General features: G+C 40.0%; 2 protein-coding genes across 2 annotated transcripts; one reads left to right on the top strand and one right to left on the bottom strand.

Annotated features, from left to right (window-relative positions):
• Nucleotides 1–5,568: 5,568 nt before the first annotated feature.
• RRP1B (ribosomal RNA processing 1B) lies at nucleotides 5,569–27,987 on the bottom strand. The gene is given in 26 exon segments (XM_030452974.1): nucleotides 5,569–8,855; nucleotides 9,951–10,017; nucleotides 10,739–10,885; nucleotides 13,496–13,566; nucleotides 13,569–14,237; nucleotides 14,939–15,019; nucleotides 15,022–15,073; nucleotides 15,075–15,103; nucleotides 15,597–15,616; nucleotides 16,117–16,214; nucleotides 16,999–17,093; nucleotides 17,642–17,660; nucleotides 17,662–17,750; nucleotides 17,753–17,805; nucleotides 18,355–18,421; nucleotides 19,617–19,634; nucleotides 19,892–19,935; nucleotides 19,937–19,998; nucleotide 21,233; nucleotides 22,106–22,167; nucleotides 23,255–23,340; nucleotides 24,038–24,098; nucleotides 24,815–24,837; nucleotides 24,840–24,882; nucleotides 24,884–24,897; nucleotides 27,537–27,987. Coding segments are annotated over 26 exon segments (2,295 nt in total). The 5' UTR covers nucleotides 27,670–27,987; the 3' UTR covers nucleotides 5,569–8,664.
• Nucleotides 27,988–28,285: 298 nt separating this feature from the next.
• On the top strand, nucleotides 28,286–61,186 carry HSF2BP (heat shock transcription factor 2 binding protein). The gene is given in 10 exon segments (XM_030456252.1): nucleotides 28,286–28,312; nucleotides 31,352–31,382; nucleotides 31,385–31,465; nucleotides 31,468–31,500; nucleotides 34,900–35,003; nucleotides 39,000–39,149; nucleotides 43,036–43,174; nucleotides 45,301–45,418; nucleotides 51,534–51,637; nucleotides 60,269–61,186. Coding segments are annotated over 10 exon segments (996 nt in total). The 3' UTR covers nucleotides 60,478–61,186.
• Nucleotides 61,187–65,879: the final 4,693 nt, after the last annotated feature.

The following is a 65,879-nucleotide window of genomic DNA, read 5'->3' as shown; positions in this document are numbered from 1 at the left end:
TATCAGGCGTTCAGTCCCAATAATTCCATTTTGTCCTTGAGTAGCCATTCACGGGCATCAAACTGGTATCAGAGTATGTACCTTTTTGCCAACCAATGTATTCCTAGCAGCAGAACAAAACCCTGCTCTGGCAAACTGGCAGGTATGGGATGCAAGCAGTTATGTTGTAGTACAGTACAATGTGGCATGTGGTCATGATAATAGATTTAGAGAGATGTGTGCAAGTGTCCTTATTTTGCTTCATTTTCAAAGGCATTTGGGGGGTAAAGAGGGAAGAAACTGTTATTCTTTCATTGCTTTTAGTATTTTGATTTCACAGATGCTTCTGTACTTAGTTTTAAATATTTAACCTAAAAATCCCACACTTATGTCTATTTGTTTCATAAAACGTGGGAACAGCTGGAAAAGGCCTTTCTTGGCAGTGGGACTAAACCCCTCAGTCATGAAATGCATCTCCCAGCAGTTTGTCCTGCCTGTGCCTTGCCTCGCATGCTGTCGTCTTGCAGTCATGAGTCACTTGCTTCAGCTCCCACAGCTCTGGGGTATCAGCTTGGCAAAGCTACGTCGCTGCACAGCTTATTCCCTGGGGAAATGTGCACACAAAGCAGTGGGAAGTCAGGCCACTGCTGTGCTCAGAACAGAACAGATTTGCATTTGAGTTCAAGCTGCAGGGAGTACATGCTTAGTTGACTAATACCACGTCTATTTCTAGGCCTGTTACCTGGGTAATGTTAATTTGATTTTGCTGGGGATGTTTTTTCCCGCAGTGGTTACAAAAAAACTTTCTACTTTAAATTAACCTTTAAAAACCTGAATGAAATTCATTAAGTTCACAATGTGTGTAGAATCATAGAACTGGCTGGGTTGGAAGGGACCTCAGAGATCATCGAGTCCAACCCTTGAACCACCGCTGCAGTTACCAGACCATGGCACTGAGTGCCACATCCAGTCTCTTTTTAAATATCTCCAGGGATGGAGAATCCACTACTTCCCTGGGCAGCCCATTCCAATGCCTGAAATCTGTGTAATCTTGTTCCTGCTAGCATCGTTTCAGTAATTGGCAAAATAGGGGTAATAGAGGAGAGATTTCATGAGTCTGAGAGATGTTAGTGCTGTTCTGGGCTGGAAATTCCTTTCTAATTTGCTCTTGCTTTTGCCTGTGCTAGTAGAGGACAATTCTCCCCACTAATGTAGCTTTGATGACTGTGATTAGTAGAAAGAGCTTAGTTCTGGAGGTCTCCTGGTTTTTCCTTGTTAGTACAAAAACTACAATGGTAGGATGAAGTTATCAGACATTAATAGGACCAGGATTTCATAGAAAACGTTCATCAGGAGTTTCAGAGTGTTCCTGGGTTTGCTATGCTTAGCCTTTATTAGTGCATTATTGGTTTAGCACCTACAGGTATTCAAAACAAAAAAGGAAAAGAGAAGCCTACATCTGCCCCACCCCTCCCAGCCCCCCTGTGGCATTGCAATTCACACTAGTAGCCAAAGTTACAAAAATTTAGAGGAAATTAATTGTTAGCTTCTACTCTTGGAGCATGAATAACAAACAATTATTTTCTGGAACTGAAGATAAACTTGGTTTAAGAGCCTCTCAGCAAACAGCAGCAAATCTAAGGCAGCACCCCAAAACTCTTAGCAAAAGTAAAAGGGATAAAATGAGAATGTAAGGCTACAGACCATTAGCACAACAGAAGCAATGAAACTGTGTGCAAGCCACAGAATCTACATTTTGGCTTCTGGAAAGGAAGGGACAAAAATCAGAATGTTGTTTGGACTCACTTTAGTCTCTCACCTAAGAGAAAGCAAGATGCTTCAGACAAGATTATTTCTTACCTTTCTGTGACACGGTGATCACACCCAGATCACCCGGGCCAAAAGCACACAGACATCAATGTGATGGATGGCAAATGGCATTTTATTGGGGGTTACACAGGTTTAAATAGCTCAAGGTGTGCGATGTCACTTCTGTCTGCATTCCTCAGGCTATTGTCTTCTAGGTGGGGAGGGGGCTTGGCCTAGCTTTCCGTACACCGCGAGATCTTCCGTCCGCCAGACCCTATCTGACCACACCTTTCATCTTTCCTAATTTGGTATCTGGGTACGGAAGGAGAAAAAACTTTTTACATAAAAATGATCAACACCATATAGTGAAAAACATCCAGCAAGATACCAATAGATTTGATAGCAAAGGTTTTTTCTAGGCAGCTAACATCCTCTATATTTACATGGGCTAAACTCATACAGAAAAATATGAAAACTGCATTAGACAGATGGACAAAGACTAAAAGTTGACACCTAGTGCACACAGCTACAGCAGCAATGGCAGGCTTCTTGGCAAATAAACATTGACCATGGATGTTTAGAAATAATTGGTAAGATTGTCTGTATAATATGCAAACCTGAACCATGCCAGTGGTCATCTGCAAATTCCTGAGCCTGGGATTACAATGCAATACATTTCCTATTTTTGGCAAATAACCATGTTGGAGTCTGGACCCTCAACAGCCAATTTTGCAGCCTGTGAGTGTCAAGCAGGAGTTTCTTCCCCTCTTGGCATAAAGGGTTCCCGAGTGGATTTCTAAAGAAGAAACAGTGGGCACTCTCTCATCTCTGTCAGTCTAAATGAAGGCAGTGCAGATCTCACGAGTGATTCCTGCTCTTCCTTTCAAAGGGATTAATGACAGGGAAAGACTTGAGGGCTTTCAGAAATAAAATCGCTCTGTGGCAATACTCTGCAGAGACAAATATACATTATTGGATTATACTGTGTTTACAGTTTCAGTCATCATTCTATAGCAGATGTGATTCTCTCCATGTCTCCTTTGTAAAGATAAAAGTTTCCTTTACTGAGAGCTCTTTTATTATTGTATCTTCCTCTGAGCAGGATCACAGAGAAGGGTCCAAGCTGGAGTCTAGCCAAGCTGTCATTGAACTAAAGCTTTTAACAGCAGAAGGAAATTCTAAGAAATAATGCACCCAAAAATCTTACTGGGCTTTGGGGTGAATTCTGGCAGGCGGTTTTGTTATTAAGAACATCCTGAACTCCAGTTTCAAGCCTTCTTCCCTTTGGTTTTTAACTCTTTTGTCTTTCTGACCTTGCACACATATTTTTGTACTGACTATTACATTCATTACCGTGTTAAGGCACTCTTAAGCCTTCAGAGAAGGTGGAACATAGCAACAGTGACAGCAGCTTTTCAGCAACAAACATTGCAGGAACTCAAGTAGAAGACATTTCCCAAGACTGCAGAATTTGTACCCACAGTCAAAACCACAGAGTGAACAGAATTCAAACCTCCCAGGGCTTTACTTTGATTATGCAAGACAAACATCTCAAAGAGAAATGTAAATAAGGAACAGTTTAGCCTAGGAACTGTGCAATTGCACTGGGTTACCTGATCTGTCTGGAGTGTTGTGAAATGCTTGTGCTGAAGCCAGTGGAGATTTCTTTTTTTTAAAAACCAGCTATAAAATTGGCTAGTATCTGCTAGTGTTGATTCCAAAATGTTGTGATGTTTCAAAAGAATGGCATACAATTCCTAAAGGAATGATGTTACTACTAAGTGCATTTTGGTGGTTTAAACTCCTCCAAAAGAGTCAATATCCAATTGACTGTAGGAAGGATTTTAAGCCTATACCTTAAAGCTCTTCTCCAAGAAGAAATGTTCAAAAGACTTACTGCATGGGAAAGGATCTCACAAATGCCTTCTTTAACATATCTGTATTTCTTTTCTGGTGTGAAGCCAGTATAGAAGGACAGTATGGGGGTGCTAAAATCTGAAAGCCTACCTCTCAGAAACGAGGTAATACAGAATACAGTCAACACTATCTTTTTCAAAAGTCAACTTCTGTACAATAATTCGTCTTCCAAGATTAAATGAATATAAAAATGAATATAAACAGGGTTCTAAAAACAGGTTTGGGAGGTTTCTTAAACCCCCTTTAAAAAGGCTTCCTACAGCAGCAAGAACTTCTGTGTGTAATACAGATGTGCAAACGAAGAAAACTGGGCAAAGGTATTTTGACTGCCTCTTGAATTTTCTTTACAGTAATTAACTGTATTATTTGCAACATGCTGCAATGTTTTTACAGATGAAATATTTGGTTTTCCTTCTCGACTAGTTTGTGCTTTTACACATGCAAAATTCTTAATTTGGGTCCTTAAACAGAATACTCTCTTACTCTTGCCTCTCACATCCCTCTTTTAGGAGGAAAAACCAAAAATTATTTCAACTCCTTTTACCTGAGGCAGAATTTGTATCATCTGAGATGCAGCCATTACAGATGCCTGACTGCAGCAGACTTGTATGATACACTGAAGTTATTTTAGACATCAAAGAGATCACATCAATAATTCTATCAGTCTAAAATCTCGTATAACAGAAAAGGGAAGGATTGTTTGTATGGTTCAAATTCTAGCTCTACAACATTAATTAATCTTTAATAATTAATCTTGAAAAAGATGTTTCTCTTTGATTTGCATGGAATGTAAAATATACTCGTGTTACCTTCAGACTTTTGTGCACACATACATCTTCTGCCTTCTTGGAAACGCCTGCCAGTGGGGATCACTGAAATGCCAATCCAGGTCCAATCTGCTTGCATGGATCCTGTGAAGAATGACAAGGGGCACAGAATCTTACAATTATTCCTTGGAGTGTGTTCAGGACAAGAGCCAAAAGTTTTGCTGCATGGTACTCCACTGGAGTGGCTCAGACCCTGCATGGTGTGAAGGTGGCAGCAGGCACTGCCCTAAGTCACACCGTGGCCCCACAGCTACACTACAAATAGGGATTTCCACTTGACACCACAATAAAAGCACATGCAGCACTTAATCTATGGTTGCATGCTATCACTGTCTTATTCAACACTGTCAAAGCATACTACCAGCTACATGTTTAAAAACAGCACACATTGAGTAACAAGAATATCATTTTTACTTAGTTTCATTTTACCTGAGGTTTAATTTTACTAGTGCCACTGCTGTGGATAGGTCACGTTTCTTTGTCTGAATAAAGTTTTTTGCATTTCTGAAAATTCTATTAGTAGAATCATAGAATCAATCATTCCTGCCAAGAAAATATTTTTTAATTTATCCTACTCACTTGCTGGGCCTGTCATTACCTGAGATGTGCTCTGAGATGTACTTCCCAGTACTCCGTGAAGGATCTGTACATATTTTTGCATATATAAATACATTTATGTAGGTATGTATGTAAATATATGTGGTGTGCTACTACTAATGAACACAGAAACATTGTTCAGAGTGTGCATCTCTTACCTATTCTGGCACCTGCACAATTACATGCACTTGCTGCCACGTTTTAGTTCAATTGCCAATTGACTGTGTGCGAGAAGCTCAAGGTGTATGAGCAGGCATCTGCTGTCAGAACCCTACTCATTTCTGATGAACATGAGTCTTCATCAGTTTTGGTTATTTTATAAAACCAAAAAAATATTAGAGATCGCATGCATGCAAAGACAACATCCTTCATACTTTCAAGTGTCCCCTGGAAGCCACCCTCTGATCTCCCACCCCCCAAATTTACAGATTACCCAAAATACAATAGCCACAAAAAAGATGTTTTATTGGACTAGAATAAATGATATAATTCTTAAACACTGTGTTTGTAATAACAATGCTGTTGCAGAGGTACATAAAATGACACATGGATTTTTTTTCCTACCTGTAATGAAGTTTAAGCACAGGAAATAAAAGACAAAAAGGCCACTTTCTGCTTTGCAAGATTTGACAGACTCTAAAAAATCCCACACAGCCAGCAACTTAAATATAATTTCAGCTTTCTGCCTCGCCGAAATAATTTTGTGCTTTTGAGTTCTCTTGAAGCTGTAAGGAATTATCAATTATTAGAGCTTGGGAAACACAACTTTGATCAGATCTGTAAGAAAAACAGAGACAACCATTACAAAATACTGTGCTTTAAAAGGTACGCCACATAAACTTACTTTGACTCACAGAACAATTGGAAGCTGCCAAGTTGGAATAACACTATGAAAAAACCTATGAAGTGACAAACTGGTCAGATGAGTTTTTTCTTTTCTCTTTTCCTACCAATACATCTCTCCATATAGTACCATTGTGTCTGTGCAGTGGGTATCCTAGATGTACATTTATTTCTCCTTTTTTCTCCCCCCCCCCATTATTTATTGTAATTGTCATTATCCAAACATTGTGTAACATACTCAAATTTAACACAATGTTAACTGAACCTCAGCGACAGTGGGGTTTTTTTGTGAAGTTGTCCTAAATAAAAATCCAGACCACTGAAGACAACACACACCACATACATATATTTACAAAACATTCCACCAGTTTCATGGCACAGATGGGTTAGGCATGAATCCCAACAAGCAATCACATCACTGAAGTTTTTGATAAAAAAACTGACTGCCATTTCTGACCTTTCCAGTTAGCACTGTGGGCAACAAAATATTTGAATAAGCAACAGGTTTAATGGATCCACAAGCAAAAGAAAAAGATCCAGACAACCATTTAACTTCATTTCTAAAATAGGTTACATGTATTAAGAACAAAATCAAACCCAAATGTGTCCTGGATTTTTCTGTGCACATCTGATCTCCCTACTGACTGTTTGCATCTTTATTCCTTGGAGGAATATGGCATCTTCAAACTAATGCACCAACAACTAAGCACATACAACTGCTTTTAAGCTTATTCCACAAAAGACTTCTCATCCACAGTACGAAATAAACAGTACAATATATCAGACAGTCTTTGTTCAATCCTTCCTACCTACCACCATCTTGCAAAAAAAAAAAAAAAAAAAAGCATTATGGTAATATACAATGAATTGTTTTTTTAAACAACTGAACAGTAACTGCTCAAACAGCAAATATTAATTTTATCTGATGTATTCTCCAGAGTTCTTTACTCATCAGTTGAGCCAATACAAACTAAAACTAAATCAAATGAAATTCAGTGCTTCAAAAACCCATTACTTTCTAACACTTCCATTGCAGCACCACAAACCATGGATTGACACAAACTTAGTGGAAAAACTGGCACGGATTAGAATGGAGTAACAGACCAGCCAGCAATCTGCCAGTACACAAGTATATAAAAGAAATTCTAGATGAGCTATGAAAGAGCAGTTTCAATCCAGTCTCTTTTGAGGAGCAATCTGGCTGAGGACAGTCAGCATCAAAGACTCATAAAAAGTACTACTGAACTGTGCAAAGAAATTATGCCACAAAATTTAATTTTGCAGGCTGCAGTAGCTAAATGTTTACCAGTTATAATACATGGTAAGGAAGCAGGCTTGCCCTCTCTCTGACAGGATCACAGAAGTAACTGGTGAGAAACTTCATCAATAGCTTTGCTTTGGCACCAGGTTGTGTGCTTTGAAGCTGAGCTCTGATGATAAGAGTATATGTGCCTTGTTCACATAAGCATAACTTCCAAAGAGAGAAGTCAAATCTTTCAACCGTATCAAAGAAGTTTTTAATTTCCTCTCCCCTTGCTCACAGTTCCCCTTTTCACAAAAATACACCTCATTCTTCACCAATAAAGAAAAGAAAAAACAAAACATGCAAAATAATAATAAAATATCCAACTTAATGCGAGGAAATGCTGCAGAGGGAACTCTTCAGATTCTACATCAAAACCAAAACCGATTTGCCTGGGCCGTACAGTTTTACCCTGTTCTGAGAGGCACCAAAGCTTTTAGAGAGAGATGTGTGTTCTCATCAAAGATGTACTACACTCATCTAGCTCACTTTAGGACAACCAGAGGTTCATTCACTGAATGAGATCTGAGTTTAGTAAAATGTGGCAACACCAGCTGCTAAAGAAGATATCCTGGAGTCTTGTCAGACCTTCAGAAAGACAGCAGTGGGGTGCTGAAATGACCTGGAAACATCAAAGATTTCTCCCATGCAAGAGCATTATTTCAGTTACAATAAAGAGAAGAAGCCAGCTTACAACATGACAAGTTTAAGCCAGCTTTGGCACTTGTGTTACTGAAAACAATGTGGTGACTGTACTCAACTTAGCAGGCAACCAGCTGTGAAGGTTTATTTGCAACACTGACCACTTGGGCAGCCAGGCATTCCTTATCCCAGGGAAAGCTTGCTTGCTGTCTGTACAGCTACCCAAGTCCTGCTGTTATGCAGAGAGATGAGGTAATCACTATTTCCAGAAGAAGAATTAACAGGATGCCAAAGATGACACATGAAAAATTATGGGGTAAAATTTTAAAACACATGAACAACCACAGAAGGTTTAAAATCTATGTTGTCTTTTCCATTTTAAGCTCTGTCCAATGTAAGTCAGTTGAACAGCATGAAGTCCAACTTTTCTTAAACTGGCTCAAAAAAAATCATGGCAACAATCAAACCCTGAACATCCCCTAATTAAAGGAACAAGTCTCTCATGAGTGACATATTGTAGACCAAACCTGAGCAGAAATTGGATTTTGTTTCTTTTCTGTAAATACACAAACAAGTATTTTGAGATACAGCTGAAGGGGTGTCAAAATAGCAATGACCTAGGTCACAATCAGAATTTTGTATATACAATCTGTATTAACTTAAAAAAATAAAGAACTTCAAAAAGCCTCCAGAGAACATTCTAGGTTAGCAAAATGTCCTGTACAAAATTAGGCCACATCTGTTGGTTTAAAATAAGTCCGTAGCAATTGGTCTCTTCTTAGCTGATGTATTAAATGGTTTCTTCACTTGAGGCTCTCCTGCAGGAGTACCTGTGGGTGACTTCAGCACCCCATGATGGGGCTTCTGTTCAGGATTGAAAGCCACACGTGAGGGTCCTTCTGGGCTCACTAATATACTTTTGTCTGTCTTTTTAAACTCTGTTGAAAAAAAAAAATCACAAATTAAAAGAAACACAGCTCCTGGAATAAATAGGCCTGTCAACTGATTGCAGAACTGCTCAATGCTGTAAATCTGCCTTAGGTCCTTATGTCTATCAGTAAGGATTGGAAGCCTAAGACTTTGCAAAAAAATGGAGAGATGGTGGTGAAACACTTTAGCAGAATGCCTTTGGAAACAGGGTCTGCTGCAATCCATACAGAGGCTGTGAACCATTCCCCATAGCTTCACAGAGCACTGGAGACTCCAGGACTATTTATTAATCAGTAACAAGTATTATAGCTATCCTGAAGAAAACCACACTTCAGTTTAAAAGACGATGATGGGTAAGAAGTGGCTTTATTCTGACTGTTAAAACAGTACTGCTCTAGAGACTTTGTTACCCTTTCTGCTGGTAGGTATGCATTTTCTCCTCTTTGTGCAGCTGTGTTATATTAACATACAACACATTCATCTAAACCCACCATTCTCTTTTCAAACCTGGCCTCAGAGTTAAAAAAAATAGCTAAATGAATACATGGAATAAACTTTTATATTATGGAGCAAGACATTTATTTAACAGGGAAAAAAACCACTGTCTGCTTACATGTGGAATCCAGAAGGGAACTGACATTTATCTTCTCATTACCATTAATAAACTACCAGCAGCCAAGATAAAAGTGAAATTCCATGATTAAACAGCCCAAACTCAGGAGCATATCAGCACCTTTGTGCTGGAAAACAGAAGTGAGCAATGAAGCTTGTGAAGTGCAGGTGTTTCCCCAGGAGAACAGAACAGGCAGCTCAGGAAGGACAGGCTATCACTGCTGCACTGTTCTCTATCTATATCTATATTCTATCTTCCAGCCAGTAATGCAGTACCCTGGAATGCAAGTCTAGCTGCTGGGCCAAATGTCCTAAAACAGGACAGAAACTTCAGGATGATTCATAACCTATATGCAAATACTGAAACAAAAATTGATCAGAATCATTCTATTCCAGAGAAGTGGAGAGAGTAGATGTGTGTCAACACCTAGTTTCCTCCTTTCCTTGGCTACAAGAGAGACTGTGGAGACACACAGATGTAGTAGACTCACCAGCAGTCATGTTTTTATTCAAGCCAAATGTGACCTTTTTGGAGCTGGACGACTGCAGCTTGTTCAGCTATAAAGTAAAATAAAGACATGATATAAATTAAGATTTCTGAGGCAATGCTACAACTTCTTATACCTTTAACTCATCAAAATCAATGCAATGCAGCATACATCCTTCATTTGACTTAGAACTCCCCAATCCTCTAGCACTGACCCCTGCTAAGACAGCACTAGTTTCCTAGCCATTTGTAGAGAAATTACATACCCTCCTTAACATCATTATGTAATTTAACAACAAACAAGATATTTGTACATTAAATACACTGACCCCACTGCACACAACTCTCAAGGTGCAAAGAGGGCTATTATATGGTAGAAAGGTTTAGGAAAGAGCAGTCTTTTGAAGCTCTGTACTGTTGCCAGCCTCAAGTGGGAAGCAATGGAGGCTCAAACTCCCTTAGCAAGAATGAAAGTCAGTTTAGACTTTTATTTTTTCATGAAATCAGTAGGTTCAGAATGGTGACCTTAGAACAAGATTTTTTTTTTTAAAGCAGAGGGCAAAAGGGAGAAGAGATTTTAAGATGCCTACAATTCATTTTCTGAAACTCCGAAGTCATGTATAACTACCTATAAGGAATTGCAATGGCATTTCCAGTTTTATCTGCCTGTGTTAGAAGACTAAGGCAGAGTGGAAAAAAACAGCATGAGTGTGGTCATGTCCTCTGTTACAGCAGGTGGCTTGGGAAGAGACCTGTGCCCAGACTCAGCTGCCATCTCCAAGATCACATTACCTGCATGGATGGTCTGCTGGAAGAGATAGTGCTTCTGGCTTTCCTGAAGAATACTGGCTTTGGTAAAGTTGATTTTTCAAATTTTACAAAATCACTTCCTGGCTTTGCTTTCTTTTTCTTTAACCCTGATAGATCAGTGCTGCTTTCCTATAAGGGAAGAAAAGGAAAAAAAAAGGCTCTCAGTACAAAAGCACTGTAGTGAACTATACCTAGTACAGTGAGCAGTGGTCAGAGCTTACCACACAGGGTTTCTGTAAATACTGCCACAGCTCTAATACCTAGTTGGTACTCGTATAATCTAATCATCATGGTTAACGCTCAGGAGTTAGTTTTGCAGTGAAGCATGACTGAAAACTGAAGTAGAAGTAGGCTCTGTGCTGAAATAGGAAGGTTGTTGCAAAGCAAAGAAGGAAGAGCTTGTAATTTGTTTGCCTGACCTGTCAGAGTACAAAGTTACTTTAATCATGTGCTTGAGGCTGTTTTAAAATCCACCCAGCTCTCCTGCACACAAACGCTGACTTCTGTTTGACTCTCACACTTAAGCAAAATCTCTTCTGTTGTACCTCTGGGTGGATAAAATATTCAACCAACGAACAACCCAAGCTTCAGGCTAAGATGGAGACTTCAATGAAAATAAAGTGGAGTATGAAGTCTGACTGTACTCTCAGAAATCCAGCTATTGTGCATTGCTTCTAGTTTGCTGCCTCAAATTTGAACTGAGGATTGCCATTTCAAACAATCCTTCTCTCCAACACAAGGCAATTCTTAGGACCTGTACTGGCAATGCCACTAATGAAGTGCATTGCTCCAGAGCTTCCCAACCTGTTGCCTATGGACCTCAGGTATCTGTGGACTACTGTGAGGGGAAGTCCAGTTAAGCTGCACGTCAACCTACTGATGTGAAATTCCAAAAGCAGTTCACAGCTCTGCTGTGGAAAGTGCCCAAGGAATATGTCCTCTTCCAATCTGCAAATACGCTTCACATAAAGTGAAAGAGCTACAAGTCTTTCAGAGCTTTCTGAATTCTGGAGACAACTGTGAAATAATGCTGAACTTTTCTGTTTTTATTCCTTCTCCTCCATCCTGATATTTGGAACTAATTTTTTGAAGGTGTATGTTGTCTTTGAAATCAAGAACTAAAACACACCCCTAATGATTTCTGGGCACAAGACCAGTATTACATAACCAAAACCAGGAAATAAAACAACATGTTATTTTCCTCAAGCAATGAAAACAAAATTATCAAAGCCTCTTTTCCTCCACATTTGTGTATTTTAGCTTCACCCTGCTCTCTTCTTTCTTATACCAATACCCTCATTCTTCTCCTGACTCAACTCCCACACTTCTCTCTTTATCTCCATCTCCTCACTCCCACTCTACACACACACAGACACACAGCTGAAATAGAATGGGCAAGAAACAGCAAATGCTGTAGTTTCTCTGGTATTACATGTGGGGAGAGTGGCCAGCTAGCCTGTGCACTGACTGGTCAGCAAGGCAGCAGCATGGATGCTTCCTTTCCTCAGTGGCCATACTCATTTGTGCCAACAACTAATTTCCAAGAAGCTCATAGGAATTTCATCCTGAACCTATTGCAGGTCTCCAAACTGGCTGGTCAGCTGCTGCCAAGATTTGTGAATGGAGAATGGCATATTTCTATTTTCTTAGAAACTAAGCTTTCCTCCAGAAGGAACAATGAGGCACACAACATGGAATATTTAGGCAACAGTTCCTACTGCAGTGAGAAAAATGCTGTTTGCATGCAGTGGAGAGAGAAATGTTTTGGTTCTTCTCTCTCACTGCTTTATCATAAAAAAATAGAAAACGTCAAGCTATTTTAATACTATTCCAGCAATGTTTCAACATGTATTTTCATTCCCTTGAAGGGCTGAGGGATTATATCAAGTTCATCTATGAAGCTGCAGTATTTAACTAATCATACATTTTCAAACTTAAAGTCAAACAGAGGTGAGCTGGTAGGCTAGCTTGTAATACATACTTTTAACTCAAAGGAGGACAGAGTTGTTCTGTATTCTGGAATTTATGTAAGCTTTATGAATTTTCTTTGCAAAGTGAGACTGTCAACCCAACTTCTAATAAAATAACTGAACCTCTAGAAGTGTTAGGGTGACATACACGCAGGAAGTAAGTAGAAATCAACATTAGTGTCATATTCTCAGTTCACTTTTTCTTCTAATACTTTCCCCATACTACATTAAGTTTGCTTAAGATGGAGAAGTAAGCTAGCAAAACAAGCCACTATTGGAATGCTGTAGGCAATTTCACAAGGAGCTTACATTAATCTGTGTACGTCTGCTGTTGAAAAAGGGATGTTCCATCTTCCCATTCTCATTCTTTTGCCAAAATATGCCTTCTGTGAAGAAGCTGTAAGCTCAACCAGAGACCCAATGCAAACAGTACTTAACCCAGGGACCAAAAAGAAAAGGAGAGGAAAAGGAAAGGAAAAAAAAAAAAAAAAGAGAACTGGACAATCCCATATTCTAACAAATCGAGTTTCAGATAATTATGAGTTCTTAACAGCTGCATGGCTGGTACAGGCTTTAAAGGCATTGCACAGGAGGGTGTAAGATCATTGGCAGTGGGTGTAAATTTCTGGAGAACTGACTTTTTGGTGACAATACATTATGATAATAGTATGCAGCCTGCCCATGAAAGCCCCAAACTCAGCAAACTAAAGGCAAATGTGAAAATGAGCCCAGCAGTTCATGAAGGTAGAAAAACAAATGATGTACGTACCCCGTTCCTGCTCTTCTTGCACACAGTCTCCAGGGCTCCATTGGCTTCAAGAGAATTCAGCACCTCTTTTACTTTCTCTTCTTCTTCAAGGTTGCTGCTTTCTGGCTGGAGATTTTCATCTCTTCCAAACCAACTGTCTTTGTCTTTGTCTTCAATTTGACTTTTCTGGAGGACAGAGATTTAGAGTCTGTACCTCCTGACAGGGTCCCCAGCAAGCCCTCCTTGCTGGGTTTGATGTCTGTCTGCTGCGAAAGGGTATCCCCATTCACTAAGGCAACCTCTGCTTTCTGTCTCTTTTTCACAACCTTTGGTGTTAATGGTGTCACAGATGTGCTAACATTTTCTGCTGCACAGTCAGGAGCTGGTCCATTCTGAGATGTGGGTTTTACAGGAACATTTTTCACTTTTGGATTAATTCTCTTCAATTGGCTCTTTGTACTCTGTTCTGCATCAGTCAGACTGTTCTGCGCAGAGATAATGTGATTTTCTCTGGTGTCAGTTGCTAAGTTTGTGGTCTCATTTGCCTCATTTAATAGCAGTTTCCTTTTTTTCCTTTCCTTACTACTTTCTGGCACTTTCCCATGGCTAAAAAGATTCGATCCAGATGTTTCAGCTACTCCCTCCTCACCATTTCCACCAACTGTTCCAGAATCAGCACTTCGGCCATCCCTCTTCTTCCCCTTTTTCCTCTTCTTCTGGGGAACTGATGCCTCCTTTGCACTTGACAGCTCTTGTTCATCTTCTAAATCCACCCCAAAGAGAATGGCATATAACACACGTGAAACACAAAGGTATTTAAAACAACTGAGTTCAATTTTTTTTTTCTTTTAAAACAGGCATACCATTTGCCTGTTATCAGCATAATAATTTGATTGTTACAGTTGGTCAGAACATTGTATTCCTCTGGTGCAGGGCCTAATTAACATTTTGCTGATCACATCTTGTCATTTAAGCCATTCCTTGTGGTAGTAAAAGTTGTTACTGCCCATCTATTAAGCCTATTAGAATGGCAACTTGGGGTTTGGTAGTTTGTGAGGTATTTTGGATATTACTGGGTTTCTGCCACTTCCATATAAGCTGATACTAGACATTCATATGTGGTTCTCAGCAAGTCTCTTCACCTTCCCAGAAACAATCCCAAATTCCTATATTCTAAAAGTCATCTTACTAAAAATTCAGACTGGAACGTTTATTGGTACAGTAAACGGAACTGCTTAATGGAGCAATGAAAAGAACTGCTTCCAAATTCTGCTTTGACTGAAAATTTTTAAAGTGGTTTACCCCAAAATTAGTAAGGCAATTCCTCCCACTTTAAAAGAGACCTTAATTTCACATTAAGCCATCATCACAACATGATACAAATCCTGAGCATACCCTGAACAACAATTTTTGCCTTATTCAGAACACCTTGTGTCTGAAACTTTGCCCAATTACACAGGTGACTGCAGATTGTCTCTCTTCCAAAGATTCATCCTGCCTTACCTTTTTCTCTTTCCAACTTGTTTTTCTCCCAAGGCTTGACAGCTTTTTCTTTCGTCTTCCCCTACTGAATTCATCATCCTCTTCATCTGTAGAAACTTTCTTCAGGAAAATCTTGGGGGAAGATTCCTGTTGAGGAAGAAGCATAAGGTATCTGAAAATTAACAGTTCTATTTCTGTGAACAGTCATGTTCATATACCACTGTTCACATACATTATGCTGTTCACACACAGCATAACTTACTGTTCCCCACTCAACCCTGAAGAAAATTATATGAGTGATTCCTGTTTCTTTAAGTAAAAATAAATATATTTTATATAAGGACAAACTACAGGGTGCTTAAATTGTGAAGGGATTTGTCCATCTCATCAAAATGTGTAATGTGTCTTAATGAGTTTTTAAAAAACCCCATAAAACCCCCAACTCTTGAAATACAGATTAAAAAATACCCAAACCAACAAACCCCAAACCAACAAAAAAACAAAAACAAACAAAAAACCCCAGAAAAAAACAAACCAAAACAAAACAAAATAAAAAGATTTGCAATACACATTGTATGGAAAAATGATGTATCCTTTAATGGAAAGAAACTACTGTCACTGCACGCTGCTTGGTCCTTACCTTCTGCTAAGTCATGGAACCTGGAGGCAGGGAGGAAGGGAGAAGGAAAAACAAAACAGTATTACTGGTTTAGTACCAAAACCAACAATAGCAGCATGGTGTCACTCTACTTATTCTGGGTTTGTCAAAATAGGAATGTTTTTGACACAGGAAGTTACAAAGAGCTCATTCCTTAAGAAATCTGCCTCAGAAATCCAAAATCTCTAACCAACTCACTGGAAAGTATCAAGAAGGAGCAATTTAACACTTGTCACATAAATCTAATTTGCATCACACACAATCTAATGTCACATCCTGCAGCACAAATCCACCCAATGTCACCTCAGTCAGCTGCCAGTTGCCTAAGTACCAATGAGGAACAGCAGCTCAGGCTACAGGCACTTTATGCACGTTAACCAGGCTGTGAGGACAAGCCTGCCCTTGTGACACTGTCAATAGGACAAGTGATGATGGGAAGAAAGCAAAACAAAAGTTGTTTAGGACAAGTTGCCACATGCAAGGTGTATTTCAAAGAACTCACTTTTTGACCAGCTTGTACAGACGCTTTCTGTTAAGGGAAGGTGTATTTTTCTTGCTTGCCAGTTCAAAGAGTTTGTCAGCAACAGCCTTATAATCAAACTGTTGGAAGAGAGCATGATACAGCTTTTCTTACTTAGCTTATTCATACAAGATAAACCAGTATGACTCACATTATCAAACCTTCAAGTAGCATACACATCTTTTAAACAGGCACTTCCTTTAAACCCAAAGTATTTTCTCTGTTAAAATTTACATCTCCTTTACACATGCATACAAACTTTTACAGATGGTTGCTTCATTAACAGAACAGCTGAACTCAGGCTGGAATATTTAAAAATATTTAAAATATTTAGCCAAATACCAGATTTAAAGTGTGTAATGTCCTAATTCTTGCTTAAAAGCCACAGATGTGTAAAGCATGTCTTCCTGCATTTCTGTTTGATTGATCTGTCAAAAACCACTGCACTACACTGGAAGCAAGTAAAAAAATAATCCCAAATTGCAACATACTACCCTCTCTCCTGTTTTTCCCATCATCCATTGCTTTTTCTCTTACTGTCAATTAAACCTAGGCTGACTGCTTCACCACCCACAGTGACTTGGCTTTTGCCATGCATTTTTGAACTCTTGAAACAGGAAGGGAGGAGCAGTAAAAAAAAGGCATGGGGGAGAGAAGAAAGAAGAATTCAGAATTTAGACATGGATTTATTCTCTTACAAGCTACTCACAGAGTATGTATAACATAAATATCACTTAACAGGAAAGCAGAAGTTTTCTAATATGTTTATCTAATTAACACCTTTTACTTCTGTACCTCTTGAAAGGAATGGGAAAAGAGAAAACAGAGGGGGAGTACCAATAACAAAGCAAGCAAGCCACAGACCTGAAGAACAGCTCCAATACCATCATCAGAATTTTCACAAACATCCTCTGTTTCTTCAGAGCTCTGTGACGTTTTTCTTGACAAACATCTGTCTGCTCCTATAAAGAAAAGACTGAAAATGTTTAGCTTGTAAAAATGAGATAGCATGCACTGCTCTCTTAGACTAAAGATCAGGTTCATTTTTCTTCACACTATCTTGTAAGCCTTTACTGTTTAACTATTTTATATGACCATTACGCAATACAAAACTGGCATTTTTTGAACCCCTTTAAAAAAATTGCCTACACAATAGAGTATACCTGGATTGAAAACCTTCCTAATAAATTTTTTTTTTGTCTATCAACAACTCGCACAGAATGCCAAAATCTCCTCTTCAAAAGGATCAGGACATCTAGGAGCCAAAAGCCAGGCTGGGTTATCCACTAGCACTTCTGTAGAAGGCTGATACTGCCTGGTTTTAGAGAGACCACTGATTTTTTGTGGTAGGTTCTTTTGGCAACCACAACTGAAGAGAGGAAAATACAACCGTCCTTACAACACCCTGACCACATGTTTGACTGGTTCAGAAGAGAAATGTATTCTCAGAAATCTATTTTTAAAACCTAGCAAGTGTTCCTAAGGCCATTTAGAACTTCCTCCTTACCTTTGGTTTTAAGCCCCTCCTCGTTTTCCTGTTTCTCTTTCGTCTGACACATCCTCCTCATCACCCTTGCTCTCCAGTTCTTTCATTAGGTCCTCAATGGCATAGGGGACTGATCCACAATCATCTCAAAGATACCAGTGGCTACAGCATGCAGCACACATCGACTGTGTTACAAGAAAGAAGGAGTGAGTCAAAAGGCAGAAGCATCCACAACTTCCTCTCTCACATTAAAAAAAAATGGAAATTTGAGGGACATCAGGATAATGGGTAAAAAAGAGGAAGAGCATCTTGTTCTCCAGATGAATTGAACCTTTTGCTTCCTAAATAGCAGTCCTTTAATCCAAATAGCATCCTGCCAACATTCTCCTCTTATATGTCTCTGTGTTTATACACTGCTCTATATTACACTGCAATAACAAAGAATCTATCCAGCTCAGCTGTTCTAGGCATGATTAAAAAAAAAAAAAGGACAAACAGGCAAACCGAATCAACAGGGGTTAATATATTTCTCATAAATACAAAAAAATTATCTATATATTTGATAAACATAAATTATCCTCAAATGACTGTGTACATTGTAAGTACAACATACTTGTTTCTCTATATTCTGAAGTTATATCATGGCTCTTTTTCAATCACTTTATTACCATGTAGAGTGGTATATGCAGAATTTCTTAATTCTTAAAAAATATTTATCCCGTCATTAAACTTACTCCTTTGATTTGGCAGCAATTTTGCAGAAAGGTTCAATGAACTTGAGATTCTGGTCTGCTGTGAGCTGTACAATTATAAAGAAAATAATTAGTACATTAATATTCTATGTATACACTCGAATTCCTTGAATGTTTGGTATAGGGGGTGCTTCTGTAAGAGCTCAAGTCTAAGTCTTTTGTAATACTAATTCAACTGACAGGAGTACCCAGTGACTTTTTGTTACCACTGCTACCACTAATTCCCATGTATTCCCTGGAAATATTATAAAAATATTAACTGGTTTACAGGCTTCAGTCTACTGAATACAGAAATATAATTAGCTTCTCATTTTAGATATGGAAACATAAGGCAGAGAAAATTTAAGTAATGTTCTTTGACAAACAGCCAAAGTGGTCTGTAGCAGACATTGAATAAGACCGGGATTTCTCTGAACTGGCCCACCTGGATCAAAACACTGCCAGCCTACAGTTGTACTACAGATAAATACTCTTCCCTAAATTCAATTTATGAATATTAGCTGTGATGTGAAGTAGCCTATGGGACTAACTCCCTGTGCTTCCTGTGAGTGGTTAGCCATGGAATCAGGGTTTTGTTGGAGCTGCAGAAATTATGTGGGTTCCAGGTGCAGGCACTTCTTTTGTTCATTTCTCTCTCACACTCCACAATCCAGCACCATAAAAGCTGCAGGCAGGTTTTCCTTCAGTACTGACTACAAAGAATACAAATGGAAAAATTTTAACAGCTCAGTCCATTGCAAAGAGCTGTACCAGATGCCAGAAACAAGAGAAGGTAAACGTGCAGAAGGCTGGAGCTAAGTGTGGGGCAGTGGGCAGCTCGCTGTGGCACAGCAGCAGAGGATATGGACTCCTTGGAAGAAGTTCAGCAGTGACAGCTGCAAGTAACAGCCTTTCAGCTGATGCAAAACTCTGCACCACTGTAATATCAACCAAAATCAAGGTCGACTGAAACAGCAGTACATGGCAGAGAAAGACAGGTATCATCAGCACAATGAACAAACTGGATGTAGAAGTTATATGGCTCAATGCACACGCAGCAGTGTTTGAAGCCAACCATAAGCAAGTAAGAGACAACTCTGAAAGCTCACTTTCCTCCTCTCTTTAGGTGTATTACACAATCAGACAAGAGCTGGCTTATGTCAGTTTTTGCAAAAGCGAAGACTGGCAAATGTGTCCACACAAGGGAAAGATGCTAACTCCTTCTGTTGCAACAAACAAGTGAGAATAGTTGCCAAATTTTCTATCACTGCTTCCACCCTGAGCTTGAAGCAGTACTCAGGAACTTGAGAGAAACTAATACATTTTCACTATCTACACCAAACCATGGGCAAAATGAAAAGCATAACTTGTAGTAAGTCACTTGCCTTCATGCTTATTCAGTATCACTATTTACACTTAAAACTGTTTAAACATAAGTAACTGAAAAAAATATATCTTATAAAATGCTTTATGCAACAGTTAACAGTTAATCAGAAGAAATGTCAATGTATGTTCTCTAACCTCCTTGCACAACTTTAGCCCAATTCATCCAGATATATATCAATGAAATGAAACTTTATCCAGTGGAGCATGGCTGTCTGGGTCCATAACTTCTTTCATTAGTAGCTGCAGGAATGGTTCAATAGACTGAAAAAAAAAGAAGAGAGAAGAAAGCAGAACAAAGAAATTAATAATTAACTGCTCAGATTCTATTTGCTTTGAAACTAAACTCTAGCTGTTGCAGTTTTACAAGTTATTTATGATGGCCTGTTCACACATAAGAATAAACCAGTGACCAATTTCTCATCTTATGACATCTAAAAAATTCCTTCCATAATTATAACTCCTGTTAGAGTCTAGATGATTTGTAGCATCAGACAATTCATTTCAACGCAGTTTGCTACCAGTGGAAATCAAAATTTTGAAGTTCACCACTTTAATTTTGGGCTGAGGTTTATATGCCATGTGATTGATGAGTAGGAGGAGTGATCTTGCCATTGAGTATGGATTCCCAAAGACACAGCTATCACATCCATCCTCGATGGGCAACACCTTGCACCCTTCTGTTTCCATGGGGACCATTTTAATTTTGGTGCACACTTAATGCTTAAAATTTATTACCTATCTTTCTCTAACTCATTTCAATTGCACAGAATTTACCTAAACATGTTATCCCACTGTCACTTAGAACAAAACAATTACACTAAAGAACAGGCTGAGGACTAAACTAGGCATAAAATCATTATCCCAACAGCTCAGACCAGAATATGACAGAAGCTGTCTACAAGAAGGACTGTGGCTCTGCTCAGTTACCACCTTCTGGAAGGCTAACAAATATTGCTGGATTGACATGGCTCAGAGAGACATATTGTCATTTGCTGCATCAAAGCAGCACTTGGGACTTTGTTTGCTTTTCTTTCCATATTGTTTGAGAAAGTAAAGCTTTGTATTACCACGCTGCCTCATCCGGTGCTTTGTGTGGCCTCCTGCAGTTTGTCCAGAACAAATGTTTCCAGTTCCAAAGCGAATTTAAAGCATTCTAAACCCATAAACATTATTTTAGTTCCTTTCTTCAAACCATTTTAAAAGAAAAATAGAAATAAAATTCATGCTGGGCAGCTTCTAGGCTCCACCTAGGAGGGAAAGGCAGCTCTTGAGCTTCCCTCACTCTGCAAAAAAAAAGGAATCCCAGTCCTCTCTTCCTCACACTGCCTCCTCTCCTGGTGAAGGGCCTCCAAGCCATCCTAGTGAAGCTGGAAAAAGGGAGGCAAAAACCTTTCCTAAGAAACCCTGTCAGAAATTTGGTCTGGGGTGGACTGTGTCTCTGCCATGAGAATATGTGTGGGGAAGAAGGTCTTGGCTTCATCAAACCTCTTCCCACACTTTCTGTTCTTGTCAAGGACCATTTTAATCTCTTCAAACTCACGGGCATTTACCCAACATGAAACTAAGATAGAACACAGGGTATGTACTAAGTGAGCTCTGCAGTCCTTTTTATTTCTACAAAAACATGCCTGTATGCATTCAACATTTCAGAAGGCAAGAGAGAGAAACCATAGAAATGGCACAAGAGCTCTGAACACAGCAAGATGACTGCAACTGCTTGCAGCTTGATAGAATATGGAAGAAACCAAACCCACTGATGCTTAAGATAAACAAGAAGCCAGTTTACAATTAAGTTCTGTCTTATCAAAAAACAAGTCACCATGATTAAACACAGTAAAATAAAAAAATTAATAAAGTTACAGTCCATCAGAAACCAACACAACCAAAACCACCTGCTTGTCTGCATTTCTGTATGCAGGTTCCCTGTCTAATCTCTCCATGGTTGGTATTCCATTGGTAAGTCTGGCTACATCAGTCACCTTTAGCAAACTCCATTAAAAATTTGGAGATCTCAGATTTCACAGGTGCTTGGAATATTACATGACATGCTCCCTTCGTTTAGGTTCTCCATAAGCATACATGAAATTACTTTCTTAAATCTTTCTGTGAAACACACCACTACCTGGTTTAGGTGAATGTGAGAGTTATTTATGGCAGGTGTGTATTTAACTTCAACGAAGTGTAACACCTAACTTTGTTTCTGAACTACACATTGAAAGCCACCTAGAGAACAAATAAGCCTTAGTGTTAAGGCTTCATAACTGTGCCATCTGTGGAGAAAAAGGATTAATTAAATGAAAATTTATTTGATAAAGGTAAAATTGGGCAACTTTTTTAACGATGCAACTACATTCAGAGATCTGCTTACCTTTCATCCCAATCATTTCTTTTCAGCACTTCAAAGGACTGCCTCAAAATCATACGCATTAGCTGCAAAAGTAAAAAAGTTGTTATACACACTGCTCATGAAAACAGGATAAAGGAGCTACTGTGACTTTAATATGAATAGACTTCTTAGTAAACCTCTTTGTAGCACAAGATGGAAAGCTTCCTTAAATAAACATTTTTGACAGGTTAGCTATCATGTCAAGCAATAGGAGGATGCTGCGAAGCTCAAAAGACAATAAACTATTTTCATATTACTAAGCCCAGAAAAATCCATGGCCTTTTCTACTACACAACTTTCTCGTGCTTCCATCACTTATCTCTTTATTAAATGCTGACAAATCTTAAAAAAAATCCCACAGCTTAACTGAAGACAATAGAGATAGATGATAACAGTAATACCAAATCCTGCCTGGATGCCATCCTTTGACACCTAGTCTAGGTGAAACTGCTCTGAAACTAGACGATTTCCAACCCCTAACATCCCATGGATCTGATTTGATTTACCTGGAAAATTGCATTGGACACACATATGTAAAACAGCTACATGAAACTGTCTCAAACAATTCACTTACTGAAACACCTGCTAACACTGAGAAACAAAAAACAACCACTGAATGTGCCTCTGAATTAACATAGTTTGTTACTTTCAGAGGAAGGTCTTCTAAGATTCTTCTCTTGTCCAAATTTTACTATTGTTTTAAACAGTGTTTCCTATAGAAAGAATTCTGATAGCTGACTGTACCACAGGTAGATACTTTAGTGATGGAAAGGTCAGGGTTCTTTCAGACTCATCAAACAGTATTTAAACAGTCTGATCTAAATAAGTGATGCTGAGTTCCTCTTGACCTAGCATCTATTTCCCATACAGAAATCAAGGAGAAAACTTCACTCCTGTATAGAGCAAGGCAAACAATAAAGGACCTGCAGGCCCAACAAAAACCATTATGACTTTTAGATTTGTAGTAGTGAGTGAAAGCCTTTAAAACAAGTATCTCTTGTAATGCATCAAGACTTGTCACTTGTTTTCTCTTACAATATACATAAACACATGTGCAGACAACGCTGCCTTCCAGCACATCACCACCACCACATCTTTTCTTGCCAAAAATATCTACAAGAGAGTCCTTACCATGTAGTACTTATCAAGGCGCAGATTGTCTATCCCATTCCACTCACGGTTCATAGTTTGCCAAAATGTCTGAATGAACAGGTGTCCTGTAAGACAGTAAGAAAAAGACCTATCTGCATGTCTGGCACAATAGTTTGCTTTGCTAACCTCTTTAACATGAGAAAGTGATGCATTTCCCTAGGGATTAGCCTAGTAACAGGGAAAGAGCTATGGGAAGATGCACTTGAGACAGCTAAAGGGACAAGTCAAACTTCAGAACAACAGAGGAAAAAACACAGCTACTTTTAATGGAAAGTGTAATTATAGGGACAGCTTTGTACTTATCTATTTTTGTGTTATATACACAAAGTTAGAGCAAAATACCCACTCTGCACTCACTTTCTGCCCATGCATATGGTTGGCATTGATTGAGCACTCTTTCAAGGGCATCTTGAATAGTAGGGTGCTTAACAGCTCATGACACAAGGTTGGGTTTGAGTTGAAAATACACAAAATAAGTAAATGCAGAATTTCAACAGAAGGGGACAATTTTGCTGCTTCTGCCCACTCTGCAAAGTCTCACCTTTAACCATGGAGATACAAACTCCTCCCCTGCAACAACCAGGAATCAATTGCATCTCATGCTCTCTTAATGCAATGACACAGCAGGTGGACAAAATGAAAATTGAAAAAATAAAACCAGTGCCTGTATCTGTCTGCTTTATTCTGCCACTGTTAGTAGTGGCCTCAAAAATTTCAAAGATGAAGTACTTACAAAGCATTAGGTAATTAAATAGTACTTACGAGCCTCTGTATTCTGAATCACGTGGATAAGACTGTGAGATATTGCTTGCAAGTTTCTGTCCTAAAAGTTAACAAACATAGGATAGCACATTTCAGAGCTTGAGCTCCTCACTCAACATGCACCAGAAAACAGCAAGAAGTATCAGTATCATGAAAACAATCCTCAAAATGAAAAGTATTATCTTCAGAGCAGCTTTAGTATGCAGTTATCCTTCCACTGGGATTCAGTCAGTTGTAACAGAAGATTCGAGGGTATCAAGTTACTGATTAAATGAGGTTACTAAGATCTGGTACTCCAAAATTGGAATCTTCTGTAAGATGGAGACAAACTGGTAGTAGCCAAAAGAAGTCTTAGCCAAAAGTAGTCATTAGCAGAAGAGGAGGTGCTACCAAACTACACAAAAGAGAAGGAAGTGTGAAACAAAGCTAAAGGAAGATTTCAAAAACTGTTGCTGCAGCTAAGGGCAACCTGCTGGTGCTTTTAACTCCACACTGCGCTATAGTAGATATTTCAGTCATGTTTTGGAAGCAGCTACACCTGCCATTCAGAGGGTGACTCCAAACATGATGCATTTATGCTTCTGCTCATGTGGTGAGGATCAGCGAGCTACACTCACTGCACCTCTCCTGCATATGCCACACCTAAAGCAGAAGGGGGCTGGAGGGTGAAAGGTGAGCAAAACTCACTAATTTTTCACCATTCTACATTTTTATGTCCCTACAATGTATTTTAGAAGGACCCACCACTAAAGCAAATATAAACAAAAGTTACTATACCTGTAGCAGAGGTTTATCCTGATCCACATACAATAGAACAGGCCTTTCCATATTTTCAGCAGTTCGTCCCTGGCTGAAGCCACCTACAATACAGAGATCTGAATGAAATGAAGTCTCACATTTTCACCAAAATGTTTACATAGGGTTCCCTCTGTTCCTTTGTTTTCTTCAAAGAAGTAACAAATGAGATGAATTCTAAGACAGTTCTGATACATCCCTCTGGCATATTTTTAGCAGCAAGTCTGAAATATATTTTAATGAGGGCATCATATTCTAAATTTGTAACAGCAGTGATGTGTGCAAATCCTAATACATAACTGACAAGTGTTTTTTTTTTTTAATAACCCCTATCCCTCACCAATAGTTTTTGCTCCTTAGTAGAGGCTTGTTTTGACAAAGTAAGCCTTTAACAGTCAACAAAATTATTTTGAAATTAAAATACATAATCAAATAGTCTGAGCAGCTATAATGAAAATATTTCCCCAAGTTAGTCTTGAGGAACAGTGTCTTGAATTTTAACAGCAAAGAATGTTTCTCTATTAACATATAGAAATTCCATTCTCGTCAAAATTCCACCATTTATAGAAGACAAATTACTAAGCATAAAATAAAAAAAAAAATTACCCAGCAATAGTTGTCCCAAGAACATTGTAAAAAGGGGACTATTCATTACATCAAATACACTTCTGAGAAGTAAAATTATAACGGAATACTGTTACAAGGCAGATACAATAAACCTACTGCATCTATTTTCAAACTGTGGGACTATTAAGTACTCTCAAGTAATTTCAAGAAAAATAACGGGTAAAAGCTAATCATCATGAGGAAGTGCAGATTTGCTCTGAAGAGATCACTGTCAGTTTTGAAAAAATTTTCAGGGTCTGCTGATCAAAAAGCCTGAGACTGAGTACTAGATCTAAATTGAGTACCTCTTCCTGGGACAAATAATTTTGAAGCAGTTATCACTACTGCACCATTCCCCACTCAAACAAAAAATTAGTACACATTGTTAAATCATCTACAGTCATGGCTGATAAAAAGAAAAAAAGTGGAGCTTCGTACAGGAAAACATGCCAAATGCTACAATGTCTAGCAATATCAAGGTATTAATTATTAAATAAGCTTAGATTTGTCAGTATTATTTAACTATGAATCAGTCTGAATCACTGATTTAATATTCACTGAAATATTAAAATTAGTAACATTTGTTATTAGCAATGATCTCCTACATACATAGCAGTGAGAAGCATGCTTAACCTCACACCCAGCACTGACTCTACAGAGCCATCTGACACCGAGTGCATCAGCTGCTACCTGCAAAGGCTGCATTAAGAGTTCTTCACTGTTTGGGGAACACAGACTTCAGGGGTGCTACTTTTCATACATAGAGGGTTTTTAAAAAATGTCCTAGCTATTCCTTTGTCCATTTGATAAAGGATCCTTATCAAGATGCTTCGGAAGCAAGTTTTCTTATCCAAGTCACTCAAAAGATCAGGTTTCCCACTTATGTGCCTTGCCATCCACAGCTGGCAAATAATAATTCAAGCAATATTATCTTGAACCTGAATCTACTATAATTTAGCAGCCACAGCAAAACTGAAGGCCTTCTTCGCTTCTCTACAGCTCCCTGAAAGGGGTGTAGCCAGGGGGGGTTGGGTCTCTTTTCCCAGGCAAACTCTCAGCAAGACAAGAGGACATGGTCTTAAGTTGTGCCAGGGGGAAGTTTTAGGTTAGATATTAGAAAGAATTTCTTTACAGAGAGGGTGATCAAGCATTGGAATGGGGCGCCCAGGGAAGTAGTGGATTCTCCGTCCTGGAGATATTTAAAAAGAGACTGGATGTGGCACTCAGTGCCATGGTCTGGTAACTGCAGCAGGAGTGGATCAAGGGTTGGACTTGATGATCTCTGAGGTCCTTCCAAACCCATCCGATTCTATGATTCTATGATTCTTTACCTAGAGAAAGATTTTGGATTTTATTACTTGGATTATAACTGTGACCCTAAGTACAATGTGGAAACTTGGATTCTGAATGCTACAACCACACACTGAAGAGTGGCTATCAATGCAGGACTTTATTAGCATTTTTTTGTTTGGGATTCTGCTATTTTGAGGTTTATAACGAACCACTGATGCAATGTTTCCCTATTCTAGATAATCTTCAAGACAGATCCATACACCGGGGGGGTTCCCTTCGGGCCAGTGGGATTATTTGCGTCCTATTCCAGGAATGAGCTACACTGCTCCGATCCCAACCATATTAGGGCTGCCAGAAAACCCTCCCGGCCCAAGCAGATCCTCCCGAGACCCTCGCCCCTTCGAGCCACCGCCGTGCCCGGTTTGCCCGTGCCCACCGCGGCGTGGTGAGGATCCGAAAGGCCCTCCCCCCGCTAAGGGCTAATGACGTTCTGCGATAAACTATTAAGATAAAAGTGAAAAAAACACAAACAGGGTAAGAAAAACGAAGGCAAAGACGACAAAGAAAGACCCATGGAGACCCGCGGGTGCAGTCCCCCGGTGTCGGTCCGGGGCCGAGGGCAGGAGGCGGTCCCTGCTCCCCGCCACACGTGCTTCCCCACCCCACAGCCGCCGCCGGCACTGCCGCTTCACCCGCGCCGCTGATCGCCCCGGACCCATCGCGGGCCCCGCCGCTACAGCCCCGCCAACCCAACCGACCCCCGGCAGAGCCCCGCTGTGCCGTGCCGCGCTGTGCCGGGCCTTACCGTCCGGGCGCTGGGTCCGGACGCTGATGTATCTCCGCAGCTTCTTCACGGCGCGGTCCCGGATGCGCTTCTCGTTGGCGGCCAGCCGCTGCGCGAACTGGATCTCCGGCGGCTGCACGGCGGCGGGAGCCATGGTCAAACCCCGGACCGGTCTCGGACTCTCCTTTCCCCTCCGGGACCGATCCGTCCCGGGCCCTCCGCGCTGCGCACGGCCGGGCGCTGCTCGATGGCGTCACCGACAGCCCCGGCGTTGGCTCGTTGCGTCATCAAAGCGCAGGCGCCGAGGCGGTGTCGGAGCCGAGGTGGGCGCTGAAGGTACCGCGGTAGCATCCTCCCGGTGCCTTCCTAAGCCTGAGGGTTTACGGTTACCACCGGGACAAGACCCGCCAAGGGGAGACACCCGAAGGCTCCCTGGGCCTCCCCCGCTGCCCACGGACCTCGCGTCACCCCCGCTCCGCTGACACCGCAGCAGGGCCGGTCTCCAGCTCCCCACAGCTCTGCACCCACTTTTCCCCCACCCTAGAAGCCGGCTCACGCCTCAGCCCGTCCCTACAGAGAGCCGCTCGGTTCCCGGGGCAGCCGGAAGAGCGAGGATCACCCGGAGACCAGGGAGCACCCGCCGCCTTTAGGCCCCGCCCCTCCGGTCGGCGGAGTGGGCGTGGCCACGCATGGGGGGCGGGGCCAGTGTTGCCCTTCCCGCCCTCTCTCCCTTAGTGCCGCGAGGCTGCCGCCGGCAGGGGTTGGGCGCCATGTGGCGCTGCGCTGGCCACGCGCAGGTAGCGCGCGCGGCGCAACCGCCCCCCTTCCCCACCCCTACCCTGGACCCGCCCTCCCTCCCTCCCTCCCTTCTTTCCTTCCTCACCGCCCTTTGCCGCCCCGAGGTCTGAGGGGTGCTTGGGGTTCGAGGGTCTGGGACACTGTTGCGGAGGTCGAGTCTCCAGAGGGAAGAAGGCGGAGGGTGTTGGGGCTTGCGTGCTGCCCGCTGGGCCTGGCGGGTCCCTGAGTGGGGTTGTGTGTGATGGCGGGTTCTGTGCCGCCGGGGGAAGACAGAGAAGGCGGTGCAGACACGCAGGAGCTCGGCCTTTGAGGGTTCCTTCCTGTCCGGGGCTGCGGCTCTGAGGGGGCTCTTGGCCGCGGCGTGGGTTTGTGAGGCTGCTATGCGTGAGGAATTACTCGCAGGGGCTGGGTAGGGCTGGGAGAGAGTGGGGCTGCTGGGATCTCTGCCCGAGTTGGTCCCCGGCCTGTCAGGGAAGGGGGAGTCGTGGTGCAGGCCGTGAGCTGAGGTACACCTTAGGAGGGCAGCCAGGCTGGTGAAGGACTCGAGCACAGACCCTATGAGGAGAGGCTGAGAGAGCTGGGGCTGTTCAGCCTGGAGAAGAGGAGCTCAGGGGAGACCTCATCACTCTCTTCAACTCCCTGAAAGGAGGCTGTAGCCAGGGGGTGTTGGCTCTTTTGCCAGACGACTTTCAACAAGACAAGAGGGCATTGGTCTTAAGTTGTGCTGGGGGAAGTTTAGGTTGGACATAGAAAGAATTTCTTTACGGAGAGGAGTGATCCAGCATTGGAATGGGCTGCCCAGGGAAGTAGTGGATTCTCCGTCCCTGGAGCTATTTAAAAAGAGACTGGATTGGGCACTCAGTGCCATGGTCTAGCAACCGCAACGGTGGTTCAAGGGTTGGACTTGATGATCTCTGAGGTTCCTTCCAACCCAGCCAATTCTATGATTCTATACACAGCTGAGAGGTTTGACTGCTGCACCAGAGGTCTATGAGGGCCAGGGTCAAAATTCTTGCATCCAGTCGCCCCCATGACTGTAAGGGGCTGGGCTGAAAGCTACTGTTACACGTTTTATAGGCTCTTAGCATATTGTGGAAACTGAGGAGATGACGTAGATTAACCAGAGGAAATAAAACTTGTCTGTTTGCACTATTGCAACGATCTTTGTTCACAGTGATACTAAAAATGGAGTATGGTCTTACTATGTATTTCATCTCTCGATCCCACTACTTCATTAGTGTGGGTGCCGGCCTCTTCTCCCAAATAACAAAGTGATGTGACGAGGAAACAGCCTCAAGCTGAGCCAGGGAAGGTTTATTATGGATGTTAGGAAAAAGGTGTTCACTGAAAGTTACTAGGCACCGGAACAGGATTCCCAGGGAGCTGTCCTGGAGGTATTAAAAAGACACGTAGATGTAGAGCTCAGGGGTGTGGTTTAGTGGTAGACTTGACAGTAGTGTTGCTGGGTTGGTGGCTGGACTTGGTCTTAAAAGGTCTTTTCCAACTAAACTAATTGTATGATCCTATGTATTTTGTTTGAATTTAGCTTCTGCTAGGGAATAGAGCTATGTTTATGCCTCTAGCAAATTGTGCTCAGTAATTTTGATCAATATTAATTGTCTCTTTGTCCTTCCTGTTTGTTTATATGCATATGGTATTTTCCCATAGAGTCCTGTTGCCACGTGCTTATCCATACTTCCTTGAGACATAAATGAGTTGTATTTTTTTTCAGTCATATAATGTGGTGTAACTTAGCCATGCTGACTCTTCCATAATCACTTCCTAAAGGCAGCCTGGAGTGTGCAAATGAAGTTGAAAGTAAAATCTTTCTTCCATACCTTTCTCATGGCTTTAGTGCAGCTGAACCAGGAAAGCTGGAAGTGGCCTGTTCTGTCCACACAGCTACATGGATATGAAACAGAACATTAAAAGAAATAGACTAAGAAGCAAATATCAGAGGCAATGTTCTGTGTGAGGAAGCAGGGAAGAAGAAAAAAAAAATGTAGGAAAGGATAGCAGTGCTAGGGTAGCACTGTCTGTACCTGTGAAAATGACCTCTATTTATCTTGTGCAGCTGGACTTGGGAAAATTGAGCAGAGAATGTTTTGTACCTTTATAGCTTTTTGTGTTCTGTAGTACTCTCTTCTCTGTGGAAGAAGCAGATATGATTCATAAATGATCTCACTGTTTCTTCACCATTTTTAATGCAGTGTAAAACAGTACTAAGATGTGTTATAATTTTGCTTTGGGAAATTGTATTAGATTATTAATGTTTTAGGAAAAGGAAGTTAACCTTCTTTATGTTTTGTGTGCATATGGTAGCCTTTTTAAGATTCAGCAGAGTGCAGATACACATCAGAAATTAGAGTTTTGGAGTGTTTTGTACCTGTATTTCTTTATAAAATAAATGCACATTCTATTGGAGTGTGGAATCAGTTATGTAGCAATAGCTTAGCCTAAGAGGAAACTAGTAAACATTTTTTGTCTTGATTTGGGGCTAAATTACTTTTATGGGGGATTGGGCTGAAAATAGTTTGTGCTTCTTACAAAAGAAGATTTGTTTTGAAAAAATACAGTATCTAAAAGAGCTGTTTTAATTTAGCAGGTGACTGAGCATCATACAGATATTTGATTAATTGAAAAAATGAGTTACATTGTATGTTTTACAGCAGTCTTGGAACAGTAGCTTGGCATGTGCATAGCTTTCACATTTTAAAATGTGAATTTTAGTTTTTACCGCACATATTTAAGGCAAAGAGAGATAATAGGATTTGCTTTAGGCTAGAGTAGTGAAAACTGGATACAGTGAAAATTTATCTCATAGATTTTTGGATTACTTATTACTGGATAGTTGTCTTTTAAAAGGGTATAAATTTCTGAAATGATGCCATAAAGAGGGTTATCATTGTCCAAAGAAGGGATTCAAGAAAGAAGACTCTGCAAGCCTGTCTGTAGCTGTGTCTTTTGTTTGTTGTTGGTTTGTGGTTTTGTATTTTTTTTCTGGTTTGTTTTTTGTTCTTTTTTCTTGTTTGTTTCAGAAGACTGAGACCCAGGAGGAGTTTATAAAAATTAAAGGAGGGATTTGGAAAGACTGACAACTGAGGTTATGCAATTGCGGGATTTCTTACCCAAAATACTAAATGGGGATATCCTGGGACGTTCCAGAAACTGGATGCTATTGAATCAAGTGAGTAGTACCATGTTACAAGCTATTACAGTTTCTGCCAAAACGATGCAGAACAAACTGTCCTTCCCCTATGAACAGATGTAGAGTTTGTGGAGGTATTCCAAATTAGACTATGGTGTTCAATGACTGCTTCAGTTAATTAATGTGTTTGTAATGGAGAAAATGACAAACTGTATTAGAAATAATTAGACATGTCAAATTAATCATTAAAATTATTTACTGTGGTTAAAAAACATACCTAGGTTGTAAGGAAAACTGTATTGGAAAAAAAAAGTGATTTCTTTTTGAGGAAAGGCAGAAGCATTCTGTTTCTTGAAATATCACTTTAGATGCAACAGTAAATAAAATGTGGTAAATAACTGGATAAAAAGTTAGAGATAATATTGTATTTAGCTTGTCTTATTTTTTGGTTTGTATGCTTTTCTTGCCAGTAAATATTCATAAGTAAAAAAAAATAAAATATCTAAGACTGTCACTTACAAAGGTCTTTCACTGCTCTTCCTAAAGTCTATTTTTTCAGTGTTGTCTCTGTGCATTATTTTTTCAAGAATTCCACCACTCCCAACATGCCATCAGGACCAAATCTGAGTCAGCTTAATCCTTGGGGCCTGTAGCTTTCATTCATGCTGCAGTACAATTTGCTTGTTCTCCTAGAAATTGTTTTTGTTTGAAAAGACACAGGTCAAGCACTGAGACAGGTTACAGAGAGCAACAGCTGGCTGAAAAAGCCAAGGAAGACTAAGATAGAGCCTCAAGGCCTGTCTCCAGTATCAAGTAATATATTGGGGCACAGCTTCCAGCTGCCTTGGTGATTCAGTGTCAAAATTTGCATTTAACATTGATTTAGCATTTAGATCAGTAGAATTGGAATTCCATCAGTTGTTGACATTCATTGTAATTTCTCTACCTTCCAGAGCTTTGGGAGTATGTATCAGATCCAGAAAATCTGATGTGACTTACAGCATGAATGAGAATGAGATGGCCTGAAAAGACCTGAAATGTGGTCCTGCTCTTTTACTTTGTGCCCATTGCCTTGTTCTGCTTTTGAGTGCTGTCTCTCTCTGGGCAAATGCTGCTTCACTTCTACAGGGCGAAGTTATGTATTTCTGTTTGTGTAAGGAAGCCATTTCGTATTTCTTGCTCATCCAAGTTGATAGTGAAAGCTGCTTCTTCACTTGGTGAACGTAGACAGTCTGAGACTCAAGATCTTAGTGTCAAGAAGGAAGGAACTTTCACTGGGAGGTGGGACCTGCAGCCAGTTGGAGAACCTGTTGGCCTACCCTATGTTGTGCTAAGGACTGCTATGTGCAGGAGTCAGCAGCACAGCTGCCATCATTGGTGTCAGCAAAATTCTACTCCTCTGTGTCAAGAGGCTGTCAAATGGCAGGACTGGTGCGTGCAGCCTTGAATTCTCTTCAGAGCAAAGGCCTGCACAGCTGGGAGAGCTGACTGGGGATTTCCAGGAATGAGATGCAGCTACAAGTAGATCTCTCTTCATCAGCTTCCAATATTAACCATTTTTCCCCTCTCGAATGAATCTAGTTTCTCTTGACATAAAACCCTGTGATACCTGAGAGGAGGTTAACACATCCATCTTTTCTCTGGAGGACTTAAAAAATTATAGGTGGCATTGCATTAACAGTCAGTAAATATTGTCCTGCTTCTCCTGTCTCAGTTCTGGTTCCAGGACCTTTGGAGTCTGGTGGTGAAGGATGTGGCTGTGCTCATAGTGTGTTCAGAGTGGATCAATTTTTTTACAGGCTGAAAGTGAGTCTTATTTAGGAGGGCTTGCTTCCTTGCAGTGAGAGATTTTCACTGGGATTTGGGTTCTACTGAATGTACTTACCTGGCAAGGAATTACAGGTTCTTGGTCTGCCATGGATAAAGCCTAGGGTGCCCTACTCTCACTCAAGGCATCTTTCTACCAGGTACTTAAGACAACACCTATGTGGAAATTGTTCCAGAAGTCTGAATTTTCTTTACTTGATGTGAAGGGAGGAAGGTTTCCTACCACTGACTAGAGTTACACCTCAAAACCTGTAATGATCATTATCCCCTTCATTCTTTCCCTTTGGATTGGATGTTGAAAAGACTGGAGAGCACATCTTTGTACATCTATGTTTCCTAGGAAACCTTGCCTGGTCTCTTTGATGTCTGTTAAAAGGTGCTGGTGTTGATGGCTTAGAATCACAAGAAGGGCTGGGTGCAAATAGGTTCCACCTCTTCAGAAAAGCTATTTGTGACTAGGTTATCTTCTCTTATACCTGCTACTTAAAACAATGTATGTATTTGAGGTGCTAATGTTTTGTCAAGTAGGATGAAAAAAGAAAGGCATTTACTTTCAAATAGTGAAAAATTATTAAAATTAATCCTAGCTCTTTGAATAATAAGGACTCTTTATTTGTTTTTTTAATGATGTTATCTTTTTATCATTGATTTTAATATAATCTTTGGCAAATACACTAAAATATAATGACAATATTTAAGGGGGTGTATTTGAAGTGAGTTAAGCCATAGACCATACTCTCATGATAAAGGGTATTGTGCGCAAAGTGGAGTGTAACTTGTTTTTTAAGCTAACCAAAATTACAGTAGATGCTGTTTGGACATTACTTTTTGGAATTACTTAAATGTGGGTTTTTTTGTCAGGAAATTAAAAAATTCTAAGCATCCAGAACCATCGTTTTAAAATTATGATAAGAAACAATTTTTAAAAATACCCTTCATAGTGCATTTTTTAAAGCAGACCTCATCATTATAGAATACATTTGACTTGATTTCCATTCACTAAAACAAAGAGTTGAAATTGGAATGTATTTCTGTTAACATCAGATTAAATTTTTAAGAGAATTGTAAAATTTGTCACTGATGTGATGTGTAAATAGTTTGTAATGTCTTATAGTTTTATAAACATTAAAATGCTGCATTTTGTTCTTACTATTCCTATAATTTGTACATTGTATACTGGAATACTTTTGACTCATTTTGGTATTCTTTTTATTAGATTTTCACTGTACTCACTGAATTTCAAAGATGCTAGACATGAGAAACATAGTGAAAAAAAAGTAGAAAATTTAGTAATTTCAAAAAAAATCTCTGAGGATCTGGAGCTTCATTCCGGAATAGTGTGTTATTGGTACACAGCATTTAACAGCTAGCTGTGATTCTTTCAGTCTTTCCCTATTTTAAATCGGAAACATCGTGTTCGTTTAGTTTTTCGTAAGAACTGTTGAAATGTGGCAAAGTGCGGTATGGCCGGTTAGCCACGAGGAGGTGGTGTAACACAACCAAATATTTGAAGCACTTGGTAAGTGTTGCACGTGGTGGATTCTTTCTTCTTTAGTGCAGGTTCGTTGGTCATAACTTACTGCTTCGTTTATCTGATTTGTCCTTTCACAGACATGGAGAAGAAAGAGGAGGAAATCGAGCAGCTGAAAATGGATTGTGAACACTTCAGAGCTCGTCTGGAAACAGCTCAGGCAGATTGCATGAGAGAGAAGAAGGTATATTTGCTGTAGGAATAGTGGTATCTGTATGCTTGAGTTTTAGTAACCAAAGCTGTAATAATCAGTTTTTCATATTCCTATCACAAAATACATCCTTATCCTGAAAAACAATCTGGGATTTCCCTTCATGTAGTCAGATAAGGAGTAGCTTACTTACCTGGAAGTTTGTAAGTCACATTCCTTTCCCCATGATAGTTGTAGAGCAAAAGGATCAATGCATACAGTACCAGAAAGTATTCAGTGTGTGCAAACAGAGGTACAACAGACAGTCAGTTGCCTGCTTGCATGCCTACTTCTTGTGTATGTGCACAGACCACTATCACCTCCATACTGTGTGAGGTGCAGGGTTGCATTACAGGCCTCTTGGCAGGGTTCATTTTGGTCTGGGTAAAGTTAAAAATCAGCTGTTGGAATTTTTTTATGGTAGTATGTTGAAATGAAACACTGGATATTCAGGAAGATTGTGGTGTAGCTGGCATCCTTTGTGAAATCTGTTCTTCTGAATTTGACATAGCAATGCAACATACAAAGTGAAACTGGCATCTCTTTTGGATTGCTGTTAGCTCGGAACCTTTCTTTAGTTTTATAAGTCTGTCTCAATGCACTTGTTGATCCAATTGCCATACACAGCTGTGAGTCATAGAACAATTACAGGGCTTCTTTTGCTCTCTCAGTGTTGTAGTTCATGATTATGAGAGCAGAGGTACTTAACAATGGAGTAGCAAAGACGGTCACTTGCCAGACTGTGGGTCTTCTGTGAAACTCTTGGGGTTCAAATAGGATCACATAGGCTAGCAGCTTAATTTTTCAAAGTTGTGAGAATCAGTTGCTGCAAAAGTTAATTTCCTTGGAGCTGATGGCTATCTTTAGTAATCTGCAAAAGTTCACTTTGTTAGGGTTCTAGAGTTAGCATCTGCCACCCTTGGAACTGCACAAAGGCAGATTAATCTACCTAAATTATTTCGCTTTTGAAAAGGAATAAATGAACAGTTCTGACATGCAGTTTTAGGGCACATCTGCTTGGAGAAGGCATTCTGGAATGAGGTTTGTTATCACTGTAAAATATGATGGAATATTCTGTCTGGTTATTCCTTACTTCAAAATAAGTATAATTTGGGACACCTATTGCACTAGGTACTTGTTTAGTTTTGCTGTGTACCCCAGTCTTTTCTTGTATAAGCATCCAGGAAGAACTCTCTGTAAGATTTAATGTTACTGCTTCAGGTATTAATGAAGTAGGTCCCACTCTTCATTCATATTAATATTACAAAATAAGTGGTAGGTGGTTTTGGTTTCTGTTTTCTTTAGGATGAAAGTTTTACCTATAGCATGTATAATTTACTGAGAGGAGTTGTTGTTTTAGTGTCCTGATAAAAGCTCTCTTCAGATCTATCTTGTTGTACGGTGTATATTGGTTGTCTAAATGGCTTCTGTTATATACCATGAAGGTGAAGGTGCATTTTTTTGAGTGGATTGTGCTTTTGTAGGTTGTGAAATCCTTTAGCTGTTTGAGCTGTATGTATTTGTTGGCATATGTATTTGTGTGATTTTTGTTCCAGTTAATCACTTTGCGTAGTGTTTTTTCATTTGGTTGCTTTTCTGCTGTAGGCATCCTTGTGTATAGTTTCTGATTTATTTTCTACATATTTATCTTCTGAAGGAAAAGGAAACAATTCAAACCAACATAAAATAAATGCATTTTCTAGCTGAGCAGTGCCCTTTTCTTAGGGGATCATAAATCAACATTTTGCATTCCAGTGTTTCTGTGCAGCGCTGCATCACCGATTATGGAATTGCCACGCTTTCTGAACCTGAGCAAAACTTGAAGTGCAGATGTTATTCTTGGCTAATGTCTTCTTTGTCTGTCTTTTCATAGTTATGTACTTAAGCACTGGTGTATTCTTGTGCCTTGACCCTTTCCTGAAGATGGTGGTGTTGCATAGCACAGTGATTGCTTTGAGATGTGAACTCTTAGGAGCGTTGCTTCCAGCTAGGTTATTTGCTTTTGCAGGCTCCGTTTATTTTCCTGGCTTGTGAATGTACTATTTTGTTTTCTTTGCTTAGTACCTTTGTTCTGATGTTGCTTTTGACCTATTAAAAATTCTGGCATTTCTCGTGCTGGCTTTGCATCCTTGTTGAGGGGGATCTTGCTTTGGTATTACAGTTTTAGGTTTTAGTGTTCAGTATTAGCACCCAAATGCAAAATGCAAATAAAATGTATTAAAATATGTATTTTCCTAAAACAAGGACAGTGCAGAAAGAAAGACAGGTACAAGATAGGGGTTAGACAGGAAGATGCCTTGTGACATTTTGTTTATGAACATGGTGGCAGGAAAGCTGATAGGTCTGGCAGTGAGTTATGCAAAAGATAAAATTTGGTTAACTTGCTTAAAAACAATCAAAGTGTTAAGAAATAAGAGACTTTTCTTGGGACTTTTATGCCTAAGGAGTCATCATCAAGTGTCTGTCTTTTCCATGTATTCAATTGTTAGGTGAAAGAGCCTCCAGAGAGTAAATATGCACAGAAATCTTCTTGATAAATTTAATTTGAAGTTCACAGATTCTAGCCTGTGTGTTCCATTAGCAGCATGATAAATCAATACAAATCAGGCTGTCAGGAATGATACAGGAGGCTAGGTAGGTACTTGATGACAAAGTACAAGCATCTTTGTACTGGCTGATGCCATGTTATATAGATTTTCAGATGACTTTAATTTTCCATTTTTTTCTAAATCTGCAACACAAAACACTGAGGTGAACCCCTACATCGACTGGAGACATTTTAAAGTCTTGATGGAAATACATGGTTGAGAGTTTTGTTCTGTTTACTAGCTTTCAAAATTGACATAAAAAAGGTTCTTTCTCAGTTTCCCAGATTTTGTCCTGATAGCTAAACATGCAGGAAAGGCTGGGCTGAGGGGGGTGCTTTCTGCTGTGGATCTGAAGTTCCATGCACACAGCATGGACAGAGCAAGATCCTTCTGTTATTTTGACATAGAGTGGTCTGTGATTCTCTCTCTTTTAATACTTGAGTTTGCTTCAGTTTTCTTGACTGGCCTTTATCTTTCCTTGCCACACTGTCTAATGCCACTTCATATGGAGTCAGCAGGCAGCCCCCCCCCCACCCTGGGAGATTGCAGGCTGGAGTTTCTGCTTTGATCCCATTGTCTGTACTAGCTCCAAGATGGGAAGTGCAGCAGCATCTGTGACGCTTGGTAGGAAGGCAATGAGACCTAGAATCATATCTAAAACCATGGTACTCTTCTGGCCAACTTCTTGTGTGACTGAAAAGAAGTATTGCCAAATTGAAGTTGTGTCCTGGTTGTGTTGGATTCCTCTTTTATGCTTTGTGGCAAGGACCACTGAGCAGCTCACTTGAGTGGGGGATGCCTGATGATGCCTAGACTTTCTTGGTATGAAATGCCCTTCAAACTTTAAACCTGTGGTGTGTTTTTCAAGGGACTGTCTTACTGACAGACAGAAATACGCCACTAGAAAAGTGTTGGGAGAGACAACAGTGTTTATCCTAGATAACCAGCATTCTACCATGGTGGCTAAGGCAGTAGTCTGTTTAGAAAAACAAAACAACTGCCCCTTTCTATAAGATGCTTCCAATATCTTTGTTAAGCTATCTGGAAAGGCTGACTTCTGATGCTGAAATCTCTTCTCTCTTGAAAAGATGTGTAGGTATTTGCTTAGGAGGAGTAGACTGTCCTATCAGACTTCTCTAGGTGCCACTCAGTCTCAGTGGGTCACTTGGTCTGACCTTGTGGACAGGCTTCTGGTTACTGTCAGTCCCCACGATGTACTCTACTACTTAGATATAGCTCAGGAAGAAAGGTATTTATCTGCAACTGCTGTGATGTTGCCACCTCACATTCCTCCCTCCTCCCATTGCTTGTATGGCCATGATGTTTCTTGTTCTGTCCCATAGCCTGGAAACTTGTTTTGGCTGATACGAAGTGCAACCAAAATTTTCTTACAATATTTCAGGAAAAACTAGACCTGCGTCAGCAGCTGAATGAGGCCAAGCAGCAGCTCCTGCAGCAAGCAGAGTATTGCACAGAAATGGGTGCAGCAGTGTGTACGTTGCTGTGGGGTGTATCTAGCAATGAGGAAGCTGTTAAAGCCATTCTAGGAGGAGTAAGTATGGCAGGTGAATACTTACTGGTGGTAATGATGTTAAAATAAGGACCTTGCACTGTAAATTGTTTAAACATAAGAATATATTTCAGAAACTAATTGGAGAGTAAAAATGTTTTCTGAATTGCATATTCTTTGGGAAACCATCTATTCTCATTTAAGAAGTGTTGGAACTATAAAGTGTTACAGAGTAGTCAGGGAATTCTTATGTTACTAAAGAAGGATTTTCCACTTTGCACAGTTAAACTGGAAGCAAGGCTACTGCTAGCAAAATCTTTGCAAGCTAACAGAAGAAAAAATAATTCTTGGGCACAAGCAGCAATTTCCATACCTATAGAGAGCCTGGAGGAGCTATTTCCATGGAAGGAAGACAGATCCATCAATTCTTAACTTCTTTAAATCTTTGTTCTTCCTTAATGCTTTCATGAGTCTTGGAAATTTAGAGAGTCTATCTGTTTTGATTCAAATGAATTTTATTAAATCATCCGCGTTTAAATTCAACATGTGGTTTACTTGAAGAAAAAAACAAACCAGCAACAGTTAAATACAGTAGTAATATTACGACTAACACAGCTTCACTGCCAAGTGTAGCTGATGGAATTAGGAAGGATCAGAAGAGCAGGCTTGGTAAAAATATGATTTTCAGTCTTGTCACAGCCATTATGGAAAGAAATTCTTGTATTTAATCTGAGTAAACCAATGCCACCATTCCTTCTGCCTTGATTTTTTTCAGCAGAATGATAAACAGCTGAGTGAAAAGGATTAGTTTATTATAGTAGATGGTAAATTAGTGTGCGTTAAAGAGGTTTTCCAGTTTGGGTGCACCAAGATACAAATCAAGCTTTATATTCAAAGCTTTACAGTGATACTTCTGGTGATAACTTCTGATGATTCAGGATCCAAGCAGCAGCCATTACTAAGGAAAAAAAGTCTGTAAAAACACTGTATAAACTGGTTAAATGAAAAAAAGACAGGCAGGGGGGTACAAAAGAGCCCAACACAGAAAAAAACCCCAACAGAATAAAGCTATATTCTGTATTTTCAGAAGCATTTGTAACAAAGAGTCAACAATATTTCATGGCTAGCCCTTGTTATTTGACTTGTGAAACAGTATCAAAACGTTAGGTTTCCCACTAAATGGTAGCAGTGATGAAAATTACCGTATTTTAGAAGATGAGAGTAGAGTTAGTGGAATCCTTGTTGAAAACAGTCTTCAGTATCAAAATTAAGTAGAACCAAGTAAAACCAAAACTGATACCTGGTGATTTGTGTAAGAGTAAAAAGCCCAACTCTGAAGATGCAATAGGTTTGTTTGAAATGCAAAATAATTCTGAAGTCATTCCCAGCAAGCATGGGAGCCCATTGGACTTCTATACTTCGGATGAAGGTCACAGCAACATTTTGGGTCATAATTTTCTTCTGATAGTGCACATGATGAGAAACATGCCTGGGGTTGCAACAAGACTACCAGGAAAAACATAAATGGATTCTATGGCATTGCATCAACCACAGATTGCAGCTGGCATTGAGGCAGGTTATTAGAAGATGATGGAAATTTGTCGCACAAAGTTTTTGTTTTAGGTTATTTTTGGACAAGTTGTACAGCTTGTAGCATCTTCCGCCCTCCCTTGAGAAGATGCTACGGACTATATAAATGCAGAAGGGTATCAAGAGTCCTTTGAAACTGTTGCTCATAGTCAAGCATGTGTGGAGGGTGACATCAGTTAAAAATAATCTTCTGCCTTAGGGAGCAATGCTCAAAATTTTTTCAGTATTGGGACAGATACAGGAGTAGGTCTTTTATGCAGCTCTGTAATGCATATTGGTCCCAAACATAATTTCAGTCACTGTACCATTTGTGTCCATACACAAATGGCTGGGAAAGCCAAAACTTAAGCAGCTAATTGGAACTTGAGTGCAAGTAGTTTTCAAGGCAGTAGGGGAGAGATGCCCACTGTTTCTCTCCAGGCTTAACACTTCTAGAGAGACACTCAGAGAAGCTGCATGAGAGAGAGTTTTCAAGAATGCCAGCCTGCCTCTGCCAAAAAAGAAGCAAATTAATTCCCATGAGATTGTTTTAGATGTCTTGCTGAAAGCTTCGACCACAAATGCTCATGACAGGGCGCTCATGGGGAACTGCAAGCTGAAGGTTTGATATCAGGGCAACGTCAAGGCTTGCTTCAATGTGAGAAATTTTGTATGCTACAAGGTGGTCTGCTGCTTCAGTTATCTGCTGTGGCAACAAATGTCTTTATACTTTATGGCAGGAATTTTGCATGTAAGCTGTTCTTTTCACACAGGAGTTACTTGGACAGCATAGGGTTCATTGCACCATCGGGGATCAAGCATCTTAATGGCTGCTCTCAGAACTGTCCTTATCTTAACATCTGTGGGTGAGACATTCTTCAGTCCCATGAAAGTACTGTAAAGGAAATCAGAGACTGTGCAGAGTATGCAATATTTGCTATTTATATACCAGATTGGTCTCTGCTCCAGCTCCTCAGGATTCACAGGTAGCTAATTAATGGCTACTTGGAAAGAAGGTTTGGCGGAGATGGCACCAGCGGCATCTCAAGAGAGTGGAAAATACAAGATTTTGCTTGCTTTCTGTGCTATGTACCAACTACTTGGTTTGCTTAGTACTCTGTCATGCTTCCATGCTAACACAGATTTTTATAACAGGCATTTTCATACTTCTCTGCTATAGCAGACTCTCTTCGTTTTCTCTCACACCCTCTGCTTATAGAATTGCAGAATCATAGAATGATTTGGGTTAAAAGGGACCTTAAAGATCATCTAGTTCCAACCCCCCCTGCCACGGGCAAGGCCACCTCCCACCAGACAAGAGCAGAGCAGAGGAAGAGAATCACCTCCCTTACTTGACCTGCTGTCTGTGCTTCATTTGATGCAGCCTGGTTGGCTTTCTGGGCTGCAAGCACACATTGATGGCAAATTGCTTTTTGAACTCTGGTAATTTCTTCAGTTAGAATTGACATCTTTGAGGTGTGAGGTCCCTATAAGCATGTGAAGTGCACCCAGCACATGCAGAAGTGTGGGGTTTTTTTCCATTCTCTTTCCCCACAATCTTGTCATGTTATTCTGGGGCCACAGTATCATTTGTGAGGATAATGAGTATTGGCTGACCCTGCTTTTTACATCTTGTTACTGGAATCACCCTACAGGAGCTGTGCAGTTACAGTGTGGTGAATGTTCAGTATTGGAGGAATAAATAAATGTTACAAATAGCATAGTACATACTGTGAAAGCAGCAGTTCTGACAGTAATTTAAAATTTTTTTGTCACTTTGCAAAATGAATGAATGTTCAAGTATTTCTCCATCCTGTATCAGAAACCTGAAACCTGCTAGGATCCAATTGAATTAGTTGGGGTTTTTTTAGCTATTTAACTAATTTTCTTAGGAAATTCATGTCAAGTCACTGTGTCAGGCTGCTCTCTGGTCTTCAGCTGGATAGAGTTTTGACAAAAGCAGCTGTAGTAGCCTAGGTAAATGCTAAACATCTGACCCTGCTGCTGCGAAGCCCAGAGATAATAGACTCAGTTTTGAAAATAAACATTACTTCTGCTGTTTGATACATAGTATTATGGGTTTAGGAGGTCAATGTGCAATGGCATAGTTTTAAAATAAGTTAATTTACAAATTTACAATAATTTGCAAGTCAATGTATCATTGAATAGTTTCTCATATTGTTCTGAGGTAATGGTTTCAAGTATGAGGGAATCAAATCTGTCACTTACTGCATAGGTATTATTTTCCTTTTTAAAATGTGACAGGATGTTTTAGCAAGTTGCATATTCAGTTTTACTGTAGCATCTAATAATTATAGCTGGTGTACTGTGCATAATCTGCTTTTCTCCATGATTGCAGAGTAAAGCTGTAAAGTTTTTCACAATCACTGCACAGACCATGGAGAGCTTTGTGAAGTCATTAAGCGAAGACATGAAACAGCAGGATTTGGATTCTGATGAAAATCAGTTTGTGTTAGCCTTGGCAGGGATTGTAACAAGTAAGTTAATGTTATCTCTCAAAGAGCATTTCGTGGGTACCGTGAGCTTCTATATTGCCTTATATGTGCTGCTCTAAATGCAGCTTTTCAAAGTCAAGTATTTAGTCAATGTTGATATCATGGGTGACTTTAAAATTTCTAGTAGTTTTTGTCACTGACACTTCTGTGAAGGGTTGTACTGCCTGTGACACAGTTAAGGGTTAGAGGGGTAGGAGCCATTTGGTTCTGAAATTCCCTAACACTTCCCCCTCAATGTGGTGTAAAACAAGTGGGTTTACTAGTCACGTATGCTCGCCTTTAGTTTGTAAATGTCAAACAGTTTACTTTCTGAATCATGAGGAGTGCTAACATCTTCACGATGCATGAGTTGCAGCTGATGCAAGTAGACTAGCTCCATTAAGGTAGGTCCTCAACATTTTGAAACAATCTTGATGCTCTCAGATGCACCCACCTTCACTGTCCTGAGTCCATAGTGCCAAGAGAAGTAAAAGGTAATAAACCCGACTGCTGTGCTAAACATTTCTTTTTAGGCTTAAGGAATAATTAGGAACACACACATTTAGCTTAGTATGACTGCCTTTGGTTTGAAAGTTGGTGGGAAATGGGGTTGAAATGTCATGTGCAGTTTTGTGAAACTATGCAACTATGAAGACAACACTTGTTAATGACATGATGCAAGATAGATTAAATAGTGTGTATTTATACAGATCAGTGAATCTTGTAGTAACAGCTTTTTTGAATGTCTGATTTTAGCTGTTGTGGTGCCATTTAAGATTTTTCCATAAAAGCAATGTGATATATTATGCTACTGTACCAAGGTGGGAATAATTATTCTTCAATTGCTTCACTGAAAAAAACCCACAACTAACCAAACACACCCCAAAAAGCATAGCAAAAATAAGAACAGAGCAAAGAAAATGTTTAAAGGGTGTGGATGGGGCATGGTTGTGTGTTGGGATTCTGCTTAAGGAGGAATCCGGGTGGTGGAATGACATCTTGCTTCACTGAAGCTGATAAAATTTTGCTAAAGAATTTGATGTTCCCAAGATTTCTCTCTTTGTAATATGGGAAAGTGGTTGCTGAAACTCAGATGTGATAAAAGTTACAGTTAGGTGGATGATGTGGAAGGTGCCAATTTAATTCTCCTAGTTAAGCTATGAAGTAGATTACACTAGAAAGATGTATTAAAAGAACACCAAGGAGGTAATGAAGTGCCAACCATTCAGAAGTTAGAAAACACCAGAACAAGGTCTCAGTGCAGTCTAAACGCAGCCCAGTGTGCACATGTTGTAGTTGCAGTCTTTAATTACTTGTGATGTCCCTGGTACCTCTGCTTATTTTGAGATTAAAGAGGGCACCATTGTTGTATTTACATAGAGGAGAGAGAATCTGAGGCTGCATGGAAGAACTGTGTCATGTGGCAGATCCCCAAAACTGTGCTGACTGGGAGGCCATGGAACCAGGTTCTGTCAGTAGTACACCACACTTGACTCACTTGGGGAAAGGCTGGCTAGCTGCACAGTCTGAAGAAGCTCAAATTGCTGGCAGATCCCTCTTACACATAAGCATGCACTGAAGTATGGAGCAATCATAGGAGAAAACATTAAAGGAAAGCCTGCATTGGAGCAGCAGTCTTTGGAGATGCTTTTGCTGTTTGGTTTATGCATGAATAATGCAGCACTTGCAGAGAGGTAGGAAAAGAGCTTTGGAGTAGACGTCTACAGGAGTTTTGGTTGTATAATGTGGCAGGTATATTGGACTGAGTGATTATAAACCAACCTGCAATTTTGCTCCTTTCAAGTGGGATCAGTAACAGTCAGCTTTCCTTCAGTTCTATGGGATTTGCAGGTTAATTCAGCCTTTGGCTTTGTACTTCACTGTGTTACTATCAGGATACTGCTCAACCTGTATGAATATCATAATCACCAAAGTAGAATTATGAAGGAGTTTTACCGGTATCATTTCCTGCTTCAGTGTTTGCTATGTAGATGGGTGCAGTTTGAAGTTTATATGAATGCCATAGATTGTTCTTCACAGCTGACCTATCTTCTTAGTGATCCCAATGATTAACATAAACTTTTGTTCTAAACATGATTTTTATGATGATATTCTGTGTTCTCTCACAGATGTGGCTGCGCTGGCATGTGGCAGGGAGTTCCTGGTTAGTTCAAGTCGTGAATTACTGGACACAATGATGCACCTTCTGGGAGACATGAAGCCTGGACTCTGTACCAAATTTAAAGTGTATGATGACTCTTTTTTTCCCTTTCCAATGAAATGCATTAACTTGCAGTGCAGGTCACAGTGATGACAGCGGTTTGGCCACTCCCCCCTTGTTTTCTTTCCTGGAGAGGAAACAATTTTTTGAAACTCTTTCTACAGTAGCATTCCTTGCAGATACACTAAGCTTGGCTACAGGATTAGCTTCATCCAGGTTTTGTGTCTCTTCAGAAGTCTCCTTAAGCACCTTAATATTGTAGAGATGAGCACAGATGCACTTATTTTAGGAGGGGCTCATGAGTTGAGGGTGAGATAAAGAAGGCATGAAGCCAAACTTTAAAACAGAGAATGTAGGATATATGGAATCATGTTTATTCCCTCACAATATGAGGGCTGTCTGTAAAATACAATATATGTGTAGTGTGTTATGTAAGCTAAAAGCAAAAATTTAATTAGTTCAGATGCTGGGAAAGTTGTACTTTCCTGCCAGTGGAGAAGAGACAAAATAAACTGGTGTCTTTGCCTTTTTCTCAGAACTGTTAAAAGCTGGGATTATATTGCCTCAAGTGAGCAAATTACAATGGTTTAGCCAGTACTTCCTCATGTGCTAGGCTGTGGGCACTTGCCTTGTACACCTGGCTATTTTTTTCATGAAGGTGGCTTAAGCCAACATGACTTTATTTCATAAACTGGTGGAGGGAGGTGATGATGGCGTGGGACACAGTAAAAATTCACACCCAAGTCAGCTGTCCCTGAGGGTCAGCAGCCCTGTCACCCCCATTAACGTGACTGCATCCACACACGCATTAGGCAAGTTGTACATGATAGGCATGAAATCAGGCTCAGTCTTAACTTTGGGTAGGTTTTATCTTTCCTAACCTCAGGTATCAGGCAGCTAGATGTGAAGCATCTACTGTCTGAGCTTCTTCCCACAGTCAGTGGAAGGAGAAGGTGCTGTCAGATGATCATTCCTTCAACCCATGTAAGGGGGGAAGCGTTGCCCTCTGGAGTGTTTGCCTTTTCCCTGCTAGATAGTGAAGGGGAAGCTGAGGAGCCTGTGTTGTAGGTGATGGTTAGATACTTTGGTGTCATTTACTGTGGTTCCCAAGTGTTGGGCTTGAAGGTCAAAACTCAAAACAGGGTGCTGAAATCTTGCAACAGTGTGGTTTTTTTTTATAAAGTCCCAACTGAAAGTTTTGGATGAGAATCTCAGCTTAAGCAAGAAAAGGCAATTTGTGCCCTTAGTGTTTCAGGATCTGTACAGAAAAACAAAACAAAACCAAAAAGGAGAGGACTTGATTTTAAGAGAACAAGGGAGAGGAAAGTTATTCTAAACACACACACACACACACACAAACATGCACACAAACACACACTCTGAATTTCAAGCAAATATATATCTTTGGGTCCAGATAAATTATTTTTTACCATCTCAGATGGTATTAATGTAATCAAAAAATGTAATTGGACTCAAAGGCTTTCCTTTTGAATTGATCTTTTGAGTATTTTTAAAATTGTATTTCAAAAACTGCCTGGTTTGCAGAAGAATTACAGATAATCATATAAACTTGGCTGCCATACAGAAGTGCTGCTAAATTATACATAAAACTATCCCATGAATTGGCTGGGGATTCAACAGGGACCAGCCTCAGGCTTACAATTTGAGTGAAGCTAAAAAAACCAGGTTGCAGAAGGTATTTGATAAGTGAGAAATGTTAAGCAGATGTTACTATAGCTTGAATTCAGTGCAGTGGTAATGTTCTCTGATGTTCCAATTTTTTTTTCTTTGAACTTGGCATTTTATAGAAAAATTGTGGTGTTATGACATCAGAGCAAATGCCAGAAAGAAATCTTCATGGCCTTGTTGTGGAGCAAAGGATACTAATTTGCTTGATTGGCAAAAAGTTTCCCTTGTGTTTGTCTTCCATGTCTGTGATCAGGTTTCAGGTTTTCTTTTTGTCTACAAGCTTTCTTTAAGTCTTGGTACTGTTAAGTTCCTGAAGCCCATTACTAACACTAGATTCTTTCCTGTCCTTTTTGGGCTCTTTCCACTCTCTTAGCCTAGCAAAGAAGGGTCTTGGGGGTTGGCTGGTTTTTAAAGTGTTCTTTGCATGTAAGGTTTTTTTAGCTGCTTGTTAATCTTAAATAGCATTTAAACATTTTCATGAGCAGATGTGTCAGAATTCCCTTTTCTCCCTACTGTAAGGATCACAGGGCATTACAAATTGTAAGACAATTGTATGTGTTAACAGAAATTGAAAAATCCCAAGTGAAGTTTCAAAGTTATGTATAGATGACTCTTGAGTCACCATAAATAACATTAACACACATACACACCTACAGGCATACATACAGACACATTTTTAAAACTACACCTCATGGATGGAAATACCTGTATGATGCCTTGGAAATGCAATGTGTTTTTCTTAAAATTTCAGCAGGGTATTACAAGGAAGGACATCATCCACTTAAAATTTAATCAGTGAAAGAAAACACTTGGCTTATTATTTTCAAGGATATATTTGTCCTTAGCTCAGTTTTGAGGTTTTAAATTATTTTCTAGCCTGTTTTTTTTAAAAAAAATTTTCCCTACTGTGTGAAAAATCAGGGGAAACTGAATCTAAATCTACACTTGGTGTTAGCAGACAAAATAAGCTGAATAACAGAGGAGGTATCTTTCCTCTCCTAGTATTAATAGTCCTGTATTTCACTGGTATATATGAAAAAAAAACAAAACCCACAGGGAAAAGCTGTCATTTATTCCTGCACTGTTACAGTATCCATTGTAGTCCCTGAGTTTGGACTTCATATATATAAATCCAAGGCATCTGCTTGAGTACTTGGAGAAAATCTCATGGGTGTCTTTGCCTTCCTGAAACATCAGTGGTGTGAAAGACTACATTTTCTTCTCATTGGTATAGCATTTGTTTAACATTTGTAGTAGTTAGGCAATCAATAAAACATTTACACAATTGTTCATAGCTTTAATTGTTAGGCTTGGTTTAGGTAGCTATTCAAAGTAAGCAGTAAAAATATGTACTGAAGTACATATTAGTACATTTTATGTACTATTCTATTCCCATGTATTAAGTAGATGAGAAAGGGCATTAGCTGTGGTTTTAGTTCTAGATTTTAAAGAAAGCTATGACAAATAAAGTAGTACAACATGTTAGATTTGGCTTACCTAAATAGGAAGGCTATGAAGTGCATAACTAAAAAACTCTCCAATAAAAAAATCCCACAAACTCAAACACAAGTATTGTTTGTCCAGTGATCATGTGTGTCAGGTTTGCTTCAGTAAGCACTTTTGCAATAATTATCGCAAGAAATACTTAATTAGCCTGTGCAAGTATTAGAGGTAAAGGTGATATAAAGAGCCTTGAAATGCTTCTTGAAATGCTTGTGCCTAGGGGAGTGTGTTTAATTAGTAATGATATGCTACTGTGTTGGCTTGTGGGGTGGGTTATGTCTTCTTCTGACACTCCAAAACCACAGCACTTCCCTGGGTCACCACCACCAGTCCCTGTTGTCTGCACAAAGCAAACAAGTGAAATAAAAATACAAACATAGCAGTATCTTTGTACGTCACTTTATTTCTAACTGCAAATGTCAAACAGATTAAGGATGAACTGTGCTGTTGTCAAGAAATGTTAGCATTTTGCATTATAAGAAACTTTTTTATAGAGCATTTCCATCCTGTTTGATTTTGGTTGTGCTCCTTTGTCAGGGTTTGGATTCTGGAACTTAAGTAAAGAGTTGCAGAGGCCGTATGAAAAGAGGCATGTGGGCTTTGCAAGCTGCATGTTCAGTTCCACAGCACCCCTCACTGATTATTGTTGGCCACTGATGCAGTAGATTTAATAATCTACTGTTTCTTCTTCCAGCTGCTCTAGAGCCTAAGTAACCAAACTCTCAGTGGTGCAGCACACAGTACAAGTCGTACTTCTTCTATTGCAGGCTGAACTGAGTTGTGTTACTTCCCATTCCTGCTTTCTGAAGGTGTGCATCAAGACTGAAAGTCTCTTGGTGGCATAGTAACTGAAGCCATGACAACTCGTTTGAGACTATGAGGTGTGATGTCCATTTGGAATAATCTTATTTCCCTCTCATTTGGAAATGATGGCAGTGCAGAGACGTGCAGGTTTATCTTAGTCTTGCAAGATAGCAGCCACCAAGCTGGCCCCAGAACAGAGGAGAGAGGCCCAGCCCATTCCTGTTTCTCTGTATTTGTTTTGTATGCCACCCAGCACCCTGCTCTGAGTGGGTATGATGACATATTCCATAAATGTTATGGGAGCCTGCTCATTCATCTTCCCTTTTCATTGTCCAGAAAATTGACTTGTGTGTTGTCATCTTTGAAAAGAAATAAAATAAAAAGCAATAGCATCCATCATAGCACATCATAAAATGTACTAATGCTGTCTCCCCTCAGCTACTCCAAAGCTCTAAGGATCTACATAAAATGCAGAACAGGAGAACATTGGTAGAATGATGAAAAAATGTGAGAGACAACTTTTGACTCCAGAGTGCAGCCCTTTTTCCAGGCACATTAGGGGCCTCCTGGCTCAAAGTTCATAGTACAGATGTGATCTGATTTATTTGAAAGAGGCCAAGCATTAGTTTGTCTTGGTAATGTCAGTAGTTATTTTTCTCTGGATGCTTTCTTTTTTTTTTTTTTTGTGTGTATTAGATCACATTCCTACTAGAAGTTAGAGGGAAATGGAAATAATTTTCATTAATTCACTTCACTGAAAATGAGTTTTATCCACCAAACCCCTAAGAGCTTGTATCAGAAATGTGGAAGGTGATCTAACAACATTAGTACTTTTGTATGTTTCTATATTTTTATTTTGCATATTTACACACTAAGGTGCAAGGCACAGTCTTGGTTTTGGTTTGTTAGAGTTGGCATGTTTTTTTTAATCCTCAGTTAAGGAAATGTTTTCTACCTGTCAGACTGTAAACCTTTTCTGTTACATGGAAGACAGGTTATGGATTCTCTCTTCTTTCAACTTCAATAATCATATTATAAAAAAAAATAAATCACCTTCTGAAATTATGCCCTGAGTGGGCCCAAGTGTTTGGAAACAGTTTGAGGTGCAAGTGACCATTTAGCCTGTTATCCTGATGTTGACCTGTGCTAAAACAAGAGCACGGTTTACAGCCAAATTGAGTTCTAGTCTTACTGACTTAAAAAAAAAAAATTCTACTTGCATATTGAACATAGTAAATAGGAAAGCCTGTGATGATATTTTAAGAGGCAGTTGGTTTTTTTCACATCATAATCTGACTTGATGGCCCAGGTTGTATGGGCCTCCCTGATTGCAAGGGGCTGGAAGGCAGGCAGAGCAAGCTGCTTCTCTGCCTTGTGCTGGCAGGAGAAGAGATGAGTCTGGCTTAGAAGAGAACGTGCTCAGCTGAGCTGGATTTACTAACACCTTTCTTTTCCCTCCTTCAGGCCATCCCCTTCTTCCAAATGCTTCTGTAGGTGTAGTAACTTACTCTGCTAGCAGAGAGAGACTACATTGATGTTTGCTGTGCTCTGGCCAAATATTACATCTGTTCCCATTTGCAGGAGGAATAGGAGGATGCTTGAAGGAGGAAGGCATTAGCAATGTGCCTGTGTTTCAGCTGAGTAAAGGGTCAGTGTTCAGAAAGGCCAGTGCTGCACAACTGATGAAGCAGAGACTTTGATGTTGTTTCTAGCACTTGGTGTAGTCTTCTGTTCTGTGTTTCCTAGTGGCCTTTTTAATTTTCAGGGCAAACACCTTATTTGAAGTGAATGTCTAACCAGTGGGGATCATCATGACAAAGCTCTATTGCATAGTGTGTATGGTGACATAAAGCCAAGTCCTGGTTTAGCCTATTTCAAGGTATTTAACCCCGTGGACTTTCATGAGACTGTCTTACTGCCGTGTGGGTCTTACTTTTCCGTGTGTTTAAAATACATGGTTTAACAGCAGAAACAGGTTTTTTTTACAACATTGTTTATATATAATTTGAGACTTGTCTCTTCTATCAAAATAGAAATTATTAGAATAGGGTTCTGCATCAGCGCATGCTTGGCATACATAACAAAAGATGCCAAAACATGCAAAGGAATAAAAGGTCATAATGTTTTATTTTCTTTCAATTCTAGGCTAATGCTAATGTCACTTTACAATGTGAGTATCAACTTGAAAGGCTTGAAGTACATCAGTGAAAGTCCAGGTTTTATTCCTTTGCTTTGGTGGCTATTGAATGGTAAGTTGCTCTAAAACCCCTGTAAATTGTGACTTTGGGGATTGTGGGTGTTAAAAATGACAATAGAAATTTGTGTCTGTAATCTGATTATCACAGAATCATTTTTAGTTGGAAAAAACCCTTTGATATTATAAAGTCCAACTGTAAACCCAGGACTGCCAAGGAACACTTACTATGTATAACTTCTGTCAGATTAAAAGTAAGCAAAAAGGGCAAATGGGCCAATAGCAAGATGGAGATGATGTGCATTTTCCACAACACTTTTGGCTCTGTATTTAATATCTCATTAGTACAAAATTTAAGGGATGGTAGTGTTAGAAACAGGGAATGGAAAAATTTGTTGAAGCGGGTTACAAAGCCACCTGTATCTTCATGTACCGCTTTTAAATTAAAGTGTGAAAGGAAACTATGTATCAGATCACTACCATTTAACAAAAGAAAATTAACTGTGCTCCTGCACATTTGTGGGATGGAAGCCAGCCTCTGTAACTTCACTTAACTGTTAGAAAAGTGACCCCTTTACAGCTGAAGAGAAGCCTTGTGCTCTAATAGGATTTGCTCTCACAGGGCTTGAGTACTATTCCCAGCTTTTTCCTTTGGCCAGTGCAAGGCTTCAAGGACGTCAGTGGCTTCTGTTGCCACTGTCAGGTAGATGAGTGACATCAAGGCTCTGCTCTTTCAGAGGCTTCAAATCCCTGCATAGGAGCCAGCAGAGACTGACGTTGCCAGTGTGTGTTAGATTTGGCTGTCAGCTCTGTGCACAGTTTGTAAGGGACAATTAGGACAGAAGTAAGGACAGAGCCGTGACATTATACTGCCTATGAGATGCTCTGAGAGTTGATCTGTCTTGGCTTTCTCCAGTTCCGTGAGATTCTGGTGTGCAGTTTCTAGGAGTGGGGGAGGTTAATCATCCCAGCACTCTGTGCTTCTATGAACAGTCCTGTTAAAATACACCCAGGAAATACAAAGAGCAGCTTAAGTGAGAGAGGTTGCATCTGCTTGTTCAAGGAATTAATCTGATATTGAAGTTTTGGAAAAGCTTTTATTTGGGCTGGAAAACTGAAAGCTACTTGTATTGCTCCCAGTTCTCTCAATTGTTTTACAGAAAATGTAGGTACTTGTGCTTTACACAAAAAAATTTTCTGGCTCTCGTTTTTGAGATCTCAGAAAATAAATAATCCTTGTAAGACTTAGAAAACACCAGTTTCATAGTATTTTTAAATGCAGTTTGAAAAAAAACTGTGTTCTCAGAGAACTCTGAGTTCTGCTGTGCGTAAAATTTAACATTTTTTAGTCCAAATTTCCCTTTTACTTCATGTTTGGCTATTATATACATAACCCAATGTTTTAGAAAAAAAACAAACCCAAAACACCTTCAAAAACCCCACATAAGCATGAGTTCCCAAATGTGCCCTTCTAAAGAGAGAAGCTAATCATTTGATGCAGTCTGTCATTTGAAGAAAGCTCCTTGGTCACATAAGAGGATGAAATGGGGAACAGTTATAATGAATTAGCAGCTGCTAGTGTAAATAAGAAATGGAATGGCTACTCTGCATTTTGAAAGTGTTAATTTTTTCATGGCTGAATTGTACAAGGAAGGACAGGCATGCCTAATTCCTTCACTTTTTGAGATGCTTCTCTAGTTACAGCAAAGGAGGAAGATTCTCAGATAAACCACATCTGCTGCTTCAGATTTCTGGCTGTGGAGGAAGTCTGTTTACTGTCAAGGCAGAGGGTTGAATAGTTTATGTATCAGATGGGAGGTCAGGTCCAAGAACCAATCTTGCTCCCATAATTTTGAATGCAGTCTTTATAGTTTTTTCTACATTTATCTATTTCTAAATGTTTCAACTTGAAAAACTGAGAGCTTTCTTCCTACTCTTGCTCCTCTCCTGGTTCTGTGGCCAGCATCTTCAGCTTCTGCTAGCCATGATTCAGCTTATAAACACCTGGAGCTGCTACAGCATAAAGTCTTAAGAGGTTTTTTCCATATGAGAGAGTGGAGCAGTACACGCTGCTGGCAGGGTATCCTGTACATGCTGCCTTCCTACAGGAAGCTTCTTCAAAGAGTGTTTTGATTAAGGACTATGAGATGATTCAGCTTTCCATAGTTCTGTAAGCTTTTATCATCATTCCCACTAAGAAAGGCCCCAGAAATCATCCTTCTTTTATTTTATTTTCAGATAATCATCCTGTTTGCTTTTCCATCGTCAATCTACAAGTGTCTGTGACCTCAGCCTACATCAAGGCCATTTTTCTCCCACTGGCTTTTAGGCAACTAATAAATCTCTCCAATTCCTTTTCTAAATTCTCAGTCTTCTTGTCCTCTGAAGAAAAATGTCCTTCCCATTAAGGGAAGAGAGCAAATCATAACCTTTTTTTTTCTTTATTGCACTTTGTTGTACCTGAAGCAAAGAGGGATTTGATTCAGGTTGTCTAGCAGGCTTTTTGAAGAGACAGAAATATGCCTCAACATTGAGTACATGGACTGGAAGAGAAAGGAGGAAAAATCTAATAAAGATTTCTAGTGGGGTAAGAATGTTAACAGCAACCTGGGTTTGATTGTCCTGCTGTGTTTGGAAAATCTGGATGAACTCGTATGACTTCCACTCACTAACAAGCATTCTTAGTAGCTCTTTCTGCTGGAGGCTGTACTGATAATAGGAGAAAAGCAAATGTTTGACACACTTTTTGAGGGTAATGCAGATCTCTGTTGTTTTAGCATTTTGTGAGGTAGGCAATTTTTTCTCTTTTTTCTCCTGCCTTTTTTAAACACTGTCTAAAGGATGGGTGCTTTACTGAGCAGCACTTACCACTGAAGGAGGTACCCTAATAGCTTATGTAGCTGTTGTATTCTTGCAAATACAACAAGGTAGGATGTGCCTACCTGTACTTTCCCAGCTTGGTGCCAGCATAGAACACAGGAATGATGACTCAGATTTCTGTCAGTAGAGCAGCTTGCAGGATCAGTAGAGTTCTTTTCTTGTGGAGCACCATTTGTTTGCAGAGCAGCTGTTCCCATCTTGAAGAAAATAGGCAGCTTTAGTTTTCTCCATCATCTGTCCCTGTGTGCATGTCTTGGCTAAGGGTTTTGCATAGCTTTCAGATTTAAAGAAGCCCTGTCTTCAGCAATAGGAAAAAAAGTAGAAACCCACCTGAGATTTGTCTGTATTTTTTTTCTGGTGCACTACATCTGTAGATGCAATAAGACTATAATTCAGTAATTCCCAAAGAGACAGACTGAGACTTTTCTCTGCCCGGGATTTTTTAAATAATAATAAGATACAGTGAGCTCAGGTGTTAATATTAAAGGCTAGGTTTATATTTTTCATCTTCTATCATACAGAACACCTATCAACAAATGAGTGCTGGAGAAAACCAGTGGGTCTAGGCACTTTTCTTGTGATTTTTTTTGTTTAGGTTTTTTTGTTGGTTGGTTTTTGTGGGGTTTTTTGTACTATTCTCTACCTTTATTTTGGTTTTCCCTGCTTTTCATTGAATGCAGTTTAAAAAATTGCTCTGCTTGGATACATGAGAAAGAGTGGAATTCAAAGGGGCTATCTCAGTGACATTTTTTATCTATAGTTGGGAAATTGCTCCAGGTACTCCATTAAACAAAAGACAACAAGAGAAGCATGACTAATTTTAGGTCTTGCCCTTCAGTTTCCTCCACCACTGTTCCACACGGAAATCTAACTTTGTTTATCCAAATTATTTGCAAAAGACTGTCTCTATTATAAATGCTTGTATGAAGCACATACTCATTTCATGACTGCTTCCTGCAACCTCCAATATTTGCTTTTCATGACTAACCCTGAAAGTCTCTAAATACCTTGCTTTTGTGTTTGAATTGGTTATGACTGTGAGTTTTTGAAAATTCAGGTTATTTGCATGGCAGCATGTTATTTAAAAGACATCTGGACAAACAGAATGCCCCTATTTATATACTGATGTCTGTATTAAATTTTTGATCATAAATCAAAACCTCACTCACTGGTATTTCAAGTGCTCAACAGTCTCATACTCCTCAGACTATGAAACTAGTCTTTAAAAGAGGATTGCCCTTCTTGCCCTTTAAGACCACATCCATTTTCTTAAATGCAAAGATGTCAGCTCTGACGCAGGAAGTCCCTGAGCCACAGTTAGCTGAGAAGCTGGAAGAGTGGCTGGGGGAACTCCCACTGAATGCTTGCCCTTTTCCATACTGTTCTCTAAGCAGCTGCTGCAAATGATCCTTGCCCAGATGGAGCTCTGGCTGGGTGCTCTGTGTCTGTCCTTGCCATCTCAGCAGGAGTTTCTTGACTAGGTGCTCGTCCTGCCAGACTCATGCACTGATGTTCTCCTTAGGAGCACAGTCTTTCTTCTTTTGTGAATATATGTAAGAAACCTTCATTCTGGTAAATGCATCTGTCATTGTAAAATATTGGGGTGTTCTTACATTCTTACTCTTGTTCAGTAGCTACTGTGGGAATCCTCGGAAGCCCAAGCTTGGATTGATGGGAGCTGGAAAACATATCTAACAGCTCACCCACCAATCTGTCAGCTGCAGACTAAAGTCTGTGCAAGCTCCTTTTCACTTCCAGCCCCTAAGTAGCAGTCAGGCAAATTGGGACTAAATTACCACTCTAATCTGGACTCTGGGAGTCACTCTCAAGGATTTCCCTGATAAAAGTGTGACAAGCATCTGTCTGTTGGAGTCTGGGGAACATTGGTTAGCTGAACTCTGTGTCTGATGACCAGAGGAGTCACCTCTCCAGGGAGCAAACTGAATTAAACTGAGCTGGAACAACAGGAGCCAGGGCTGGGGCAAATATGTTGCAGAGAGAAAATGCATTTGCTTCTGTGGGAACTGCAGCAGCAAAGCTCTTTTCTGCCATGGTGTTCTCACTGCTCCTTCCCCACATGGTGTCTTTATTGCAACACTTCTTGTCTCTGCAGACCTATCAGAACTATGAAAAAGTCTGGAAAACTCTGCTGCTGCTGCGGATGCAGCTCAGCTCAGCCAGCATGGGCAATGGAAAGAGGTGATCTTCCCTGGGGCAAGCTGTGGCCCTAGCTGTCTCCACTAGACATGTGGATGTAGGTTAGTTTGACAGGTTCATAAAAAGGAAGAGGAGAGTGGCAGGTTGCTCCTTCATGCCAGCTGGAGTCAAGCAGTAGCTGAATGACAACAACAGTGGTGGGAAGCTTTTGAAATACTGCTCGTATACGTAGACGTATCTGTAAACAAAGTGCTGGTAATGAGTCTTGTATTCAGGTGGCCAAGGAATGGTATGGGCATGTGTAAATTGAGTTCACTGAGCCAATTGTAGATAAGCTGTTTAGTACTGATGAAATGCAATTACTTAAACCCTGCTGTAGGGAACAGTTCATCTGAGAGCACGGTGCTAATGACAGATGTGACTAAAATCTGTCCACGTTATCAGTTGCATTTGTGAGAGACTGAAAGCCAGTGACATCAAGCACGAATGCTGGCTGACCGTCAGTAAAACCCCAGCAGTTTCAATACCTTGTTAAAATTGCATCAGCACTTTATGACAGTGCTGGGCTTACGTTATGCTTGTGATCCCCAACTGAGGCAAGCAGCTTGATTTCTTCCTCTGTTCCCCAGAAATACTGATTTTAGTTTTGAAATTTTAGTTGAAGAGATGTGTGTGCAAGTTTTTGGGAGGATATGATGCAGAGATTTGATTGCAGTTAAAGGATTTTTTTTGATCTTGTACAAACAAAATATTACTCAGCTAGTGTAGAAATGACTAAATCTGGAAGCTTTTAAAATAATATAATGCTGAATAATGAAGATTCCTTACGTTTTTTCCAAATATTCTTTGGATGTGGTTTTTAGAAAAAATCCCTGATGGTACTGGAGAGACAAGAGAAAGACTTCTAGGGTATATTTTTTTTAATCCTCATAGAAAACATGATTTTCCGTAATAAGCAGTATTCTCAAAACCACATGCAAACCCAAGGAGTGCTATTTTAAGGCATATGTATTTGTTTAACTCAAAGCCTCTCAAAATACATGCAGAACAATGGCAATTGGAGGTTAAATGCATATTAAGTCATCTTCTGGATCATTTCCTTCCTTCTCTGTGTATGCCTGAGTGCCTAATCTGTTCTTCATTTGAGTGACTCAAGCCATGGACCTTCCCTGGCTGCTGCCGGAGCTTCTTCCTAGAACTTCTTTGCTCATACTGGAAAATGTTCTTGCTCATGAAGCTGGAAATAATTTCTTGATCTCCTACAGGTTGTAATTTTATTAGCTTCTCTGCTAACACTTGTTGCCTCATAAATTCTTTACTTTCTACAGCTTTTCAACACTAGCAGAGAATACTAGCACAGATGCCTGTAACAGTATTAATAACAAAGCACTTTACATCCAGGGATTTAAAACATCTTGCATATATGAAGCTTCCCAGCAGTACTGCAGGCCATTGGAAATATCAATGGCTTTATTTCCAGTAGGAATCACATCATGTGGAGGAAGATTGTAGTGAACTACATAGATTTCACTCTCAAAAGCTTCTTTCTTTTTACCCATTTAGGCTATGGTTTGTTGCTGCTATTTCCAATGAATAAACATAGAATAATACTAAAGTACAGAGAAAGGAGACAGCTGATATGTGCTTAATTTGAACATTATATGTGTCAAAAAAATAGGAATTAAAGAAATTCTCTGGCAGGCAAGAAGACAAAACTAGAAGGAATGGGAGGATGAATTCAAGGCTCTTAGTTAAATTTTCACTAGGTCAGAATAAATCTGAAAATCAAAACTGTACCCAGGTGTTTTCAAAAGGATTCACTGAAGTGTGGCTGCCCAAGAAACCGGACAGAAAGTCTTGCTGTCCATGAGGCTGAGTTGCAGCATTTCCCCATGAGTTATAGCTGCTCACCACTCAGTAAATTGCACCCGAAGGTACTGTGAGAGATGATGATGGAAAGACTCTTTAGAGCCTTCATCCCTAGTGGCAGCAAAGGAAGTGGCTGTTCTGTCTGTATGCCTCTTCTGTGGGGTGTGCAGCACTGATCATTGGTCTTTTCAAATGCTGATTTGAATGTCTGAAGTTGTCCAGATAGCTAAGACTCTGGCTCCACAGAAAATGAGAAAATGCATGTTATTGTCTGGGTTTGGACAATTCTTGTGTTCTTAGGTTACAGCCCATTCTGCTAGTTTCTCAGAAAGAAGCAGAATTCATCTTGTAAGAGGTTTACACTTTGAAGAGGGCAGAAAGTAGGGTATAGAAGACCTACGTGTGATGGAAAATGGAGGAAGAGAGAGAGAGTACCTGGCTTGTGGGTGTAGATCAGGTGTCACAATCTTTTATTACTGCACTTCAGCCATGTGCTAGTGGAATTTACTCAGAAATTCCCACCTTGACATCAGTTTCATGCTAAAAGCTATAGTAATCTTCATTGTCCATTGCATTCCATTTTATTCCCTGGGTGCTTTCAATATTTCCCTTTATGCTCTAATGAAAAAGTCCTTTTTCAGGTGACCAGTGATAGGTATGAAATAAGCTATGAAAGGAAGGAACTTGCCTCACCCCACCAAATGTTTCCTTCAAACTCAGTGCACTGGGCTTTACTGCTTCCCTGTATATATATTCCTTCAGTGACAGTTTGGTCTCGCTGGCAATTTTGTACACAAAGTGATCTAAATTATTTTTTCTGAAGGGTTCTGCAGAATGCTTTATCAAAAGCTTGCTGAAGGCTAGGTATGCTAATGACAAGCACATAAAAATGCATGGCACGTGGAAGAAATAACTGTTCTGGCCATAAAAATGTATTATACCTTCTCCTTTGGAATAAGCACAATAGGAAAGTGGAAGAATAAGACTTTCTGTGAGATGCTTTTGTCAAAGCTATAAACAACTGAATGCAACCATTTGTTGAGAATGATTAAAATATAATGCTCCTAATGTTTCAGTAATTAAAAATACATCCTGTGTTCTTAACAGTAGAGTTATTAAATGTCTTCCTAGTTTAAGTCAGTCAAAGGTCTTTGCTAGATTTCTCTGACGCATTCCTGAGCAGCAGTGCTCAGCTTCAGTGCCCGTTTCAATTTAATGTAGACGGAATTAATTACTTGGAAGGTTGATACGTCATTACCAGAAAGTTTTATCGAGATGAATATTTTATTAAGCTGTGAAGAAATCTGAAGGCTTGTATAAAAAAATACTAAAGAAAAGCCTGGTGATCTACTGCAGTTTTGATTAGTTGGTCAGTTTGTTCTTTTAAGTCTGAATAGTCATGGGATTTAGCTTGCTCTGCTCTTAAATCACATTGTATTCAACAGTGCATCTTGGCTACTGAATGGATAAGTTCGAGGAGATAAATTCCCTGATTTGTAGCTTTTTCAACACTTGAAAAACTAGAGATGCCTGGTTTGCTCTCCCTTCCAAACACTGCTGAGTACAAGCTGCTGAGGAAGGCATAGATGCTGTTTTCAGGTTCCTTCCAGAGCCAGCCAGCCAGCCCTAAATGGCAGCTGTGAGTTACGAAGCCTCAGTGATTCCCTGTCTGCATGGTGCATCGTGAGGAACGGCACTGTGCAACTTTAACGCTCTGGTTTTGGACTCACTTCTACTAAGCACTGGATTATTTTTTGTTTTTTTCCTCCCCTACTTTTAGACCCGGATACAGAAGTTTGTCTCCATGCTCTGCGGCTCCTCCAGTCCGTGATTCTGGAGCCAGAAGTGTTGGCCAAGTCGGCCTCGGAGATGCGGGATACTCTGCCGTTCCAGCGCATCATTGCCCTGTCAAAGAGCCGCAATGCAGATCTGCAAGCACTTGCAAAAGAACTACTTGAAGATCTTAAAATACTCGAGTATGAAGCATAGAAGGGTTCTGTGACACCAAATGATTATGCCTTTCCTGTAGTTTGATGCTGCAAGAGTTGTTGGAGATGAGCTTGACTGAAAAAACCTTTGCCTGAATTCCTCTCACAAAATCCTTTTTGGAAATTAGGTAACCCGACTAAAATTTTCCCAGGAAAATGAGTTGGGTTTTAGCTGCCCAGACAGAATCTTAGGTGATCTGGTAGAGATGGGGCAGCCTTAATTTCTTTGAGTAGGATTTTGTTGATAATGGCTTTCCAAAATGATCCATGTTATGTTGTCTGGTTACCATATGTAGGGAGTAAAGTAGTCATCTCATTCATTGATAAGATATAGTTTACTGCAGTGGAAAATAATCCTTTTGATCCATCCTTAAGAATTACTGTACAGTAAGGAAATTGCTTTTCATAACTCTTCTGTGTCAGAATGCCTCCAAGTTCCAGTGTTGTTGTTATTTTTCACCTCTCTTTTTCTATTCTAATAAAATAAAACAAATTCTGTAGTGTGTGGTGGATTCTGCTTTCAAAATTCCCATCCAGGTTCACTCACACTGCAAGTTGACCCAGTCTGTGGCTGCCAGGTATTCTAGAAACTGAGCCATTGGTTTTTCAAAAGCTTTGATAAAAGGAAATTAATTACTGTTGTCTGTACTATATAACTGTGTGCTGGTAAGCTAAAATGACCTGCTGCTCTGTTGGGAGCAGCATTGCATTCCCTCACAACTCTGGTGTTTGTTAGAGTTTCTGTGTTTGGCTTGCTAACCTTGATGGTAAATACAAATGTTTCTGTGCTTTGTATTCGTGAAATTTACACTTGCTTGTTTGTTTGTTTTTCCAGGAAAAATAACATCAGTTGCTCTGATGACCAAAACACAGCCATTTAGGTAGTGCTGTTCAAAGGAATAGCAAATGAGAAATGCAATATTGTGGTAGCAACTTTTTCCATACTGAAGTAGTGGTACCTCATCCCTGAACCAAACATAATAACAAAATACAATGTGGGCTTCTAATCCAAACATATAAAAAACATCAAGTAAATGTCATAGGATTTAAGTTGTACTTGGCAGACAGTTTTAGAGGAAGACCATTTAAGTTAAGGTATAGGCCAGCAGTATGGTATAGGCGATACTGTTACAGGCTATTGGGCTGTTTGCAGACCGATGGATATTCAGATTTGGAAATATAAAAATTAACTTAAAATGACTTGAAGTAATTGGCTCAAGCACTGCAAATGGTAGCAGTCTGATTTGGGACTGTCTAAAATGAAGATCAAGATACAGATCTCACATACATGAAAGGGTTGAATGAGGTTCTTCTGTGCCTGATTTAACACTACACTGAACTTGCCAAATGTAGGTTTTTGGAAGGCTTTAAATCATCTTTAAATGCAAACTTCCTTTGGATTTGTTTTCTTATCTTGCTATCCTAGTTAGACCTCCTGGAGTTTAATCCTAAAGGGATCAAAATGATAGTAATTTCCTGGAATACCTACTCATGAAAGCATCCAATTTTAAGCAACACTTTCAATTTAATGCCTATCTGCTCATGAAGGTCTTTCATCAAACTTCTGGATGCCAATAAATAACAGAAAAAAAAAAAAAAGTTACATAAGCTGGTGAAACTTCATATCCCGTGGGTTTGAGACATTTCTTAAAATTTTCATGAGGGGCAGCATGGATAACGTGGGTGCTTGGGACCAGGCTGGTAAGCTGTGATGCTTAGGCATACAGCACTCTGCCAACTGTGCCCTTGAGAAAGTTTTAATTTAGGTCTTTTTTGCTCTCAGCCTAGCTGGAGCTTGAGGGAGCTTAATTATATTGGAGAAGTCTCCCTCTGTCAAGCTTTCTGGGAGCTGACTGACACATTCAAATGTTGTGAGAGGGCCTGGCAATGCAATTGCACCTCATTTCCATAAGAAATCAGGAAACAAAACGCTGAGGACTGGTCATTTTAATTGTTTCCTTCAGTATGGTCGGCACTTAAAAACCATGTTAAAATAGGTGATTGCAGACACTACATGTTTTTTTCTCAGCAAGCTGCTCAGACCTGATGGTGAGTCTTTGACTGTCTCCCAGATGACCTTTATTTTCAAGCGTAGCTCACCAGGACTGTTTCTTCAGAATTGAGTCATCAATAACCCCCCAACCCTAAGAAAGTCTTTTTCCACACCAAATGTTTTATTTTGCAAGACTGACAAATGAGAAAAAGTCACCCCATCTGTGAAATGCAACCTTGAAAAATGCCCAGGAGCGAAAATAGCAGAAGCATCAGAGAGAACCTGTGACAAACAGGCCTCTAGGAAAGTTTTTTGTTTTCCTTAAGTTCACTTTGCCTCGGCTTTTGCAATTAGTACTGCAGTTTTCATTCTTTATTTGGGTTTATGGAAAATAAAGCATCTGGGGAGAACTTGTTATCACAGGGCAGCAAATTCCTGATACTTCATGGCTTGGAAAAAAAAGGGTCACTGGAGTTGAATTGTGCTGAAGTAAGGTGAGTGGGTAAAAGCCAGGAATAAACCTGACCTCTTAGCAATTCAGAGTGTTTGAGATGTCTTTTAAGGTTTCTTATACTTAAGTAATTTAGTTAAATAAGTTGAACTTTACTAGTTTTAGATTGGCATATGAGGCATTATGTATTTTTCCTGTTCTTCAGGTCCCTTTATTCCCCTGTTCCCCATTTCATGGAGCCAGGGACCAACCTTCTCTTCCTCCTGCTCCTCTGGAAGTGTAGAGCTTTGTTGCAATCAGTTGAACCTTTTTGCCATGGGAGTGAAGCCCACAGCTTTCCATACAGGCATCTGCTCTACTCCATCCATACTGCCAGAGATGTTATGGTGGGATTCTCCCAGACTGTGGCATCAATGTATCCAGTTTTCAAGTTACCCTGCTGTTCACAGACAACATTTTAGAATCTCATTTGTTGATAAGCTTGAGAAATCCCTGTTTGGAGGAGAAAAGGATTTAAAGTTATAATTAGTGTTCATTTGGCAGTTTGGCTGTTCAGTAACTGTATGTCCTTTGAGTCTCCCTTTGCCCTGGAACACATCTGTTTTGACAGTTTATGAATAACAGAAACTCTGTCAATATCGGGTGGTGAATCAAAAACGTGGAGCACATCAAAGCTTTATTTACTGAACACGATATGGCACTGAGGTGCTGCTGCAATTAAAGACTGGTTAACATATGCAATTCAAACCTCTGGTTTTACTTTGCTGTGAAGTTTTGCTTGAATTTGAAAATGTGGGCCATTAGGAACTTCTACTGATTTGAAAAGGAAAATTCAGCATATATTTTGGAAACAGCAGTTTTAGAATGTTGCTGTGTCTGAATACTGTTGAAAAGCTTGGGATTCTTCTCTGTAGCAGTTGCTTAACTGCATGACTGTCTTGCAGGAGAAGAGGTGGTTCACACGGTCACTTGTTTCACTCACCATGTTCAAAGTCCAGAGTTCCTCCCTCATTGCCGTTTCCTCTGTTGCACAATCTCAAACTGCAGATTCAGTGAAGAAGAAAATGTGAGTTTGATGTTGCTTTGAGATTACTGGAGTTACTCCAGAGTTATACAAATGAAAGCAAAATTTGGCTCACGCTAAGCTGACTCAAAAGATGAAAAATCTGTTTTAAAAATCCTTAGAAGAAAGCCCCTGTTTACTTCACAGTATCAGCTGTGCAGTTAAAATTGAACTTTGCCTCCTTCAGTTTTATAAACTGTACAGAGGCACTGAAATCATGTCAGTTTGCTGATGCTCCTGGGAAATACAGGCTTGATGATCAACTAGATACAAAGGAAAAATAAATTATGATCCCCTAATTTTATTTCCTGTGCTTTAAGAAGCTTAACTCTGTAATGCACTGCCCTACCAGTTCTTTGTGTGGTATTTTATGATGTTTGGCCTGGCATATGAGCTGGCTGAAAAAGTGGAGACCCAGTCTTAAGGCAGATGTTCCCCAGAGTCTGCAGCTGTGGCACCTTGCACTCATGAAGAGGACTCAGATCTTGGATGAGAATGGCAACCAGCTGCCCAGCTCCTGAGGGAAGATGGTTTTTGGTTTCATGCTGACGCTCCCAGGAGCTCATGACAAAGGTTCAAGAGACATCAACCTGTTAGAGTTGTGTAAGGGAGGGAAGTGAGGTGGGAGGATGGGAGAGGGGGACAATTCAGTCATATGGCCACAAGTGAACTTTCAGATTATTCAATTTCAGCTGGTTGTACCAATCATTTGGATGCTCCTTTGGGTTAACATTTGCACTTGTGATATGAACTGATTAGCACAAATTGGACTTCAGAACTGATAAGATCTTACGAGTTTTGCAATTGGGGTATGATTCATCTACTATACTGCTCCCAGTCCTGCAAGGATGCTGGGGGAGAAAGGAATTTCAGTGAGGAATAAGGAACCTGTTACTACTGTTATCCCTACCCAGTGCACGTGCTACAAGTTAAGGCATGTGCAAAGCATGGCTGCCTCTTCCCTTCATAGCGTCTAATTTACAGCTGCATTTCATCAGTGTTCTGTGGGTTATTTCTTGTACATGTGAGATACAAGGTACAGCTGATAAAAAGTCATCAGAAGATTCTCAAGGTCACACGTGCTTTGACTTCTCCAATGCTTTATAATGACCTTTACAACCTATAACTCGCTTGGTCGGAAGCCTTAAAAAGACTTCAACCAAACTATAGTTCTACATGTAGTTTATAGGACTGTAATTTTTACTGTGGATGTGACTGCAGTTAAAGCACTTCTGATGCCAGGTGCTCAGGCTTTTGGAATGCACGTGTTTTTCATTTGCTGTGCTGTTGGGCTGCACAGAGGCAGCAGTCACTGAGGGCAAGGCTGGCTTTGTTCTCAGCAATGGCTGGGGAAGGTCAAGATCTTCCATGACCTGGGTGGCTCTGCCAAATGGATGAGGAAGATAAGGTCCAACTGAGCTGCATAGGTGGCTTTTGTGCCACCTGGGTCTTGCTTTGAATTGAGGCTGGGGAGTGAGTTGAGTGATAGGGCAATAAGTGAGCTGTTTGAAGCTCTCTGCAGAGAGATAAATGCCTCTTTTCTTCTGTAGCTGTATCGCTGTTGAGGTCAAATGAAGTGCAGGAATCATCCTGTATTAGCACAAAACAGAAAATGGAGAATGTAGGAAAAAAAAAAAGCCTGGCTCTTGGGTCTGTGCCCCTTCCTTCTGAGCAGGATTTGTGTTGTCCAGAATCAATTTCAAGGGCATTTTTGCTTAGCCATGGCAGGTGCAAAAGCTGATCAATGCAACCCCCCTCACTGCTTGCCAGCGTACTGCAGCTTTGTTGGAGGATTTGCTACATTTGTTCCTAGTGTTTTCACTCGTGGGTTGCATTGAGGCCTTTGGTGCAGAACAAGGAGAGGTTCCACTTGCTCACCCAGTTGGTTTATGGGAG

This window comes from Calypte anna, chromosome 1 (genome assembly GCF_003957555.1).
Source record: "Calypte anna isolate BGI_N300 chromosome 1, bCalAnn1_v1.p, whole genome shotgun sequence".
Taxonomy (NCBI): Eukaryota; Metazoa; Chordata; class Aves; order Apodiformes; family Trochilidae; genus Calypte; species Calypte anna.
Note: the sequence above shows the minus strand (reverse complement) of the source record. Positions and strands in the feature narration are given on the sequence as shown.